Raw genomic sequence first — 72089 nt, 5'->3', positions numbered from 1 at the left:
ATTATACTAATACTTAGCCTAGAAACACGGGCGTTACAACGAGATCGAAGAGTAGACGAGAAGGAGCTGGTTTCCGGCGAGTGAACGAGTGGTGGTGAAGCGGGGAAGTGACTAGATGATCCGTTGAGAGTGAAGAAACAGATTAACGGTGTGTCAGTCATTCCGGTCTTTTTCGGCGATAGTCCAGACGTGGTTCAGTAGTGTCCAACGGTGGTCTTGGTAGTGCAGGTTCATAGTGATTGAAATATGATACTAAAGATGTGTTTATTAAAACGTGAAAAGATGTAGAATAAATAATAATTTTTTTTAATAAACTTGGAATTTTCAATGATTAAATTAGTGGTCCATATTCGTTCTCAAATGTTCTCGATTTAAAAAATGTTTTCATTCAAACATATATATATATATATATATATATATATATATATATATATATATATATATGGGATAGAGAATATACATTACAGCCCTACATAAGCTTAGGTACTAAACCTCTAAATTATGCACTTTTATCTTAGTAAATATAACCGGTTCAGCTTTCACTTGGTAAATATACAATTCTCAATTGCATTTCTTTCCTATATTATCGTTTAACCATCCATGTTTTCTTTCCTCCATTATCGTTTATTACTTCATATTAGTGGACATTATTGTTTTCCACCATCATCAAGGTCAAATATAATTAACATTTTTGTTTCCCTATCAAAATTATTGCTTCAATATTGAATCTGCAATGTAAAGTGTTAATCATGAATCTACTATTTGCAATCTTTATCTAATAAAACGACATAGTTTCATGAGGTTTAGTACCTAAACTTAGGTGGGGCTGTAATGTATAAGGGTGAGCATTTGGACCGAACCGGACCGGCTCTTGGACCGGACCGGCTCTTGGACCGGACCGGTTATGGAGAATATTGTGGACCGTGGACCGGACCGGATGAGTCGTGTCCATGTCCGGGTCCGGGTCTGGGTCCAGGTCCAGGTCCGGGTTTTCCGGTTCTTGGACCCGTTTGGACCGGTACAACTTTAATTGCATAGAGTACAAGTCGTTAAAATAAGTTTTTGAGTTTGATAGAACTCGTTAAAACGAATGTGTTATTGGGTTTGATACGATACAACTTGTAAAAATAATTACGTTTTCGTTTCATTCATAACTAATCTACCTTGACGTTATAATATTATAATTTGCAAAATTAATTTTCCAAATAAAAGCAACTAACACATAAATCAAGTTCACCAAGATCTATTTCATATGATTTATCTGTCAAAGATACATAAAATTCAGAATTATAGTCTAAAATAATAGTTAGAAAGCTGAAATATTTCAGCTTTGATAGCTAAACTTTGAAGGATTTCAACTCACTGAATATAATACCAAAATCAACAAAATTATAGTCTAAATTTATCTACAAACTGTAAACTAAATGTTGGAAAAAACCGCAGGTCAATCCGACTTAAATCAAATGAGTTATGGTTGTTTAAAAAATTTCACAGATTACAAAATTTTAAAAATCTTGCTGAAAAGCTGAAATTTTTCCAGTTTTGATAGTTCAACTTTGAAAGACTGTAACTCATTGAATATAATACCAAAATCAATAAAATTATAGTCTAAATTTATCTATAAACTGTAAACTAAATGTTGGAAAAAAAACGCAGGTGAATCCAACTTAAAACGAATCAGTTATGGTTGTTTAAAAAATTCACAGATTACAAAATTTTAAAAATCTTGCTGAAAAACTGAATTTTTTCAGCTTTGATAGCTCAACTTTGAAAAACTGTAACTCATTGAATATAATACCTAAATTAACAAAATTATAGTCTAAATTCATCTACAAACTGTAAATTAAACGTTGGAAAAACCCGCGTGTCAATCCGACTTAAAACGAATGAGTTATGGTTGTTTAAAAATTTTCACAGATTACAAAATTTTAAAACTGTTGCTGAAAAGCTGAAATTTTTCAGCTTTGATAGCTCAACTTTGAAAGACTATAACTCATTGAATATAATACCAAAATCAACAAAATTATAGTCTAAATTCATCTACAAACTGTAAATTAAACGTTGAAAAAAAACCGCGTGTCAATCCGACTTAAAATGAATGAGTTATGGTTGTTTAAAAAATTTCATAGATTACAATTTGTTTTTTTAAATCGGATCCAACCGGTTCTAAACCCGGTAAAAACCGAACCGGGCCGGGAAAACACCGGACCGGTTTTAATGGGTTCCTAGAACCAAGAACCGGCCCGGGGGTCCAAAAAAACGGTTCGGTCCGGTCCGGTTCACCGGTCCAAATGCTCAGCCCTAGTAATGTATATTTACTTTTCCATATATATATATATATATATATATATATATATATATATATATATATATATATATATATATATGGTTGAGATTCGTTGAGAACTCATAGTTTCCGGAGAACCTAAGAACTAAAGGTGGAACGTTGGATCAAAATCAACTCATTAAGGGCATTATCGTCATCATACCAATCCCACTTAATTTTTTGTATTATTGAAAATATTAATAAAAAGCTTTCAAATTAACATTATAAAACAAATTTTTGGATTTTTTTAATAAAAGAAATAACTATCGTTTTTTTTTAATTGCAGATTTTTTAACTTTTTTGGAAAGCATAAATTTTTAAAAAATTTGAAATTTTTTTTTAAAAAAAACTATAATTTTTCAAAAAAAACTGCAATTTTTTAAAAAAAATTGTAATTTTTTTTTAAATGTAATTTTTTTAAAAAAAACTACATTTTTTTCTAAAATACTGCAATTTTTTTTCAAAAAAAAGTGCAACTTTTTCAAAAAAAACTGCAATTTTTTTTAAAAGCTGCATTTTTTAACAAAATATAAATATTTAAAAATCAGTAAATTTATAGAAAAAAAAAACTAGAATATTTAAAAAAATTCTAATTTTTTTAACAAAAAAATCAACATTTTAGATTCATTAATGTATTTTTTTTTCAAATGAATATATGCATATTTCTTAAACTATAATATTCGTAAGTAATCATAAAAAATCTCAATTTTACTATTCAACCTATAAACATAATAGTACAAGTTATCATTTCTTCATATTAAGATTTTCATATTTTCTTCAATTTATCACTTTTCACCTCTTCAATATTTTCCACAAATTCTTCAAAATCTACAAAAAAATTAAAAAATTTGATTAATGCAAGAACACTCACAAAAATACACATGCGTATATTATATAAGATTCGCATGTGATTATATCATGTAAGATTCTCATCGTGATTATATAATGTGATATTCACATGTGATTTACATGTGAATCACATGTAATTCATATGTGAATTATATGTGATTTACATGTGATTCATATGTGAATCACATGTGATTCACATGTGAATCACATGTACTTTATATATGAATCACATGTAATGCATATTAGATTCATTTGTATACTCTTTTAATTACAATAATCATTATTGCAAATACTTTGGGTTTATAATAATCATTCAATGTAATAATGTCATTCATCGATTCCAAAAAAAAAAAAACGTGCAGATGATGTGACTACAACACTCAGAAATTAGCAATGTACTTTATTTAAGAAGGGGGTGAAGGGTAAAATGGTAATTGTAGTAGCATCAACATCATACCAACAACACTTCCAATTGCTGTAAGCCAGAGAACCCTCATGGACCATTTATCACTAATCACTCCTCTAGTAGTTCCCATTTGTAACTCTGGCATATACATTACAACAGAATGAAATTCAATTATATTCCTTTGTATTTGGAATATGTAAATAATGAGAAATCCATAATCCTTCACCATTTTACTTTTTGACTACAAAAGTCAAAATGTGTCCATCTATTCAGGTCTAAGAACTTTTTGTTATCAACTTCAATTTTTATATCAACAAATCAATAGAAACGGATTGGGGGTGTTACCTCTTAGAAGATTATATGGCATAGAACTGCTTTGAAGCATTCACTTATGGAGCTTCATCAACAATATACCCTAAATCTAGCATTGAGATGTGTCTCTGCAAGTCAAGATATTACAGTCAAAATTTATGAAACAGAGATTGAAAACTTAACGAATCTTCAAACGGGTAATGTAAAAAAAACCAAAAAAATAAGCACTTTTAACACCTTTTGCTGCAAATGTGAGGGATTCGAGAACTAACATATACCTGTGTAACCCTGTGTGAGCGGAGCGAAAAGAGCGCATATGAAGATGAACATATGCAGTCAAATAATCATTCATCGATTAAAAAAAAAACGTGAATATGCAGTCAAATACAATTTCACAGTTCCAATATCACAATGAAACCGATTTACATATGCAAGCAAATTGATATACATATGCAGTTAAATACAGGCTCATAAGCAAGAAAAAACCCACTGGTGTTTCCCCTGTGGGTACCGAACCAAGAAGAACTAACACTGAACAGATGAACAGAAGAAATCGGAGATTCAACAGATGAACAGAAAAAAATCAGAGATGCAGTCAACAGATAAAGCAAATCAGATGTACAATGTCAACAGATGAAAAAAATCGCTTTTGTGGCTTACCGGATCGGAAGTGGAGTTGAAGCCGACGCCGACACCGGTGATGTGGAGCAGAGATCGGTGGTCTGCAAAGGAGATCAGAAGCCTTAGAGGGAATCAGAAGGAATACCTTCATAATCGACAATCAGGGAGGAAGTCATGGATTCCGAGGTTGGATCGTTGATTCCACACGGCTGATGCGAGATTTAGGAAGAACAAACGACGAAAGAAAAGGGATATCACAAGGCGTGAGAGAAGAGGGTGGTAGGTGAGGACGACGAAGGTTTGGAGAGAATGATCGGATGGTTGCTTGATCTTTGATCTTTAAGACATAACAATTTTTTTACCGAAATTACCCTCATGATTATTTTTAAGAGACCTGGTATGCCACTCGTTTTACTAATATTTACAAATTGTGACACGCCGTCCAAAAAATTATCCAACGTTCCACTTTTAATTCTTAAGTTTTCGGGAAATTATAAATTTTCAAATGATCATTCCTCTATATATATATATATATATATATATATATATATATATATATATATATATATATATATATATATATATATATATAGTATTAGGTGTAATTCAGGAATAGTGTAGATTTGCCGTTCTAATATATATATATATATATATATATATATATATATATATATATATATATATATATGGAATTGTAATAAATTAATTAAATAATACCCAAAATCATAATATTAAAGGAGGTCGCAGAAGAGGGCTTGAGCCCGTATTTTGCAAAGTCTGTTTTTGATTGAATCCAGGGTAACTCCCCCCCCCCCCCCCCCCCCCTTTCTCTTGTGGCAATTACGACTGTGTTCCAAGTATTCATCTGTATCCAATGAAGATTTTTAGTTTCTGGATGATTATTGAACTTGTTATTTCTACTTTTTAAGTGTGAATTAATCAAGTTCTTCCTTTCAATCCGGTTGAAATTTTGTTTCTGGTGAGATCTGTATATGCTAATTAATCTGCAGGTAGCTGAATCGTGCTAGTCCTCACTGTAATTTACCTGTTGTGTCACTACTGTTTGATTCTTCAACAGTTTAACTAGGATGAATTTGCTGTTGATCACGCCTCCATTGTGTTTTGGTTTTAGCTACCTGGTAGCAATTAGGCTTCGCGTGATTATTTGCAATGCATTAAAGGTCCATTTCCATAAATATTTTATGGTTTATGTAGTTCAGTGATCTAGAGTATTTCAAATGATATGGTCTTTCAGACTTCCACTGTGTTATTTCAATAGACATCATTGGGATTAAGAGTTTTCTTTAGTTGGTTTGCTCTAATTTCATTCTTGTAGCTGGACTTGGACATGATGTGATTTAGTATTTTTAGATAGAGTTATGACTTATGAGTTGTGACGTGAAATCAATTATCGATGTTTCTTCTACAGATTCATAAACAACAAAATCAAGCAACAATTTCTGTGATGGATCAAGAAACAGTACTCCCACCTCATGTGTTGATATTCCCGTTGCCATTACAAGGCCCTGTGAACTCCACCATCAAGCTAGCTGAGCTTCTATGCCTCTCGGGTCTCCACATCACCTTACTTCTCACTGATCCTATCCACACCAAACTCCTCAAATACTCAAATATACAGTCCCGTTTTAGCAGCTACCCAGGTTTCCACCTAGAAACCATACCTGATGGCCTTCCAGAAGACCATCCTCGTTCCATTGATCGCTTTATCGAAGTGCTGGAATCTTTAAAAACCAAAAGCAGTATCCTCTTCAAGGATCTGTTGACCTCAGGCAAACTAAGTTCAGATTCACGCAGACCAGTAACTTGTATAATTGCAGATGGAACTATGGGGTATACCTGTGATGTAGCTAATGAAATAGGTATACCCATTATGTATATTCGTACAATCAGTGCTTGTTGCCTGTGGGTCTTCTTCTGTTTTCCCGACCTCATTGAATCCCGTGAACTACCATTCTCAGGTGCGTATATTTCTTGTGTTCCTCCATTTTTGATAGCCGATTTACTTTTTTGATTAATCAATTTCTAATAGGAAACGACCTAGATACACCGATAAAGAGCATACCAGGCATGGAAGAATTCTTGAGACGCCGTGATCTTCCACTGTTTTGTCGTTTTAACTTGTCAGATCCAAATGTCAAAACCTATCTCTCTGAAGGTACAGAAAACCCAAGAGCTCATGGACTTATACTTAACACTTTTGATGATTTAGAGGGTCCAATCGTTTCCCAAATACGCACTTCCTGTCCAAATTTATACACCATTGGTCCACTACACGCTCATCTGAAGATGAAGCTCGAATCTTTCTCCTCGTCACTACCTTCTTCAAACAGTCTGTGGAAAGAAGACATGAGCTGTATTCCATGGCTGGATTCACAACCATCAAAATCCGTGCTGTATGTTAGCTTTGGAAGTCTTGCTGTAATGTCAAAGGAGAAATACATGGAGCTCTGGTATGGGTTGGTGAATAGTGGTTCCCGTTTCTTGTGGGTCATACGGCGACATTCAGTCCTGAGTGATGTCATTGAAATCCCACCGGAACTTTCCAAAGGCACGGAGGAGAGAGGATGCATTGTTGAGTGGGCTCCGCAGGAGAAGGTGTTGGCCCACGGTGGTGTGGGTGGGTTTTTGACACACAGTGGGTGGAATGCGACGCTCGAGAGTGTGGTTGAAGGTGTGCCGATGATTTGTTGGCCTTACTTTTTGGATCAACAGGTGAATAGTAGATTTGTAGGGGAAGTGTGGAAGTTGGGTTTGGACATGAAGGATACGTGTGATAGAGTGATTGTGGAGAAGATGGTGAGGGAATTGATGGAGGAGAGGAAGGATGAGTTTAGGAAATCAGCGGATAAGATGGCGAAACTTGCAAAACAATGTTTGATGGAAGGTGGATCGTCTTATTGTAATTTAGAACGTTTAATTAAGGACATTAAAGCAATGTAATTATAATAACTGTTAACAACTTAACATATATGAAAGTTTGGCTTTCCAGAATACATTAAGTGAATGACATTCATGAAAAAGTAAGCTGCAAGAAGTCAAGGTGTTCAACACATATAGTATCTTTAACTTCTTTTAGATAAAAGAACTTCATCATCTTTTGCTTGTAATCTAATATGACATCAATGTTCATGTCTTGGAGTTGTTTAATTAAGCTCTCATGGAGGTTCTTTAATGGTGTAAGAAACACTTTAATACAAGATATAACCTATCTATAGATGAATTTGCACACTGGTCTATCAAGATTTGCATAAAAATATTTAAGTCTAAAGTATCCAGATCAAGAAAATGAATGAAAACCAGAAATTCAAACAAATTCGAACCGCTCAATTTGAAAAAAGTCAAAAGTAATCCGTAAGACCGTAACGGGCCAAAAAAGGAAAGGAAAAAAAATGAACAAACGAGAGGTAAAGAGCAAATCAAAGAAAGTTTTTTGTGCATCAGTAAACATAAAGAAAAGGAGGCAATAGTAGCAGAAAGAGAAATATTAAGTTTTAATGCCAAATGACGGTTTTGATTATTTTAGGATCTTTACCGAATCAATCTTGATTGCAAGAAGTAGCCATGTTCGCCAAAACTAGAAAAGAAATGGATCAAATCTTTAATTAGCTTTTTTTTTCTTTTTTTTTTTCAAGTTAAATACAAAAGATGAAAAGAACGGGACAAAATTTTGAATAGATTAATTTTTGTAGCTAGCTATTGGGTTGAGGGATTCTCTTCAACTTCTAAGTTTTTTTTTTGAAACAGCAAATGCAATATAAATATATATAAAAGGAAAAGAACAAGCACTCACGGTTAGCAAGCAACTAAGACGTGGGCTTAAGTACAAGTAAGGGTAACGAAGCAAAAACATAAACAATTACATGATAGAATTTTAAAGATGAGAAAATGGAGAGCAACACCAGTCTGTCCAACTGCCGCAACCCGCCTTGCTCCTGTGTTTGCACCATAGATATGATAAAGATATAACATTGTCAGCTACTTTTGTGGACGAAAGTCTTAAATCCTTGTAAATTCTCTCATTCCTTGCGGTCCAGACATTCCACCAAAGAAAATATAAAATTGTAATGAAGATTCCTCTTTTTCTTGGACAATTACACCACGAGGCTGCGAAGTTGATGACTTCACGAGGTGAAGTAAGCCGTTGAGTTTTAACCCCACACCATTTAAGCACTCATTTATAGACTCCTTTAGTGAAGTCACAATCTAGCAGAAGATGATTGACAGTTTCTGGTGCTTCAAGTTACTTGTAATTTCTGGCTGATCATATACTACTTTCAAGTTTCAAAGAAGATGTTTTTAATGTTCTTGTGGACATATTCAACTAACATATAAAATCGATAATATAACTTCATTTCTTATTGTTCACCAATGCAACTTTTGCACGTCTCAATATGGCATGCAATTGCAATTGTGGCATTAATGGCATGACATCATCTGTAAGGAAGTGATGACTGATGAATATATGACGACGTACATTACCTTTTGTTTTGTTTTGTGTTCTGATGGATGAGAGTTAGCTGGTCAATGGTCAACATGTGATATTTTTAATTTTTATTTGGAATGCCCATTGGTTGCCCATAGGGTTTTGAAGCTTAATTTGTTTATTAGATGTTTAATGACGGAGGTATCATACAAGCACTTAATTTTCTAGTATTCCTCCTGTCTTATTAATAATACATTTTATGATTTTATTACCTTATATGGAATCCATGCTATGGTTTATTCACATATGGGATATGGGATATGGATGATGACATGTATTTTTATCATGGTTTTAAGGGACATTATTCAAAGTTGTTTTATTTTGGAATGGTGTGAAAAATTATAGATTTCTCACTCGAAACTTATAACTAATTTTATTCACCAATTTTGTTAATTTTGTGTAATTTATTTTGTTTATAATAATTCTGTGTAATTTATCTTGGAATCTGGACATGCTCGGGCTGACCGTTGACTAATCTAACTTCCACGCGGCAGGTAAGTATTGGTTGGGATGCACGGTAACGTTCCTTCTGGAGACTGGAATGGTCGGCTATGCTGGTGATCACTATGGAAACGTTCTTCAGTACTTGATCCAGTGTTTGCGCTTACCCCCTTAAACTTTGAGTTATTTTCAGAAATAGCTAGACTTTTTGTTATAGAACTCATCCGTTTTGTCGTGTAACAAAGAATTTTTAGTTGTGTTATTGTTGCTTACTTGCTTGCATTTGTAGTAATCGTCTTTAATTTTATAGTGTTTCATATATTATTGTAATTATTTTGGAGTACAAGGTCAAAGACTACTTGAACATTGTATTTGTAATATCACTTAAAGAAAATATTCCTTTAGTTTATATATTTATTAGTTGTTTGTTGATTTTAATTGCATATTATAATTTATAAAACCAAAACTTATATATTTTATAAAACTTATACAATCGTATAAAACCGAAACTTATACTAAAAAAAAAGAACCACCTGTTACACAAAAAAAACAAAAAAAAACCAAATAAAATGTATTTCGGAACCATGGTCCGGAATCGTATTCCGGATTTCCGAAGACCTCTCCGGAAAAATATGGCTACTTTATAATAATAATAATAAAAAAAGTTTGGATATTTTTGTCAAAAATGTCATTTATAAGAATTAGATTACTTTCATTTCCCTTAATTAAATATAAAGATAAGGAATTCATAAAACAATTAAAGAAAGTCGACCATAGCTTTTGCGTAAGGACCAATCCACTCCCTTGTTCCCTATTTAAAGAGCACTTCCTCTAGTTTTCTTTAAATCAATTAACATTTTCTTCCTTTCACAAGCACAAGCTCTCTTTCACAAGCACAAGCTCTCTGTCTTCTCTCTTCGATCAGCGAATGATGCAGAAAGTTGTAAGTATTTTATATATGTTTAAATCATTTTATCCGGCTATTTCATTGCATTTTCACTTTTTCTTGATTTTTGTTAAAACTATAATTCTATTTAATAGTTGCATTCAAATTTGTTATACGTTTAATAACATTTTAAAGTGGCGCAGAACCGCAGAAAGCTCAACTTCATTTTAGATTGATTGATCAATTATATTTGACGTAGTTTTTTGGTTTGAACAATTTCTCTTTTGATCCTTTTAACTTCAATAGTAATTTTATTTAGTCATTCATATATATATATATATATATATATATATATATATATATATATATATATATATATATATATTGGTGTTCTCAAATATATTATTTTGATATGTTGAATGATGGACCCAATAGTTCCAATTAAGACAAATTAATATGCATAAAACACATTTAGAAGTTTGTAGATGAGGTCGTGTATATATTGAAGAATTCAAACTTCATACATCAAATTCTTGTGATCGAGTCGAGATACATGCAAGTTGACTTTTGCACGCACTAGTATAAGTTATAACTATATCTTGAAGGATTGTTCTATATATATTTTTTATGACATAACAATTCACCATCTTTCGGTTGCATTTATTTATAACATTTGCAGCAAACATCAATGACGAGCACTGAAATGACAATTGTGATCAACGGGTTCTGTAACTGTGATGGATGCATACAAAAGGTGAAGAAGACACTTGGTGAACTTGGTGATGTCAAATTGTTAGCAATGAACCCTGAGATTGGAAAATTCACAATCTTAACTGCTAAACACCCTGAAGTAATCAAATTTTCTCTAGAGCGTACGTTTCCGAAGAAAAAAATCATTTTGTCTCTAGAAACCAACAATCCAAATCAATTGCCTCGTCAAAATCTTGTTTCTCCTGTAACTCCTCAAGGTACTACCGATGTCCATGATATAGCCAAAACATTGATGACAATATTACACGCCAAAGGATTAGAAAGTGTGGAATACAATCAATGGAGCAGTTTAAAGATAAACTTCACTAATCATGGGATCCAACCATCTACCTCTAGATCATCATCCACTAAAATCCAAAATGTTGCGGGTTATAATGATTTTGAATATGCTCCACCATTGCCACCAAATCCTGTTAAGCCATCAGCCCCTTTCAACAATCCCTACAACTGAATACCATGTATATATATTGGGTGTCATGGTGAGTTATATGGTGCGTGAAGAAGTTCAAAGGATGGGTAGTTGCACCTTTCTTTGAGCTATCATCTATGATTCATAATATTGTGTGTGGCTTGAATTAGAGCATTGTGAATTGTTGTATATATTCCATGTATTTAATTTAATTCTTATTATTATTAGTGAGTTATTTTGTTTTAGCTATGATCAAGGGTTTAATTGTTTGATACTTTTCCCTTTTAAATCATACGGTATGTTCAAGAAACATCTTTCACTGCTGAGTGTCACCTCAGCTTCCTCATTCTTCTTTCCCTCACAAAAAGACAGGAAACAGTCATCTTTTATTATATAATTTCACTATCTTAAATTTTTTTATTTTTATTAAACAAAATATTGTATACAAATACTATACTCCTTTTGTAGATTAAAAACTATGATATATATATATATATATATATATATATATATATATATATATATATATATATATATATATATATATATATATATAATTTAAAAAATATTAAAAAATTGAAAAAAAATAAATAAATAAAAAGTTGATCAATCACACGATGAGAGAGTGAATGATACCCCCCTCCCCCTATCCCTTTTCCCGCACCCTTGTGTTCCGGGGGTGTGGGAAACTTTCCCTCGCTTATTTCCCATTCCATCACTACAAGAAATAACACATTTAGGGGCGACCTCTTTAGCGACGACATCAGGCTTTAGCGGCGACACTAGACAAGGTCGTCGCTAATGGTCTCTGTCGTCACTACAACTACAGATGTCGTCTCTAAAGGTCTTCCACCGACGATCCTGTTGTGCCACACGCCATTTAATCCTGACCGTAGGCTGCTATAGTGATCCATCGGCTAGGGTTTCATCTGGTGGGACGCAATAGCGGCGACTCCAATAGCGACGACGGGTCGCCGCTATTGATATCGATCTGTGTGCTTTTCATCGTGACCCTTGAATTGTTTTTAGATCGGACGGCTACCAGGATCCAGAGAATGGCGCGTGTTTTTCCCTCCAACTTGTCGCCGCAATTGGTTCGGGGGTCGCCGCAAAAAGCGTCGCCGCTAAAGGGATCATCCATTTGACTACCCCTGCGTCCAGAAAACTCAGTTTCGCTGGGTACATACACTCCCTCGCAAACTCCGGCGACCATCCAATTTTTCTGCGACATAACGTCAATTTCCGGCGTACTTCACCACCACAAACCACCTCTCCTTCTAGGCTTTCATTTCCCGTGAATTTCCAGCAGATTCCGGCAATATCCGGCCATTTCCGGCGAAATCTAAGTTATCCGGCGAGATTAAAACTCCGGTAAGGTGCGTTTTGCTCTTCCCTTTTATATTTCTCTTGTTTTTTCATCTATATTTAAGCTTAGTTTCAGTTTTTTTGTGATTTTAAGTAACTCCGGTGGTGCTCTCACAATTTCCGGCGGCTAGCAGATATTTCCGGCGACTTTCACTTTTCCGGCGACACTCTGTTTATCGGCAGCAGGTTCCACTTTTTTTTTTTTTTTTTTTTTGTTGATAATATATGTGAAATGTATATATTTTGTTATGTGAAATTTGCATATTTTTTGGTATGTGAAATTAGATGAAATCTATGAATATATATGTAAAATGTATATGCAAATATGTATGTGTGAATATGTATGAAAAAAATGTATATGTATGTGTGAATATTTATGAAAAAAATGTATATGTATGTGTATGTATGAAAAAATGTATATGAAAATGTATGTATAAATGTATTTCTATGTGAAATATATGTGTATGTGTATGTATATGAAAAAATGTATGTGAAAAAATATATGTATATGAATTGTGGGCATTTTTATGTGAAAAATGTATGTGAAAATATATGTGAAATATAGGTATTTATATGAAATATATGAAAAATGTATGTGAAAATATAGACATTTTTATATGAATTGTATGAAAAAATATATGTGAAAATATAAATATTTATATAGGGCTGTTATGGGCTAACTTTAGACATATGAAATATTTATTATTATTAGCTTGTATATTAATATTTAATGAAAACTTTATTTAAAATCATCAAATAAATTATATTTTTAAAAATTTAATAACATAGAAAGTATCCATAAAGAAATAGTAATAGCTTACTATTTTAAATAAACAAACTAAAAATAAAATTCTACTAAAGAAATAGTATCCATAAAGATCGTTATAGTACAACGTCTTTATTTTTTTTTTCAAAAAAATTCTATTAAAGTGACGGCACTAAATATGAAAAAAAAATGATATATATAACAAATATATAATATCGTTTATAGTACAATGTTATAAGAAAAAATAAAAATGAAAAATTAATACGCTAAACTAAGTTATAATTACTCAAAATAGAAAAATAAAAACAAAAGTAAGTTGGGATTAAAAATCAAAATATGGAAAAAAAAAGATAATATAAATAACAAATATATAATATTGTTGAAAGTATAATGACATAATAAAAAATAAAAGTCAAAATTAAGACGCTAAAGTACAATGATATAATAAATAAGTAAGTTATTTTTAGTTTAAGTGTCTTCTTTTTAAATCATCAAAAGCCTAGAATTACCCGCCCGAAATTGATTTAGAAATTAATTTCAGGTTGTCCCCATTTTGGGACTGCTTTTTGAATACCTTACCTCATTTAGGATGTAAATGTGTATTACATGATTGATTGTTTAAGAAATATTCGGTTGTTATTTTCTCTTTGCTCCTCGGTATATAATTTTATATATACTTAGGAGCTAAGGGGAAATGTTGCCAAATTTTTCTTAAATGGTCAATCATGTAATACACATTTGCATATGAGGTAAGGTATTCAAAAAGTGGGTTTAGAAGCCTACCCTTGTGAATACTCTCCCGTTATCCGGTTTCCTATTCCATCTGATTGAGTGGTTATTCTATCCTTATAAATTTTCAATCCTAATTCTAGTTCTTGTAGAGTAAACACTAAAACCTAATCTATATTTCAGTTGCAACATGTCTATTGATAAAACCTGGACTACTATTGAAAACCGTAACTCTACCCTGTTCCAACAAGGACTCGAATCTTTTATCGAGAGGTCCAAACCACACGTCGATAACAAAGGTCAAATCAGATGCCCGTGTAACAAATGTAATGTCAATAAATTTATACTACTAGCCATAATGAAATTCCATATACTTCAACATGGTTTTAGTCCACATTATATTATATGGAAGTATCACGGCGAAAATACAACTCACCTGGTTGTTGAAGACATACCGCGTAGTAACGAGATGGCCGATGTTATTGATGATGTTATGGGGGGTGTGATTGAAAATGATACCAACTGCAACGAAGGGAACCCAGATACCGCCGGTAGCGGTGTCGATGATGGATTTCAAAAGCTGTTAGAGGAAGTGCAATTAAAATTATATCCTGGATGTTCGTTCTCGTCCCTTGACTTTTTAGCAAAGCTGATGCATATCAAGGTGATCAACAAATGGACTGATAGTTCATTCGATCAGCTTCTTGAGTTGTTGCAAACTGCATTTCCTGAAGGAAACAGGGTCCCCCCGTCACATTACGAAGCAAAAAAGACACTTAAAAAGATCGGCTTGGGTTATGAGTCGATACACGTATGTAAAAACGACTGTTTTCTTTTATGGAAAGAACACAGGTTGTTGCAAAAGTGTCCAGTTTGTAATGAGAGTCGGTGGGTTGATGAAAATACAAAGGGCAAGAAGGTTTCTCATAAGGTGTTACGATACTTTCCCCTGACCCCCAGACTACAACGTTTGTACTGTTCTAGACACACATATAAAGATATGATTTGGCACAGTACCGGACGATCCAAAGATGGTACGATGATTCATCCCGTTGATGGTACTTCATGGAAAAAAATTGATATGAAGTATCCTAACTTCTCGAGGGAACCCCGAAACGTACGCTTAGGCCTTGCTGCTGATGGTTTTAATCCGTTTGGTAACATGTGTAATCCTCATAACACGTGGCCTGTCATACTCACCACTTACAATCTTCCACCATGGCTATGCATGAAAGAGTCCTCCTTCATGTTGACCTTGTTGATTCTCAGCCCCAAATCACCCGGGAAGGACTTGGATGTGTTTCTTAGGCCGTTAGTGGATGAGTTGAAGCAGTTATGGAGTTTTGGTATACGTACTAAAGACGCAGCGATAGATACATTCTTCAATATGAAAGCGATGTTGTTATGGACAATAAACGACTTTCCAGCTCATAGTAGTTTATCCGGTTGGAGCGGTCAAGGGTACAAAGCTTGTCCGACTTGCAAAGAAGACACTCCATCATACCGAGTATCAAATAAAGTTGTATATGTTGGTCATCGCCGGTTCTTAGATGTTGATCATCCATGGAGAAAAAGTTTGGACTATAATGGTGAACATGAGACAAGAGGCCCTCCAAGACAGTTTAGTGAGGAAGAAATACAAGCGCAACACGCTCGTCTATTGTTTCGTCCACCGGCTAAAGTAGCTGCTCAACGAGCTGGTATTAAGAGGAATCGTGAGGAGTTCGAGTTGAATTGGTCTAAAAAGAGCATCTTCTTTGAACTTGAGTATTGGTCTTCTCTTGAGCTGAAGCATAACTTCGATCTTATGCATATTAAAAAAATGTAGGTGAGAGTCTTTTGGGTACTTCTCTGATGAATGATAAGTCTAAAGACACATCAAATGCTCGGGCGGACTTGACAAAACTAAACATTCGGAAAAGTCAATGGTTTCTTAGGCCGTTAGTGGATGAGTTGAAGCAGTTATGGAGTTTTGGTATACGTACTAAAGACGCAGCGACAGATACATTCTTCAATATGAAAGCGATGTTGTTATGGACAATAAACGACTTTCCAGCTCGTAGTAGTTTATCCGGTTGGAGCGGTCAAGGGTACAAAGCTTGTCCGACTTGCAAAGAAGACACTCCATCATACCGAGTATCAAATAAAGTTGTATATGTTGGTCATCGCCGGTTCTTAGATGTTGATCATCCATGGAGAAAAAGTTTGGACTATAATGGTGAACATGAGACAAGAGGCCCTCCAAGACAGTTTAGTGAGGAAGAAATACAAGCGCAACACGCTCGTCTATTGTTTCGTCCACCGGCTAAAGTAGCTGCTCAACGAGCTGGTATTAAGAGGAATCGTGAGGAGTTCGAGTTGAATTGGTCTAAAAAGAGCATCTTCTTTGAACTTGAGTATTGGTCTTCTCTTGAGCTGAAGCATAACTTCGATCTTATGCATATTAAAAAATGTAGGTGAGAGTCTTTTGGGTACTTCTCTGATGAATGATAAGTCTAAAGACACATCAAATGCTCGGGCGGACTTGACAAAACTAAACATTCGGAAAAGTCAATGGTTGAAAAAGAGTGGCAACAAGTTCCTTAAACCTCACCCACCTTACTCATTCACGAAACCTGACCGCATTCGTTTTTGTCAGTTTATAAGAGATGTGAAACTGCCTGATGGGTTTGGATCTAACATCAGTAAGAAAGTGAATGAAACCAATAATAACATTATTGGGCTGAAATCTCATGATTATCACATTCTTATGCAACGTTTGATACCCATTGGAGTTAAAGGGCTTTTGGGCAAAGGTGTTTATACACCAATAGTAGAGCTTTGTATGTTTTTTAAGCAACTTTGCTCAAGAACACTATTGGTGAAGGATATGAAAGAAGCAAAAGCAGCCATTATTAAAATATTGTGCAAATTAGAAGTGATCTATCCTCCTGCGTTTTTTGACATTATGGTTCATTTAGTTTTGCATTTACCTGATGAAGCTATTTGTGGAGGCCCAGTATGTATGAGATGGATGTATCCTTTCGAAAGGTATATGAAAAAATTAAAAAACTATGTCAGAAACAAGGCGAGGCCGGAAGGTTCTATAGCTGAGGGTTATGTCGCTGAAGAGGCATTATCATTTTGTTCGATGTACCTTGAAGATGTCGAGACTCGATTCAATCGCATCGAAAGAAACGAGGATGTTGGCATAGAAGAAACAAAGTTATGGGTGTTTCAGTCTAAGTGTCGACCGGCTAGCGCAAAGAAAATGAAAAATCTCAGTCTAGAGGAAAGAAAACGTCTACATTGGTTTGTGCTTGATAGTTGTGAGGAAGTCAGAAAGTATATTGCGTAAGTGTTCTTGTCTTTTAATTCATTTTCTATTTTTAATTTCTCTTTTTTTACTAAATATGTATATTTTTTCATCAATGTAGTGAATTCAAATCATTACATCCTGAAAGTGATGAAAAAACCGAATTCCCTAAATGGTTCCTTCATAAGGTCTATAATATGCAAAAACAAAAATCTCCAGAGTATAACAAGGAGTTATCGGCTCTTTCAATCGGTGCGCATGCGAATGCCTTTACTTACACCGCTTGCATAGTGAATGGTGTTAGGTTTATGGTACTTATGCGTGACGCCCAACGATCAACACAAAACTCGGGGGTTCTAACTGAGGGAGAAAATAAGAAGAAATATTATGGTCAGCTAGAAGAGATTATCGAGTTGCATTATCCTCATAAATATTCCACCGTACTTTTTCGTTGCAAGTGGTTCGATACTGCAGGAGTTAAATCTGATAATAATTTCACCAGTATCGACCCACAACGCGAATTGAGCAACGAATATCAACTCATATTTGCTACGCAGGCCAAGCAAGTATTTTACATCCAAGAACCTTCTCGAAGTGACGAAAATTACAACCAACGGTGGGTTGTTGAAAATGTTAATCATAGAAGAATTTGGGATCTACCGATGAACGATGTCGACCATGATCCCATTGAAAATGTCGACAATGATTCAACCGATCTCGTTCTTAGTAATGTTTCTTCTAATTTCACTCTCTCAATCGACTTTAACCAGTACTTTCAAAATTCTCAATCGGTTGAAGATGATATTGAAGTTGACCCACCAACGAGTATCATCAATAATGTGTCTGATTGCGAGACTGATTATGATGAGGAAGATTATGATTATGATAGTGATGTGTCAGCAGACACTGAAGTGTCTGGGGGCGAGAATGATTAAAAAAATCTTTACATTTGACTAGTAAAATAAGGTTTGTATTTGTTGTAATCATATCATATTATATGTATATATATTCATATTGTGTTATAATTTTTCAGGATGTCATTTTTTTGGATTGCATTGCTCCATCTCATGGCTGCTGTGATGGGCCATGGAGGCGACGGTGGTGACGAGCCACCACATCCGTTCGATGGAGGTTTTGGTGATCACCAGAACGATGGTAATTAAGATTTATTCTAATTCATTGTATTTCATATTGTTTGTATATAAAAAATTATCTGACTAATATTTTTTTATGCAGTGGTACCTCCGAGACGAAGAGGCATGGCGGTAAATAAAAAAATGCACAAACTATTTAAAGCTAATGGTGAATAGCCTCTGAAGATAGTATTCGACATAAATACTAACATGACGATTGGGGAGGTGTATGAATGTTTCATTCGGGAGGTTGGGAGCTATATGTGGCGGGACATCGGTTTTGATAAGGACACATGGACTGATGTTTCTGAAGCCGAAAGGGTTGGCATGTTCCAATATCTTTCGGTAAATTATTTATAAAGTTATATATTTAATATTGTTTAATTTGATTTATTTTTAACTTCTCTATTTCTTTTTTGTAGACATGGTTTGATTTTGGAGCGATTACAAATCATCCCATGGCTCCAACTTATTGGGCATCACTGAACAATCAGATATATGCGCGGTATAGAGGCCGCAAAAATATTGCAAAAAACCGTTTGATTGATTTTGCAGGGGATGTGGAGGCAGCAAGGGCTCAAGCCCCTACGGGTATGGATCGGCAGCGTTGGAATGCTACTATTGACCATTTCTTAACAGAAAAACATCAAAAACGATCCGCTGGAAACAAAGAATGTCGGAAGAAGCAAGTAGTGAAGAATCGTGGAGGGACGTGCAGCTATGGTAGTGCTTGTTTCAAGAAAGTAAGTTACAATAATGCTTATTCAGTTATACCATATTTTTTAGTGTTTATTCAAATATAACATATTTTGTAATGTTAAACAGAATTTGAATAGACTTGAAGTATTTCATCGTGCGCATGTGAATAAAAAAGGGGAATTTGTTGATCCTTTGGTTGAAGACCAATATGTAAGTTATTATTACTTCAAATTCTCGTAGTATATTGTTGGTTTTTTTGTGTTAGTTTTAAAGTATATTAACAATCTTTGTGAATTACAAAATGCCTTAGTTGCTGAGGTTGCTCTACAGACTCATCATATAGCCGACTTTGGTGCTGATCCAGACACTATTGATTGGATCGCAATATTTGAGAAAGTGTTGGGTACACGAAGGGGGCATGTGAGAGGCATTGGGCCTAAAGCTTCTTCAACTGCGGGTACAAGTGCTCTATCCCAATGACAGTCACAGTCACAAGCACCGCAACCAACACATGTACTTGTGACTTAAATTGTTATCGACTTAATTCATTTGGTGCTTTGATGGTTTGATAGTTTGTTGAATTGTTAATGACTTAATGTGTTTGTGACTTAATTGTAGGATGTTGATGTGAATGCTTTTCTTCAAAACCCGGCATTTGTGACGGCCATTGGAGACATTATCCGCTCCTTTAAAAACCAAGTCAACAATGAGGAAAACATTGATGGGGAAGACGAAGACGAAGAAACATAGTATTTCTTGTTTTATGTTATGAATGATGTTATTTTGGATTTATTAGATAGTCTATGGATTATATATTAGATGTTTATGTAAGATTTATTAGATATGTAATATTGTATGTTTGATGTTTTATGTAATGTGGTATATATTTATTTATCTATTTTTATCAAATCTGTGTTTTATTTATTTATGATATAAACTATAATATCATAAAAAATAAGTTTTTGCTAAAAAAAAAAAAAAAAAAAAAACATTAGCAGCGACGCCTTTAGGGCGACGTCGACTAATTGCGACGACATATAACTCCGGCGAGCTTTGTCGGAAAAACTCTGTCCGGTCATCGGAATATAAATAGAGACGACAACATTAGAGACGACACAGGAGTATTAGAGACGGCATGTATTAGAGACGACGGCATTAGAGACGACACAGGAGTATTAGCTACGCGTTAATTGCGACGACTCTTTAGAGACGACATGTCGTCGCTAAAAGTATTAGCGACGATAGCTGGAATCAATTGCGACGCTAAAGGCTAGATTTTTTGTTGTGCATACCCACAGGCCTTAATGGATGTATTTATTTATTTTAGTACCTGGATCATTACTTATTCAAAGGTTTATTGATGTGATCATGTGAAAAGAAAGCTAATTATTAAAAATATTATGACCAACTTAATCCATACATATTATATATACTATGTATCTTCTTATCATTAGGCAATAATAAATCATCATAATATTATCATGAATGATCTTATTCAAAATGTAACATCTGATGTAGTGATGTAGCTTCTTACAAGTAATTAATTAATGCACGCATACAAGTAATTACAGCAATGAAATATAATCAACCAAGCTCTTTAATGACTGATGAGAAGATCCGCCTTTTTTGAGAGAGAGGTTTACCTTCTCCTTGAGACAACTTATCCTTTCACGCATTTCTTCTCCTTCTTTATCCATCATTACTCTTCTAAGTGCCATCTGGATGCCCTTCCTCTCAAACCCATCCTCCAACAAAACACCAATCTTCCAAACATCGCTCACATATCTTGCATTTATTGGTTGATCAGTAAAACAAGGCGAACAAACCATAGGAACACCTTCGCATATGCTCTCCAATGTTGAATTCCATCCATTATGAGTCCAAAAACACCCCGTTGCTGGATGAGCTAACACGTCTTGTTGAGGACACCATTTCACGATATGTCCCCTATCACCCACTTCTTTTTGGAACCTTTCAGGCAAAGACTCGAGCCATTCTGAACCACGAACCACCCTTGGTCGAACCACCCACAAAAACGGTAAACCAATATTCACCAACCCATGAGCCACTTCTTGAAATTCCGACATGGTAATCTGCGCAGCACTTCCAAAACTTACGTATATCACAGACTTGGGAGCTTGGGTGTCTAGCCATGAGAGAATTGTCTTGTCTTGCTCGATCAAACTGCTGGAGGATGATGAGAAGTACTTGTTTAATGGGCCTATAGTGAAGCTAGGACATGGAAACTCTTGGCAGATGGTTTTTAGAGAAGGTTCTTCAAGTTCTTTGAAGGTGTTCCAAATGATCCCTGACGATGATTTCATCTGTTTAAGCATGTTGGTGAGGAAGTCGCCATAACTTTTTGGATTGATTGTCATTTTCATGACGTCTTTGACTTTCAGAAGCGGAAATTCCGGCACCGTTGCTTCATAATCTAAATCTGTAAACATTAACAATATTCATGATCCAAAAGTAAGGAAATTAAATCATACGACTGTCATTGTACGTTTTGAGTTCGTTTTTGAACCAATTAAAACGTCAACCTCGTCTCAAGTGAACCGATATACTTTAGTAATGAAGAGTATCTGTATATTTATCATTAAACTCGTCGCTTTTATGGATACGTACAGGATGAACCTGCACTTAATTAAACATCTGAAACTGAGTACCTTCTTTTGTAAAATTAAAGCAAATATTTTTGGATTTAGAGAAAACGGGTAAAACGCCATAAGCAGTGGTGCAAGATAAACTGCCTGTTCGCAGCACCATCCGAGGGAGTTTCAGTGTGTCCGCCACCGCCTGTGTGAAGTAGAATCCGGCGTCTGTGATAAGACAAGCGATCGACCCTTTATTGGATTCAGCCAACAACCCAGTGAGACAATCCGTAAACGGATCTACACAGCTTCTATTAAGGTAATTGAGGAAATGACCGGGATCCGGTGCCGGGATCGTCGGCAACTGGTGTTCGATCTCATGAAATCGATCGGAGATGGAGTTGAAGGTGAAGTGAGGATAGTTTGAATGAGTGGGGGCGTTGTACTCGGTGTGTATGATGGTTATTTTGAAACCTTGGGTGTGGAGAATGTTTGCTAGCTGAAGCATAGGATTTATATGACCTTGAAATGGTAGGGGAAACAATATTATTCTCCGGCAAGGTTCCCTCGTTTGTGTCGACCGGAGTCCAGTCTCCATGCTTATTAGCGAGGTTTAGAGTGGAGGGAGGGAGGCTAATTACCAGAATAATGGAAAACGATCTATTTGTTGGTTTTTATAGAATAACGAAGATGCATTTATTTTGTGTTGATTGTTATTTTTATTTTGTTGATCGATCTGACTTCTTTTACGTTTGGGTAAATTACACCGATGGTCCCTAACAAATTTTTTTAACTCGGACCGTCCTAATTTATATTTTTGTTGCACGTTTGGTCCCTATCAAATGTAAAAAAGACTACTTTGCCCTCATCTATTTTTTAAATTAATTTGTTATTTATTTATTTAAAAAGTGAAATATATTAAAATGAAAACTCATCCCCACCCCTTACCCCCCATCCCACCCCTCCTTATGTCCCGCCATCCGAAAGCAACCTCCGACCACCATTGCCCTTCGATTAAATCCCACATCCGGTCATCGGCACCAAATCCGGTCATCATCTACGACCAAAGATCCAATACCACATAAATTACCCAAAAATCAACACAAAGCTATCTAACGTTCAACAATAAATCTGAATATACATCTAAAACCAAATTGTAACTCAAATTCAACACCAAAATAAAACCTGAAAATGATGATGAATTCTAGAAGAAAACCAGATTCAGGTGAACCCCCTATCCTTTTGACAATAGCAGAAGAATACACTTTGATGCCTTCACCGCTTCACGCCTATCCAATCGATGATGAATCCTAGAAATTAATTGTGGTCTCAAAGATCGGTGAAAATAAAGAAGATCGATGATGGGCAATCGATGTTTGAAACCCAAAAATCCAATCTAGAGACCAAAAAGATCAATGATAAACCAAATCGTTTTTTGTTCCATGTGAGAGAAGGGGGAATTCAGTGGGTTCGAAACTGAATAAGGGGGAAGAAATAAAGACCCCACTGATCTTCAGAAACCCTAGAATTCATGTAACGACCCAATTTTCACGCCCAAAAATTTCGTTTTAATTAAGTTATTATATAAAACCATCAATAAAAAAAAACATTCATATTAATATCTCATGTCAAAATCCAAGTGTCAATAATCAAACATATTATCATAAAACCATATCAGAGTGTAATCCCAAAGATCTCATGTGCGGAAAACATAGTGTGATGCGTTGCGATCGAACCGGCTCCTTTCCTTGAAAACAAAGTACCTGAAACCAAAACTGAAAATCGTAAGCACGAAGCTTAGTAAGTTCCCCAGATACCACGTACCATACAAACCAACTGATCCATACATGCCATACATAGCCAAGAGCCATTCATAACCAACATATCCATAATCAAGTAGGGTGCTATGTGCCAAACATAGTCTTGCTAAGGTGCTATGTGCCAGACATAGTCTTGCGGTTATGCCACGGGCCGCACGTGGTCTTCCTGGTCAAGCCTGGGGCCACTCCCTGGGTCTTACAGACAAGTGCCAAGGGCCACCCCCTGGTCTTTCATGCAAGTATCACAAAGACAACTATCCAGACTACTCTACTAGGCTACTCCGCATATAGTGTGCCAGGAGCCACCCCCTGGTCTTTCATACACAATAGCATACAATGCGCCAGGAGCCACCTCCTGGTCTTTCATACATATTGCCTAGGGCTAACCCACGGGTCTTCCTATCATACATAAGAACATATTGTGTGCCAGGAGCCACCTCCTGGTCTTTCATGCATAATGCCTAGGGCTAACCCCCAGGTCTTCCTACCATACATAAACTAAATGGGTCGGCATTGTGGCCGTAGACCCATACAAACAGTGAGGAGACTCACCTGCACTGCTGAACTTTTGCTGAACCTTCTGACTGCTGACCGACAATTCTCTGAACCGCTGCTCCACTAGCTCCCCGAGCTACCAATATCAATATACATAACATTTAGATCCAAACAGAACTCTAGAAGCCAACTAAGTCCACTCTTGCCAAAGTCAAAGTCCTGGTCAAAGTCAACCTTCCTGACTGGCTCTACTCGCCGAGTCAACACGTTGACTCGTCGAGTCCTTATACTCCGAAACTCTCACAATACGCCTCAACTCGCCGAGTCACCCCCGTCGACTCGTCGAGTTCAACGATCTCCGAGTCCCATCCTGTCCAACTCACTGAGTCACCACTCAACTCACCGATCTAAGTCTTAACCAGCAAAGGTTGAGGTTCTGAGGTCCAACTCGTCGAGTCCAAGAACAGACTCGCCGAGTCCATGACAATATTCAACAGACTCGCCGAGTTGTTCTTCCAACTCGTCGAGTTCCTGCCTATCTTCATCCAACTCGCCGAGTCCACCCATGTGACTCGCCGAGTAGCTTCAGTTCTTAATCCATACAGTGGCTTTTCGAGCCATGCAGGGGTTCCAAACCATAGATCCACTCTTCTACAGTCTATCCCCCACGTAAAGTTGCAAACTTTACGTGAAACCAAGAGGCTAAAACCCAAAACACTCTAGGGCTAGGGTTCTAGACAAGCATGCTTCACCAACACCCCCAAGACTGATACTTTATGGTTCTCTAGGCCGAAACACACCTAGATCTGAAGTAGCAACTTCAGATCTGGACTTCTAACTCGAGATGACTCTTAATCATGCCATAAAAGCCCCAAATCTCATAACAAAGGTAACACTTTAAGCAAAAGAGTGAAGGTAACGACTTCTTACCTCCTAATGCTCTGAAAAGTCCCACCAATTCTGGATCTAAAGCCAATTCTTGAATCACCAAAGGTTTCCTTCCTCCTTCTTCCTTCAAATCACCCAAAATGGCAAGAAAGCTTGAATGTGCTAAAATGGAGGCTTAGGGTTTCGTGTTCTGGATAAGAGAGGCTATAGAGAACCCAAAGGGGGAGAATGAGATGTTTATACAGTGCACAAAGTCCTGGATTTAGGGTTTTCCTCTTCAGACCGGACTCGCCGAGTCCTCTTGCCGACTCGTCGAGTCGGTCACTTACTCTTCGACCCGGATCTCGCTCGGACTCGTCGAGTTCCACCCTGGACTCGATGAGTTGACCCCTTTGACTTAGGGTTTCTCCTTTCCTTTCTTAGTCTTCCTGATTCTGGGTGTTACAACACTCCCCCACTTAAACTAGACTTCGTCCTCGAAGTCTGCCACGGCCCACTATCTTACCATCTGGTCGCCACTTTACCACTAGGTACACACCCCGCCCATCCGATTCAAACCTTGAAGATGTAAACTTCAGAATATCTCGTTACTTACTACCTTCGAGTACAACACTTTTATCCAACCGGTAATCAAACCGATACTCCTGATACACTTACCCTTGATTCGCAAGGGGTTTACCCTTTTACCCTACACTGTCACTGGCCTTCCTAAGGCACTTTCCACAAGCAACAACCTTCCTAATTTCCTTCGAGGACCCATCCTCTGCTGAAACCGCAATCCCGGCCACTCCCAGTGCCGGCCATCATACCAGTACTCACAGAATAACCCCCATGCAATGCCCCAATACCGAAAACTCCACCCAATCGTGAGAATTCAGACAATCCTTCGAGTAGCAGATCCCTCTCTGCTACGTTTCAGGCTCAGACGAGAACGGCGTCACCGAGCCCAATCCTTTACTCTGAGATTATCCGATCCCGCGATGCGCAGCTTAGCATTATCTGATCAGCTCACGGCTTTTCACACCGAACCCCTTACCATCCTTCCTGCCTGTAGTCCTGTTGTCTCCCATCCGCCTATCGGATGAATCGAGACTGCCCTGGCCCCAACTGATCTACCATTACCCGGAATACCGGTTTCCCCATGCTACCTCGGAGATACAGGCCCTCGCCTACACTCCACGAACTAAGCTACTAATAAATGCCACAGCTTACCCGCAGTCTTACACCACTCTTGGTCTCCAATGACCTACCGTCTTCTGGACCCAGTCATAATGTGGCCCGCTCACATCCGGGCGGCTGCCCCGTCCTGAACTTAACTGCCTGAAAATTCTGCCACTGAATCATACACCTGATACATTTGCACTAGCAAATAGGGACCGACGAACGCTACGGGCCACCCCGTAGTCTTACAACACTTCTGCGCTGCCAGCCAACTAAAGCTACAGGCCACCCCCGCAGTCTTGCTATACTCACATACGATTGCTACGGGCCGCACTGCAGTCTTACTAAACTAATGCTACGGGCCACACCGCAGTCTAACTATCCTCACATATGATTGCTACGGGCCACACCGCAGTCTAACTATCCTCACATATGATTGCTACGGGCCACGCCGCAGTCGCACCACTCTTCGACGCTATCTGCTAACCATTGCTACGGACCGCCCCGCAGTCTTACCACACTCTTCTTACTATCTGACCACTGGTGAATGCTACGGCCATCCGGTAGTCTGACAACACCCTTCCCCACCGACTGGCTGCTAGTGGATGCTACGACTAACCCATAGTCGAGCCTACCAGCACAATCTAGTACCCCCAAGTGGTACTCATGTCCCAACTGGAACTCCCAACCGATTCCTCTGCAATCTGCTACTAGACATCTCGAGAATGAGGTCTCACAATTGTCAAGTTTTCCAAACTTCCAATTCGCACTGTCCTCAATTCATACAGCCACCTGGGCCGTCTTCCTTCCTGACAGGAGAGCAAAACTTATCCTAGTTTCAAAACCGCTTCTGCTCCCATAACATGATCGTTTCTCCCCCACTTAGCTTCAGCTAAGTCTTTACTGCACGCGAAAATCCGAGGATTTCCATTCCTTCCTTCCTTACACGATAGGCATGATAACCACTATCGCCCTAATCTTGCTAGCGATCCGTCGCTAGCCCACTCCAAATACCGTACGATTACCGAATACTAGATAAACACCTCCCGCATCCCTGAAACTGATAATCCCCTGAGCTTAATCTGACGTCCTTAAAGTCTGAATAACTAATGCTTAAAGCAACCTCCTCAGTGATAGGCCACTTCCTTTGATGCTTCCAAAAGCTATCCCAAACACCAAGACTAGAACCATCAAACCCTGATGATGGTGGCTGACTACTCCCTGAACCATTTTCAGCCGTATACTGGACACTTCGAACCCGAAGTGAAAGATGACCTACACTAGCTACTAATAGCTTCTGGTATGCAATTGGCATATGACAATTCCAAAATGCAATCCGAATACAAGCAGAGAGACAACTCATACATACTATCACCTGAGTCCGGGGTAAGGACTTCCCTAATTTACATAGAAGTAAAAATAGCCATAGATACGTACCTGCAACATTCCCTGCTGTAATCCAGATCTCCCTCATCTGTCACTGCAAGGCCCTACTCTCTCGCCCATCCGTAATCCTCATAGTCGTCGGGGCAGACGCACTCCCTGCTCCTCCCCTCATCGTCGGGCAGTCGGCCCTCTTGTGGCCCACCTGATTGCAGTGAAAACATAATGGGCTTGCCCCCTGCGGGCAGTCCCTGCTGACGTGACCATTACTGCCACACTTGTAGCAGCCTGAACCCCTGGAACGACAAACTCCCTCGTACGGTTTCCCGCACGTGCTGCACTGACTTCGGACCTGCCGACCTACTAATCGCTGATCTGAAGTCTTGGGTCTCTTCCCGGGACCCTCCAAAGTATACGTCTGATCTGACCTCCTCTTCGCAATGTGCTCCAGATCGATCTCCCTTTCCCGCGCCCTGGCAATCATAGCGCCCAGGGTCGGGCATGCCGAGAAGCTGACATGCTCCCGAATATCAGCTCTCAACATGTCATGATAGCGGGTCCTCTGCATCTCATCATCCCCTGCATACTGAGGCACCACTAAGGCCCTCTCCCGAAACTTGGCGGTAATCTCCGCCACCGACTCTGTCGTCTGTCTCATGTCTAAGAATTCTCTGGCCAGCTGCTGAAGCTCCACCACCGGCGCAAACTCCGCCTTAAACCTGGTCACAAAGTCTGACCAGGTCATAGCCTCGACAGCCGAGGCTCCCAACAAGTCACCAACCGACTCCCACCAATCTCTGGCCCTATCTCGCAAGCATCCTGCTGCATATCTCACCTTCGACCCCTCCGGGCAGAAGCTCGTCAGCTGCGCAGACTCGATGTCTGCAATCCATCTCCTGGCCGCAATGGGGTCTTTCACCCCATGGAAGTCTGGCGCACCACTCCCTCGAAAGTCCTTAAAGGACAGTGTGCGCGTACCCACCTGGCTAGACGCCATATCACTCCTGAATGCTCGGAGGCGATCCTCCATCAGCTCAACAATCCCTTCCTTGATCGACCCGAAAATGATAGGGGTTAACTCAAGGATGCCTCTCGTGATCTCAGACGCGATGAACTCGCGCAGCCCGCCATCAACCTGCTCGGATCCTGCACCCGAGCCTGATCCTGATCCTGATCCTGATCCGGAACCTCCTGCTCCATGTCGCGTGGTCACCATGCTGAAAATACACGCATAAATGTCAGGATCATACATACTCCCGAGAGGTCTAATACACTCTCCAAGGTTCCCGGTTCCATCTAGGCCCTCCTTGATTCGAGTATGGATCCTCTGCTTCCAGTAGTACGGGCCCATACTACCTTCCACATCTATCCGTACTTTCCTCAAGGGTTGCTTCAACTTCACCAAGTCCCTTTCACTACTACTGATCTCTGGTACTCTCATCCTAGGCTTGCCCTAGATAAATCTCTAGCTCTACCCAAACTAGTCCTCAGCTGCTGAAGGCCTCCTAGTAATGCCAATTAGTTATCACCTGAATACCATCACATGTGACGAGGCTCAGATAATCCTTCGAGTAAAAGACTCGTCCCTACAACGGTTAGACTCAAACGAGAGCTGCGCAATAGGGCCATATCCAGCACTCTGAGATTATTCAATCCTGATCACATGTGGCGTGACGTATTCACCTAATGGATAACTCTCATCACTCAGAGTCCCACAAAGCACAAAGCAAGCAGCATTCGGACACAAGAAACTACTCAAGCAAATCTATCATCATAACGAGAAACTGTACTAGCATACAATGCTAAGCTCATACTATCAGGCATAACCTAAACAGGCTATCCTACTGCTGTCTACTCAATACTAGCATGCAATTCTCATAAATATGGAACACATAAAGCAGGCACATAAGGCATCCTCCTAGATCCTTAGTCCTATTCTAGCATGCTGTTCTACTGAAACTGAAACTGATAAACATAACATAAACTTGTATGGGTACTTTGGGGAATACTTACTTGAGTTCGGCCGGTCGCGCACATCACACACCTTGTTCTTTCTCAAAACTCTTTTACTTAGCCTTTAGAAAATCATTTCTTTATAAAAATCTTTTAATCCCTCGATTTGAGTCCAGACACCCCCGAAGGTGTGTCCGAATCCCTCAAACCAGGGCTCTGATACCAACTTGTAACGACCCAATTTTCACGCCCAAAAATTTCGTTTTAATTAAGTTATTATATAAAACCATCAATAAAAAAACATTCATATTAATATCTCATGTCAAAATCCAAGTGTCAATAATCAAACATATTATCATAAAACCATATCAGAGTGTAATCCCAAAGATCTCATGTGCGGAAAACATAGTGTGATGCGCTGCGATCGAACCGGCTCCTTTCCTTGAAAACAAAGTACCTGAAACCAAAACTGAAAATCGTAAGCACGAAGCTTAGTGAGTTCCCCAGATACCACGTACCATACAAACCAACTGATCCATACATGTCATACATAGCCAAGAGCCATTCATAACCAACATATCCATAATCAAGTAGGGTGCTATGTGCCAAACATAGTCTTGCTAAGGTGCTATGTGCCAGACATAGTCTTGCGGTTATGCCACGGGCCGCACGTGGTCTTCCTGGTCAAGCCTGGGGCCACTCCCTGGATCTTACAGACAAGTGCCAAGGGCCACCCCCTGGTCTTTCATGCAAGTATCACAAAGACAACTATCCAGACTACTCTACTAGGCTACTCCGCATATAGTGTGCCAAGAGCCACCCCCTGGTCTTTCATACACAATAGCATACAATGCGCCAGGAGCCACCTCCTGGTCTTTCATACATATTGCCTAGGGCTAACCCCCGGGTCTTCCTATCATACATAAGAACATACTGTGTGCCAGGAGCCACCTCCTAGTCTTTCATGCATAATGCCTAGGGCTAACCCCCAGGTCTTCCTACCATACATAAACTAAATGGGTCGGCATTGTGGTCGTAGACCCATACAAACAGTGAGGAGACTCACCTGCACTGCTGAACTTTTGCTGAACCTTCTGACTGCTGACCGACAATTCTCTGAACCGCTGCTCCACTAGCTCCCCGAGCTACCAATATCAATATACATAACATTTAGATCCAAACAGAACTCTAGAAGCCAACTAAGTCCACTCTTGCCAAAGTCAAAGTCCTGGTCAAAGTCAACCTTCCTGACTGGCTCTACTCGCCGAGTCAACACGTTGACTCGTCGAGTCCTTATACTCCGAAACTCTCACAATACGCCTCAACTCGCCGAGTCACCCCCCGTCGACTCGTCGAGTTCAACGATCTCCGAGTCCCATCCTGTCCAACTCACTGAGTCACCACTCAACTCACCGATCTAAGTCTTAACCAGCAAAGGTTGAGGTTCTGAGGTCCAACTCGTCGAGTCCAAGAACAGACTCGCCGAGTCCATGGCAATATTCAACAGACTCGCCGAGTTGTTCTTCCAACTCGTCGAGTTCCTGCCTATCTTCATCCAACTCGCCGAGTCCACCCATGTGACTCGCCGAGTAGCTTCAGTTCTTAATCCATACAGTGGCTTTTCGAGCCATGCAGGGGTTCCAAACCATAGATCCACTCTTCTACAGTCTATCCCCCACGTAAAGTTGCAAACTTTACGTGAAACCAAGAGGCTAAAACCCAAAACACTTTAGGGCTAGAGTTCTAGACAAGCATGCTTCACCAACACCCCCAAGACTGATACTTTATGGTTCTCTAGGCCGAAACACACCTAGATCTGAAGTAGCAACTTCAGATCTGGACTTCTAACTCGAGATGACTCTTAATCATGCCATAAAAGCCCCAAATCTCATAACAAAGGTAACACTTTAAGCAAAAGAGTGAAGGTAACGACTTCTTACCTCCTAATGCTCTGAAAAGTCCCACCAATTCTGGATCTAAAGCCAATTCTTGAATCACCAAAGGTTTCCTTCCTCCTTCTTCCTTCAAATCACCCAAAATGGCAAGAAAGCTTGAATGTGCTAAAATGGAGGCTTAGGGTTTCGTGTTCTGGATAAGAGAGGCTATAGAGAACCCAAAGGGGGAGAATGAGATGTTTATACAGTGCACAAAGTCCCGGATTTAGGGTTTTCCTCTTCAGACCGGACTCGCCGAGTCCTCTTGCTGACTCGTCGAGTCGGTCACTTACTCTACGACCCGAATCTCGCTCAGACTCGTCGAGTTCCACCCTGGACTCGACGAGTTGACCCCTTTGACTTATGGTTTCTCCTTTCCTTTCTTAGTCTTCCTGATTCTGGGTGTTACAATTCATCTTCACCGTTGCCATTATTTTTTTCCCACGAACAGGAACAAAAATTGGTGGTTCAGAAACCCTAGTTCCTGTCGCCGACTGCCATGGTTGTGCTTTCTACAATTTCCGACATATAAGAACGAGAAAATGAGGTGTGAAAACCCTAGATCCCTTGTGGCGGTGGTGGTTCGCCGGAGAATATAGAAGTGGTGGTGTTGTCGGTTCGTTTGAGAAGGACAGGAAAACGAGGGAGGTGGAGGGTGGGGTTTTATGGGAGGGGATGAGGAAGTGGGCCGACATATCTAATTAATATTTTTTTCATATATAATTAATATTTTTTTAATAACTGATAATTTAAAAAATAGTAAAAGAAATCAATAAGGGTAAATTAGTCTTTTTAGAACGGACAGGGACTAAGCATGCAACAAAAATATAAAGTAGGGACGGTCCGAGTTAAATTTTTTTTTAGGGACCAAACACACAGATTACCCTAAACCACAGGGACCATCCGTGTAATTTACCCTTTAACGTTTATATCGATAGTAAATCAAACATGTTTATATATAATACATTAAGGATTATTTTATAATTATAACATTTTAAAATGTACAGTTTAAACGAATTAAAATAGCGAGTATATGTTTTCATCTAATTTTGATTCGGGTTAAGGTCATGCATATAATATATATCATGAACGTATTAACCAGCAACGTTGGGGTGTTATTCGTTTCAGTTTTACGGTTTTCGGTAAAATCGGTTCGGTTTATCATTTTTTTTAAATCTAGTCATAACCAAACCAAATAAGGTTTGGTTTCGGTCTATTCGGTTTGGTTAACCGGTTAAACTGAATAAAATTTCGCATATAAAAATAAATATTAAACTAAAGAAAAAAATACTTACTGAACTATTACCAAATAAAAAAAATACACCACTATATAACATATTATATTCAATATTTCGTATATGAAAATAAGTAAAATTACTGAAGGTTAATTGGCATTTGGTTAATTTATTTTTGCTTTTAATACAAAATATAAAACATTTATAAGTTTATAATGGTTAATAACTAAATAACAAGTTATGAAAATCTTAGTAACCTATAAATTTATATCTAAAATGTTAATTCATATATATATATATATATATATATATATATAGAGAGAGAGAGAGAGAGAGAGCTAGGTTCAAATGTGGATTGACATCTATTGTGCGGACGTGTGGACAATGATATTCTGTGAGAATGACAAACAAAATATGTTGTTTGATAATGTGAATACGTTTAATCTTACATAACTATTGTCATTATCACGCATTTTCACCAATTAAATCGTCTATAACATTATTATAGACTTTTTTATTATTATTCACATTCTGTCAGAATGTTGTCAGGATGTTTATTGAATAGTATTCTGTAAAAATAAAAATGAGTGAAAAACGATGCGTGAGAACAAAAATGAATAAGAATTAGTGAGAATGAATGGAAATAGCAATAATTGTGTGAGATTGAAGGTATTCACATTACTAAACAACTTATTCGTTTAGTAATTCTCATAAAATAGCACTGTCCACACGTCCGCACAATAGTTGTTCATCCACATTATAACCTACCCTATATATATATATATATATATATATATATATATATATATAGAGAGAGAGAGAGAGAGAGAGTGAGAGAGAGAGAGCGAGAGAGAGAAAGAGTTAGGTTCATATGAGACCATCATATTTTATGAGACATTGAGACGCAATCTTAGTCGTTCATTTTGGAGATAAAAAAAATATTTTTACAATGACAAATAAATGAAAATTTATGATTTTTTTAAAATATTATTTTCGTCATTTATATTATTAAAAAAAATAAAAAATAAATAAATAACGTTGCCATTTTTTTAAATATATGTGAAATATTCCAATAAAATATTAAACTCTAAACATTCAAAAAATGTAATAGATTATTAGAATATTCTAACAAATCTAACAATTTTAGTAGAATATTAAAATATTTTAACATATCTACCAATTTTAGTAAAATATTAGAATATTCTAACATTTTAAAAATTCGATTTGATTATTTACAGTGTAATATTCTAATAGAATATTTCACATATATTTTGAAAAAACGGTAATTTTTTTATTTTTTTTAATTTTTTTTATTTATTTATTATTTTTTTGGATAAACTAAATAACGAAAATAATATTTTAAAAAAAAAGAATTTTCAGATTTTTTCTTTTATTTTGCATTTTACAATTTTTATTTTTTATTTTTTTGATCTTCATGATGAATGGCTAGGATCGCGTCCCCATGTCTCACAAAATTAGCATGATTTCAAATGAACATCTACCTATATAGGGGAAGCTTCAATTAAGAAAAAAAAATGAGAACGAGGGAATGAATCCGGACCACTCATTTCGAATCTGCCGCTTAAGCGCTCCAACGTACCGGGCCGGCGAAACGGATCATATTCATTTATGAATGCGTATGAATAAGTGTATTCATATATTAATACGTATATTCATATGTGAATAAGTATAACGGAAGTGATTATTCATATATGAATATGGCAGCGGTGGGTGGTGGTTGGTTGTCGCGGTGGTGGTGGTGGCGAAGGTGGCGGTGGTGGTTGGTGGCGTTGGTGGTGATGGTTGGTGGCGGAGGGGAGGTGGTGTATTCATATATTAATACACTTAAGTTGGTGGCGCAACGTACTCAAAGGTACGCCCAGCGTACTCGGTTAGATGACACTTTTCCATTAAGTGCTTATTCTCTTATTTCATCCAACACTCAAATCTAGACCCATAACATCATTCTAAGTCATAAAGTTCCCACCTTTATGACTTTCCATGTCTAGAAAAGGTCCAAAATCCAAAACCCTAACTTATAAATCCATTAAGACATCATAACTCTTGCACGGAAGGGATATAAGGACTAAGATAACATTTTTATGGTTCCTAATAGCTCCATAATGGATAAAGTTTCCAAATTTATCCATTAGAATGGTCCAAACCACAAAGATCTAGTCTTTAAGTCTCAAAGAGACCAAAAGTGCATCTTTTTCAACTTAATCCATTAAGTCCAAGTCACAATCTTTAGATCTGAACCAATATGATGTTTAGATGGATAAAGTTTCCAACTTTATACATTACAAGGTCACAAACTTTCAAGATCTAAACTTTATGCACTAAAGTGACCAAAAGCTCATAACACTCAAAAATAGTTAGATCTAACAAATGCATCATCAAGATTCAAGCTTTATACATCCACAAGAAAGATCAATGTGAACAAGGTCTGGATCTACAAGCTCTAATACAACTAACACTTCTCCAATGAGTTCCTTCTTCTACAAGATGCACCAATCACACTCCAAAGCACTCAAAAACACCTTCTTTAGCTTACAAGGCTCAAACTAGGGTTAGGGTTTCGTGGGAAGACGTTGGAGAGGTGGAGGCAGAGAATGGTAAGGGTTCTGGGGGAGTTAAGGAGCTTAAATAGGGCTTAAAACCCTCAAATTAGGGTTTGGGGTATAATCGCATACGCCCAGCGTACCAGGTTGATCCCCCGCGATCCTTCTTGCCTAGTACGCCCAACAGACGCGGCATAACCCAAAATCGTCTTAACTTCAAACGGTCGTAACTTTTTCATTCTAACTCCGATTTTCGACGACCTTTATATCCATGGAAAGGTATTGAAGATCCCCCACAATATTATCTAGATATCTTGGACTAAAATTTCTCAAACAAAAATACATATTTCATGAAAGGCCCTGGCCCATGATTTTCCCTTTTTACCCTTTGGCCCAAAACACAATTCAAAGGTTAAGATCTCGCAACCATCATTACTTCCTTCTATAATTACTAAACTTAGTCTCCTTAAGGCTCAAATCCTTTGCACAATCAACTTCCAGGCCACGACCCTGAATCACAGAATGATCCAGAACAGGGTATTACAACTCTCCCCCATTTAAATTATATTTCGTCCTCGTAATCATTCCTTACTATCTCCTCTGCCAAACCAAACGATCATGTATGAACTCCCTAAATTCCAAATAAGGATGGAGAAGTCATCTCACTCCGATGACCGCCTACCCTTATTGTTGTCGAACCCAAATTAACTGAAATCACAAGTCCTAACAAAGAATGAACCTCAACTTTGCCCTAAGACAACGAGTGTTCGACCGCTATGCCTGAAACTGAAAACCCTCATCGATGTCTGACTCCTAGACAAACAGAACCATTCCAAACCGTTCCCATAGTGACTCAACTTCATAACCCAAACCACACAAACCTATCCGTCCTGAACAAATTTACGGATACCCGAAACATATACGCCCTGACCACTTACCGGTACCAAAAAAATCCTTATCGAAAACAATATCAGCTCCAGACTCAAAACTAAACAGGTACGGGCGGTCCTGATCTATCTGTCAATACGACTCCATCATTCATTCACCCCCGATGAAGGACAACTCAACCAACCAATGCACGAACGTTCACCAAGTCTGCTTCACCCTATTGATGGGTACAAACCGAACCGAGTTCTGACATCACATTCTGCCCCAACCCAGCCTACGATTTTCCCAAGTATTACAAATGTTAAGGCCCACTCACAACCCTTCACCCAAACTTGTGATGATCTAATCATCATAGAGAATGCCACGAGCCAAGTCATAGACTTCCATCACTATTACAACCGCCTACCTACCTAGTGAATGTTACGGCTGGTCTGCAGTCTTACAACACTTCCACAACCGCATCATATCCTAGTGAATGCTACGGCTTCTCCGCAGTCTTACATCACTCCCACAACCGCACACTAACCCGGTGAATGTTACGACTGCTCTGCACTCTTACATCACTTCCACAAATGCATACTAACCGAAAACACTGCGTGTCAAAACCTCGTCCTACCGGACTCTATCAAGTGTCCGGGTCGTGCTTCAGACACCAAAGCATTCATCACAGTGGCGGAGCTTGAACAATTAACTAGGGGGGGGGGGGCGAAAGTATCATAAATTGAAATTAACGTTCTTAAAAAAAACAAATTGTTTTCAACAAATAAACACCAAAAACACCTAAAACAATAACCAATAACTCATTTAACAATTAACAGTTGATTCAATCAAAATCAAAATGAAGGAACAATTGATTCAATCAAAATCAAAATTAGAACAATAACCAATAACCCATTTAACAATTAACAGTGTGTGAAAACTGAAAAGTGAAACCAAATCAAATTGACAAATTGACAGCCAAATCAATTTTATAAAAATAGTCTAAGGTTTTCATCCATTTTTGTTTTCAGTTTTGTTTGAAGCATAACAATTAACAAAATCAAATTTTGTTTCTATTCCAGACTTCCAGTTTGGTGTCCAGTGTCCTACTATCCTACAGCTTACAATAAATAGACTAGAAGAGCTCAACAAATCATAATTGAATACTGATAAATCAAATTGACAGCCAAGTTAAAAAAGAAACTCTAACTCCTAATTTGGAGTTTGGACCGAGAGAAAAGAGGAGTCAGGAGATGAGGAGAAACTCGCAAACAAACAGCAGCAACAGTGCAACACAACATTCAATCAGAACAAATAAATGAAGAAGTGGAGAACAAGAGAACTGGAAAAGAAAGAACAAGATTCGAGATCGGGGATTCCATACCTAATTTTTAGACCGAGAGAAAAGAGGAATCAGAACAAAGATGTGAGACCAAGCGAGTGACTCAACAGCGACATCAGGCAGCAGCGATTCATCGAACGAGGAATTGGGGAAGAACAGATTTTGATTTTTGGACTATTTCTTGGAGAATTCGGACTATGCTTGCTGCTTGGAGTCTGATTCGGGAGGGGCCAAAGCCCAAGTTTGAAAATAAAAGGCCTGTAATTAAATTTTTTGAAGAATAATCCCTATTTCTAGCCCAAAAATCAGGGGGGGCCACTGCCCCTCCTGGCCCCATAGATACTTCGCCCCTGATTCATCAGACAAGAACAGGCAGAGAGGTCCTGTAACAGTGAAGATCTCGACGGGACTGTACACATACATCGAAGATAATGATTTTCATTGCCATGTAATTCAACTCTAATAACATTATGATTTCAAGAAAACGAATGTAACTTAGTGTTTTAAGTTAAAGGTTTTAATCGGTTAATCTGGTTTCAAATGAAAAATCTCTTTGTAATTTTTTAGGACGTTACAAGCCGAGACCACCCTCGCCCATAACAAATTCTAGTTATGTAAAAAACGCCAATGTAATTTAAACAGAAGAGCACGATTGAAAGCCATCAAACTCCCAATCCCAAGACCACCAGCTTCCTTAGAAAAAATAACTCGGTTCCTAGAAATCCAGTGTAGTTTTCGTTCAGGAACATCTGCTCCCCAAAAAAATCTTGCACATAAGGATTCCAAATGCTTAAGAAACGATTTCGGCACCTTATAAATCGACATATAATAAATGGAAATACTACCCATAATAGCCTTAATCAAAGTAAGGCAACCACCAATCGAAAGCAATTTAGCTTTCCAAGAAGATAACTTCTCCAAAAACATGTCAATCAAAGGTTTCCAAGAAGCTATTATATTCATATTACCACCAACGGGAACTCCAAGATACACAAAAGGTGTCCATATAGCACTACACCCAAGCATACCAACAACTGACTGAACAGAGGTGAAATCAACACCAATCCCAATTAACTTACTTTTCATCAAATTAATTTTGAGACCCGAGGCCATCTGAAACACTTGGAGAATACATATAATATGACACACATTCTCCACCTCTCAATCACATAACAGAATAATATGACCCCCTCCACCTTAAGTGTCTTGCTTGAAGCTTGTTATTCTATTTCATGTATACATTCAAGATTACCTAAAGGGGTGTGTACAATATTTCTGATATCTCCTATCCCTAATCATTTTTTTTCAAGATTGCCTAAGGGGTTGAATTCTCAATGAGGTAATCATGCACGAGACGGTCATCTGCAACTTCAGGATCTCTATCTATCCGGATTATTATCGCTATTTGTCTGCTTGAACTTGCAATTTGTTAAAAAAATATAGCTTGAGCAATTGTTAGAAAAAACGTGAGCGTTATATATGTCTATTATAAAATAAAGACATGTCGTCGAACTTGATAATGAAAGATAAAGTGTTACACGCATATGTATTATCAAATGAATCATTTGAAATTTGTGTTTATAGGGTTGACAATCGAGAGAGAATTGATAATCTTTTTGTTAAAAGATAAGAAGACTAGATTGGTTTTCATAGAGTGTTTTGTTAAAAGATAAGAAGATTATAATGGTATTCAAAGCTCTCGGCACACATACTCGGATTAGGGTCTCTCTATTTTTGTATCGATGGGACGAAAAAAATTTCCAGCTAGTACTGCCCTCTCGACTTCTTCCCGTAGCCAGACCCTCCTAAGATAAAATGACTATCTATTATTTAGAACAAATATATTCAAAAATGAGTTGTAATTTAATTAATTTTGTCCATGGACAAAACACACACCATAGTTTCATTGATATGACAAAACGTGAAAACTCATCGTTTTGCTTGCCAACATTATCCTTTTCTCATATCATATAATCATTTAAATTGATAACTATTTTGATGATTTTGCTAATTTTTTTAACTATTTTTTTCGGAAATGATTGATCAGATTAAACATATATCTCTTTTTTTTTCTTTTAACTTTATAATAAGCCATATTATTGTAAATGTATTATGAAAGAAGGAATGATTTAAAAATATAAAATACAAATAATTATGGAAGAAAGACGGAGAAAATAATGAGGGGCGAGTCACCGTCAGTGCCGGACTGCCGTCCTTAACAAAAAGGGCGCCAACTTTCTTTTGCCTTAATAAATATTAAATACCGTCGCCAATGCCAACCGCTGGATCTGATTATTGCGTTTTAACTTTCAACACGAAAATGAAATGAGGTTATTTTGTATCATTTCTTGTTCTAAAACTCATGCCAAAAGAGCATATACTGACATGTGACATACACCTTAAAAGCATTTGCTAAAATTGACCAATACTTGGAAAAAATATTCACCAGTCTAACAAAAACATTATGCAATATTTTTTTACATATAAAAACCTTTTTGTATTGCTTTTTGGTTGAACCACATACCATAATCTTAATCCACCATAAAACTGAATATGGGCTTTAATTTTGACATTTTCGGTTCTGCTATGAAGATTTAATCCCGGATTTTTATTTAAATCTGGTAAATTTGCTAATAATTTGTATTAGTGGTGAAGATGAGTAATGGTTATGAAGAAACATTAATGTGAATTAATGTCAAGAAAATCAGTCTTTGTTAATCGCAAGAAAAATAACAAAGAACGGGATCCGGGTTATTCCGGAAAAAGAAACTATTTGAAAATACGGATCTGGATTCTGGACTAATTGAATCTATTCATAACTTCACATGGAGTCATGGGCTAATTATATTTATAATAAAGCAACTAAGACATTAGGCTTCAGCCCAATAATTGTGCAGGCCCAACAACTTTCTCCCAACTCCAAAAATGCGTGCTTTTGAACAGTTGAGGTGTAGATTGTTCAAGACTTGAGACTTGAGGTGTTGATCTTCTCTAATTATTAATATTCTTAAGTTTCTATCGATTCGAAATTGTGTAATAAATTTAAAGTTTCGGATTGTTGATTGACACTTGAAATTTTGATACTCGGTATTTTGTAATTTAATTCAATTTAAAAAAATTAAAATTTATAACGTTTATATTAGACAAAAATTGGTCTCTTATCATAAATCCCTAAATTGTTATCTGTGGGTTACAATTTGGTTAAGACAAAAATTACGTACATTTAGAACATGCAGGTGCAATCTGCATTTATTGTTTTAATTACATAGATGGTAAAAACTCCTTATTAGAGATTTATATAAGTATTGTTATGGATTAATGTTTTAAAAAGTTAAAAGATATTATAAATTTATAATCAGTAAAATGCATATGAATGTGAGTACATATATTTAAGATCTTTTCATGACATTATCTAAGTAATTTCTGAAAGAAAAGCAAGCATCCATATATATATATATATATATATATATATATATATGTTATGTATGGGTGAGAATTTGCGTAGCATGTGATGCATCATCTCGTATGCATAAAAGTTTTGGTAAAACATTCGTTAAACCTAGCTATATGTATATCGTTAGCATTTACAGTTATAAGTTGTAGACGATATCACATGGGAGCAATGTGCATAACCTACATGCCTAACATACCGGCAAGCAATGATGGTAACAACACATCTTGCAGCTACGGTTTTTGTAAACCAAAAATCATTTTTTTTTTGTACAATAAACCCGTTATATGTGACATAACTGCATTTCATCTTTATGTAAAAATTAGATTGTTACGATGAGAAATGTTTTTAGTAAACAAACCTTGTAACTGGCTAAACGCTTAGTTCATCCATTAATATAGAGATATAAGCTTTGAGGAAGCATGCATGGTAGAATTACAAGACAAATAATATGTATATATCATAACGTCTATCTAACAAATAAAAAGGTGAAAAGTAAACTAGAATTACAAGCATTTGTGAACATAGTTTTCTAAAATTTCCGGTAGTTACTAAAGTGAATAAGTACAATGAATTTTAAAAAATAAATTTTGGCAACGACTGACAGTATTGAATGATACATCACTTTCTTCCTTATGTGATGCCATGTGATTTAGTGTGCATCCCTTTCTCTAACCATAAATTACTCTTTTCTGGATTTTTCATGCTTTTTATCTACTATTTCCATACATCATTTATTCCTCCAATTAAAATGCGTGCATTATACAAAAAAAAAAAAAAAAAAAAAGTATAGTTATTACAAAAAATATCGATAGTTGTATAATTGATTTTGAGGCAATAAAAACAATATCTCAAAACGTGCATTTTGCCATTTTACATCGTCTGAAATAAAGCATACCCACCAGCCAAATACTGAACGATACTCGATTCATTTATTTAGTAATACAGTTTGGCAAATAGTAGCTCATTGATTAGATAATTAATAATCTCACTTTCAAATTTCATAAAAAGAATATTTGTTATCTTCTTGTCTTTATGTTATATCACAAAATTTGAAAACAAGAAGCAGACAAATTGTAGTCATGTGTGTTGGTTTGCTTTTTGTGGGTATAAAGTGAAAAATATATATATTATGATTCATGAGTTTAATGATACATAATCATTTAAGAGTTTGATTTCGAGTAAAAAAGGCCACACTTTCTCTGTTTTCAGCACTGTGTGCTTTTGTAGATAAAAATCCCACTTTAATAGTTTGGTTTGGGGCTATATCCCCTATTTTTGGAGCCAATGTTTTTATGGTCTCACCAAGCTCTTTACTTCTCTTCTGCTCAGATAAAGATAAGGGCACCAAGGCTTCAGTTCTCTATGCCACATTGATCCTGCAACATTTTCCAAAGCTCTCCTGCATACTGCACACCATCTGTTTGTAGAAACTCCTGTGAGATTCATCATGTAAGTTTCTGAACATAACAACAGTTCCATGTGATCTGAAACAAATATGAGAGCTTCAAGTAGTGTCGGAGTTGGTTTGAGTCTCGTTTTTGGGTGTTTACTGCTAGCGCTTATCGCGGAGCTTTACTATCTGTTATGCCGGAAAAAGAGGGTGACGAACACAGAGATTCAAGAAACTTACAGCAGCCCAGCGAGAGAGTTTCTGTACTTGTTTTGTTGGAAAAAGCCTTCATCTTTAACCTCTACAGGGCTAAACACAGACACCCAAGTCCATGAACCACAACCATCGTCATCGTCGTCATGGCTCCGACCACTTGGTGAAGAATACGACGACATGACTATCGAAACCGAGCTTTTGAGGCTACAAAATCTCTCAGGTCCACCGCGATTTCTGTTCACAATCAAAGAAGAAACAAAAGAAGATTTGGAATCAGAAGATAGGAGTACGAAAAGGGGTTCAAGAGGAAGGAGTTTAAGTGACGTTGTGTTTACAGTCGAGACTCCATTTTTCACTCCACTTGCTTCACCACCATTCTTGACTCCTCCTGTAACTCCTAGGGATTCTATTTATAGACCCTTTAGTCCTCTTCTTCATACATCGACTGATGCAGAATTCAACAGGATTTGGGCATCACCACCTCCGAAATTCAAGTTCTTGAGAGATGCTGAAGATAAACTTCAAAAAAGAAAACTGATTGAAAGATTTGGAGTTGATGATTTTAATCATGATGATGATGTGAAAGATGATGAAAATGGATCTTTTATCACACTTATTGTCTCTAAAGAAAAGGATAACATCTCAAGCTCTTCACAGGTACTCCCTTTAGCTGCCTCACCTCCAACATTCAGACCACAATTTTACAAGAATCCAAACTCATATTAGAGTTTCATTAGTGAAACAAAATGGGTTCTTGTTTGTACACATTTTTATGATTAAACTTTGTATGAGAGCTTAATTTGAACTTTTAATTCAAAAAAGCCCATTAGGCCATTACTTATTGATATATTTATTTAGTGATTTACTTGTGTATTTTCAATTTTCAAACCGCAGATACTCATTCTAAAGTAGAATTCTGGAAATGAATTAAAAATGTCACACTTTTCCAAATTCCCATTTTCCAAGAAAAGAATTTCTTGAATCTTTATGCTTAGTGTTTAGTGTAGTGGATAGAGATGATTTTTAGGGTGGTTCGGCAAACCTGTGATCATGTGAAGCTCATCACATCAAAAGCTAAGACTATGGTTGGTTAAACGATATTGGGTGCATATGGAAATTGAAGACACAAACTTCATCCTGAATCATAATACAATAAATCAGTCAGATTTGTTATAAAAGATAATTTATCATGTGCTAAATGTCGTGATATACACTGACTAAAAGTTTGAGTTGATCAACAAAATAAAGATATATGTGATATCAGAAAATAACCACGTTGTACATAGAGCCACTCCACCCCACGACCACGACCGTAGATACATGTCTGCCATGTCATCACCAAGTCTTTTGCGTGGTGAATATACCCGATGGTCTAATGAAGACACACATACACACACTCTAGATCTTTGCATTTTGTTTAGGAACACATAAACGAAATCGAGATCGTGTGTTATTCAAATTCGGGGGCGGGAAACGGGGGAATTTGGGGTCGAGATCGGGGTCCGGGGAAACAGACGAATTCGGGGACGGAGAATGGAACAACTATTTCCGCCCCGTTTAGTCCTGATGACACCCTAGGTGTGCGTGACCGGAAAATTCATAGTCTTCTCCGAAAACTCATGTTTGGTCGGAAAATATGAATTCTACAAGTAGTCAAAACATTTTACATATTTAATTAAGGGATATATGCAGGAAAATACAACTAATTATATATGTATATGTAAAAAAAACCTTATATTATTTTTATATTCAGAAAAACCATTATATTAATAGTTACATTGGAAAAAGACCAAAATACGGGGTTTTAAGAGAAATTGACGACTACAAATATGATTTTGCTTACATTTTTGTTTTTTTAATAACACATTGATGTTAATTATTATAAAAACGATTAGTTAAGGAGGGAAAAATCAATCGTATAATTCCATATGGAGAACACAATCGAGCAAAAGTAATCGAAATAAATGTAAGTTTTGACGTGTGTTTGCATACAATCAAGAAAATATAAAGGATGTGTAAGTCATATCATATTTTTAGTCGGTTTTTTTTCTTAAAAATTTACAATTTGATTTTATTTGAAACGTAAATAATAATATAATTTTAAAACATAAAAATAATATAAAGGTTTTTATGTATATACATATATATAATTGGTTGTGTTTTTTTATATATAATACGTGAAAGCACTTTCTATCAGAAAAATAGTCAGAAGTTATGAGTCTTTTTTTTTTACGCATCTAATGGTCATTGATATTTTGCCATATTACTTTTTTTGATAGTTTAGTAATTGATTATCACTTTGAACGTGGTTTTCAATCTCTAAAATAAATAGTTTATTTTGTGTGTGGGTACCAAGTTTAGGGTAAGGCCTTCTTTATGAGATGGATCATGGGGGACAACATTCTCTTTCAGATTACAAATTTAATCACTCATCTACTAATTGATTGGATTGATGTTGATTAATTTTGTCAAAAGATTGTGGATTCAACTCTCAACTCTCTTTATACTAAACACACTTTATCTACATCAATCTTATTATAATAACTTTTTTATAATATGATCTCAAATTTGAACATATTTTGGATCCAGAATTTTAGTTTCAGATAAAGTGTAACTATCTCTTCTCTTTTGTTTTATTCTCTATCAATTTTCCATTGCTATCAAGAGAGTTTGGTTTCATGTTACTTATAATACTTCTTTGGTCGTAATAAAAGAATTCCATATTAATTTTTATTTTTATTTTTGGAACCAGATGGAAACACAAAATATATACACTCGTTATTATTGAGTTCTTAACTTCAACATGGTTGGATATGGTTATATGATTTTATAATCTTATTGGGCAAATAAAACTTTTGTATGCAAATCATGATATTTTCAAATTTTGTGGCTTGACTTGTGTGTGTGTGTGTTTTCTAAATTAGTAGGTAGAAAGATGAATCTCCATTTGTTAACTTTCTTTTTCAAAAAATAAAATAAAAATATAAAAAAATATTATTTATTTAATAAGAAAGTAAGTTAGGTTACTATTTCTCCTTTTAGACCTATTTTTTTGTAGTACTTAAACTACTTATCATATTTTCTAGCTAAGAAAATATCATACGAATGAATCTATTTTTAAGAAAATATCATATTTTCTTATTAAAAATTACACCGGCTATGGATATTGTAATACATGGAGGTATATTTTATGAAAAATGGTAGATGCCAAGAATGGACCCATAGACTCATAGATTATAACTTTAATGGCATAACCTAAACTAGGTTTTTGTTATAAATGAACCACGGATTTTGGACCATAGGTATAATTCACTTATAGTTCAAGGACCATGTTTATAAAGCACATATAGTTCAGGGACCACTAAACGATTGACAACTGACAAGCCAACAATGATGAATCACACCGGGTGAAAGAACATGATATCAACAGTCAAATACTCAAGAGCAAGTTACCAAAATCACCTTAAAGATTAAACTAGTTTACAACTATAAAACCTTTAACTTCTTCAGTACTACCAAATAGAACCCTATAGTTCTGTTTTATACCTATTAGGCCCATACCATCAAATTATTTTTAACAATATCACATTTAGGTGGGACCTTACACTTTTTGGTGGAAATTTCAAAACCATATTGATTATACGACAAATAATTGTCTTATTTTGTGCACATATGATTGTCTAGCTTTGTTTGCATTCTTGTGAAAACCTCAAGGGGTTGATTGAAAAAAGGGAAAGTTGGGGGAATGGAGTCAGTTAGATTTCATCCCCCACTTTGACTTGTATAGGAAAAGTAATAAAAACAAGTTGGGAATTTGTTTGTGTTTGTAATGAGTTGGACTTTTACCTAAACAACAAATGGTCAGAAAGATAGCCCGTGACAAGGGCACATGTGGAATTCGCCGAAAGTTTACCAACCCCCACATCGCATTTGCAAACCCATTTTACCACTAATTCCCTATTCTACCCCCACTCAATTTTCAAAACATTGTACGCTTTATTTTTCTCATGTAATAAAATCTACAATTGATATGTAGGATTGTTATTCTAAAATTAAAATGAAATTCATGAACAATAATCAACAAAACAGATAGTAGACTCTATCATACTTCGTACAAATAATATTTTAGGACGTGTAATCTGAGTAGAGTTGAATATTTAAAATTTTACATTTTCAAGGTGATTATATAAAAACAAAAAAGTAAAATCAAATAATCAGCTATATTACATAATATGGTACAAAAGATAAAAGTTACGATGTGATATGTTGCTTGAAATCGTTATAATTGAATGTGTGAAGAATTATAACTTTGTACAATAAATAATAGATGAATAAGAGCAAATAAATACACCCGAGTAATTTATAGCAAAGGACAAACCGAAGATCCAAACAAGACCTCATATGTCCAATCATTTGTCTTTTGTGTTGTAAATTGTGATGTTCAAATGTAGTACAACGTCCAACTTCTCATGCATGTGGTACAAACAAATCATTACAACAGTGTCGCTTTAAATAATTCCCATGATTAAGATAATAATAACAATAAAACATTACACAATAAATAACACACAATGACACTGAAAAAGTGCCTGAAACTAGATCATACTTATACCAAATTCTACACTCAGAGAGTTGAGATCAGTCTCTTGTAACATGCTAAATGCTGTAAATCCATAATATGAATGGTAAAGATCCGGAAATTGTCCAGGAAACTTGCTGAATCCACCATACTGTAAAACAAAACAAAACAAAAAGACTAAATGCAAGAAATAGCAACCTAGTTTCATTTATTTGTGTACATTGACTTTTTCGCACCTTGGATTGACATGTGAGCAAAAATTCACGAAGGGTTTTTTCGTCAACAAATTTGTTAGCGCCTAATATCCTTAGAACTCCACCAATCCTAATATTGAACCCAAAAAGAAATTAGATAACAAATTTGAATTCCAAACTTACAGTGAAGTGAACTCACCAAAAAGCATAACACGTGTCACTGGTTTTATTAGGTCTTCCTTGAAACCCTCCATCAAGTGCTTGCCTCTGGAACATGAGAAAGATGATTTGAGTAAAAATGACTGATTTGCCCTTGGAATGGAAAGTGTGGTGGTACCTGTAAGCACCAATCTAGAAGCAATGGAAGATCTATGATGCAAGAGGATGTGGATTGCGAAATTAGGTTGTCTTCAATGAATCCCATTAACCGAAGAGATGCAACAGCACAGTAAGTTGCACCACCTGTGAGTCTAGAAGTAAGAATGGTATTTATGATTAATAAAAAATTCAGTTCTAAAAAAAATAAAATCAAGGAAACAAGATTATTATCATTATCACCATGAGACTCTTGGCCAGGGATTAGTCCAAACCCACCATCATATGACTGCAAGGAAACACCTTCTTATAAGACATAAGTCATATGCATTAATTTATTTTTTTTATTTTTTTTATAAAGTTTAAAATCAGAAATAGAAGGTGAACATATATACCTGACAACTCAATATATAATTCTTGGCTTTCTCTTTATCCATGCCACTCCAATCATCCAACAGAGATGAAATAACAGCTAAAAAATCAAAGTGGGTTATAATGAAATATCAATCCAGAAAGGAATAAAAGATTATCAAGGTAGCAGAAAGAAGCATGGGGGCTTACCAGCACAATATACAAACCTTAAATCCTTTTCTGCCCCTGTATGAATGGGCATGAAACTGACACACAAAGAAATAAAGAAGCAAGAATAATCAATACATGTCATGGAAAAAAGATCCAATAAACCACAAATGTAATAAGTGTTAGGGTTACCTCCCATCAGATTGTTGAAGACATTTCATTGACTTCAAAATTGAAGTAGAGTTGATAAGTGAAAAGTCATAGCCAACTGTCTTCAGTATGGCTAATGCACAGTATGTGCTTGCCAAATGACTGTTATTGGGAACTGAAACCTGTAAACATATACCAGAGTAAGAAAAATACAACTGAACTATAAAAAAATGAAAACTTGATACTTCTTTAACAGGTGAATTCTTGAATAGAATACAAAGTGATAACCTGACTTTGTACCTCATTATCAAGAGAATGAAACTGAGAACTTCTAGAACCATGAAATCCATAGAATTGTCCTGCAATAAACAACCCACGTATAGGTTTAGTGATATCTACATTGTAGTGATGAAAGAGAGGAGGAACATTGTGCAGTTTTAAAGTGGCAAATCCATAATTCATACCGTTGTTTAGTTCGGCTTCATTCTTAGGATGAGCTTGTAACGACAAAACCCAATTGATAACAGCTTCTTTATCGACCTAAATAATCATTAGAAAATATCATATTAATATGCTTGTAGAGTCAATTCCCCTGCAAATCTGTAATCCCACACATGTGTATTAATTAAACACTGGCCACAAGAATAATAGCTTCGGAATGCTATTATTCAGCCAACTGAGTAATTAACTTCTAAGTCAATTGCTATTGAGGAACACTCGGAAACTGAGAGTAGATTACTTCAAGCAACAAATAACCCTAATTCAGCAATATCAGTTCAAAAATCACAACTTTTCACTAATAAACTAGAACAAATGATTACATATCAAGGAAATGGGCGACGAGAGCTCACATGATCTAGTGCATGGAGGATGTGGAGACCGGATATGATAAAGTAAGCAAGTGTAAGACGATTGATCTCTTGACCCTCATATCCTGATGGCAATATCTCGTAATTCATCTGCAGATACATTATGTGTCGATCTCTGTCGAACAATTGAGCTTCTGAGCCTCGATCCGTAGAAGAGCTCCTAAGCAAATCATCATCATCCGCCATTCAGATCTTTCCGGACCGGCGATTGAAAGGTTGCGGCCGCTTGGAACCGGTGGTCACAGCCCCTTGATGTTAGTATTGTAGTTTGGCAGAAAGAACACCGAAGTTCTACAATTCAAAAACTATCACGACGACTTTTGACATTCTAAACCATTAATGTTACAATTAACTTTTCTAGAATTTAATTTAATTAAAATGCTGTTATTGTTTTAATATCAATTATTTAAAACTATTATCACAAAAGCGTTATCTAATTTTGTTGACACTGTCAAAATTATTTTCAGTGAAATTTACCGCATATTTTATCTTTTATACCCGTTGAGATATTTTTCTTGTATATAAATATAAATTTATTGGGAAAATGACTTAGGAGGGTAATTACCTTTTATCTGTGTTCACATATTGACAACTTCTTCTTTTTTTACATAAGAAAACAACTAACTTGTTTTAACTGTTTAAATTACACCAATATTACCGACTAATACTTGTTTTAACCGGTAACTCAAAGGGAAAATGACATAGGAGGGTAACTACCTCTTATCCGTGTTCACATATCGGCAACTTTTTTTTTGTACATAAGAAAGCAACTAACTTGTTTTAACTGTGTAACATCCCAAAAATCGTGACCAAAATTTCGTTTTTAATTTAATAATAAAACCATAATTGTCAAACCATTAATTTAATACTCCGGCATTGGGCCCCGCCTGGCAGCGAGCCCCGCTCGGTATACAGATCTGTCTCTCTTAGGCCCCACCCGAGGAATGTTTGCATATTAGATTATATTTGTTGTTTGTGTGATACTTGTATGTGTCTGGTAGAGAGGTGAGTGTGGGCGAGGTCCCGTATCTCATCACTAGCTTGTTGGAATCCTAAGTCGATGACGATTTGGAGACCAAACAATCTAATTTATGGAAAGTTTAGTTTATGGCAAGTTGGTCATAAGTTTCCCAGTATAATACAAGTTGGTTTGTTAGGCTATATATACATGTTCATAATCAAGTTTATGATTATGAGAAAAGATTGTATCCAATATTGGTTTTGAGTTATTTTCCAATTAATCAAAGAGGTGTTTGATTAAAACTGTTTTGCAATTACGTTTTATAAACTAGATAGCTGAGTACGGACAGGGTTCCGTATCTCATTATTAGCAGTGTATGTTTCTTAGGACAGGGATACAGTAGAATATGTTTCTTTATGTGTTAGCATGTTATATGATTGTATGTGTTTAGCGGGCGGGGCCCAGAGACAGACGGGGCCTAAGAAAGACAAATATGTATACCGAGCGGGGCTCGATGCCAGGCGGGGCCTGATGCAGGGCGGGGCCCAATGTCGGACTATTAAATTAATGGTTTGACAATTATGGTTTTAATATTAAATTAAAAACAAAATTTTTGGTCATGATTTTTGGGATGTTACACTGTTAAAACAAGTTAGTTGCTTTCTTATGTACAAAAAAAAAAAAGTTGTCAATATGTGAACACGGATAAGAGGTAGTTACGCTCCTATGTCATTTTCCTTTTGAGTTACCGGTTAAAACAGGTATTAGCCGGTAATATTGGTGTAATTTAAACGGTTAAAACAAGTTAGTTGCTTTCTCATGTACAAAAAAGTAGAAGTTGTCAATATGTGAACACGGATAAGAAGTAGTTACCCTCCTAAGTCATTTTCCCAAATTTATTCCTTATCAATAAATGCAGATAAATATTTGTTAAATTGTTTAATTATATGATTACGATATTCTACTAACTAGAGGGTTTTGTGCCCGTCGACGCACTGCTATGGTGCTATTAGGCTTGTTGCAAAACCCTGAACCCTCGTCTCTCTCTCTCTCTCTCTCTCTCTCTCAAACGCACACTTCTGCGGAAGACTCCACCCAGGCCTTGCTAGCTAAACTTCGGTTTAGTAGCTGAGGCTGCGTCGGTGCATGTTCGTTACTTGCTTTCTCCGAGTAATTATATCAAACAGTTGGTGTGCGTCACTCGCTTTTCAATATGATGAAGGGGAGCAGAACTACTGTTCTAACATTCGCTGAAAAATGCAAGGTATAAACCAAAATTTCTCTCTACACCACACCTGCCAAATGGGTATGAGAGTGACCATCGTATTTTTTGCAGAATATATTGGCGTCAAATTGGCAAGGTAGTCTCAATACAGTTAAGGCTGATGCTACAGGAAGGTACCGATCTAATTTTCTTTGCTTTGATTGTTAGGATTTTGTTAGGTAATGCAATCTTATATCGATCGTATGAGTGTATATATCCTAATTTTTAAGTGTATTAATCAATCGGTACGGCTTTGTTTGTGTGCGTGCGTGTGTTTCGTTTTACAGCAAGGAAGAAATTTACAGTTCAAAAGTTAAATACTTTGTGAAGAAGGGGAGGCCTTACATTTGGGTACCTGAAGATGACTTGCATAATGTGGTATGAATCGATTAGACCATGAACAATTTCAGACCACTCTGTACTTGTTTGTCAATAAAAGTTCCTTATAACCTGTCTGAGTGATGTAATTTACACTAGAATAGGGCTGGTAATCTTTTCTACTTTCTTTGATAATTGCATAATCTGAATTATTGTACATCATTAGATATGCCCTTCTAGTGTTCTTATTTGTGTATTTTTCTAAAAAAGAATACAGTTATAGATGAACGTGGCTCATTGGCTGTCACAAGTCCCTTACCAGGGTCACTTGCAAGTCTGCTTCATTCTTTGAAGAAGGTCAGTTAATTTTCTTTAACCTACAAAGCTTTGTGATCTGAGAGTTAAATGAGAGTGTTGAAAGTTGAAACCAAACTATGTTGTCTTAATGCAATATTAATAACCAAAAGTCTCTTATTTTACAGCCTCCTAATCGGATTGCTCTTGTTGGTGAAATTCTTCCACTTGGTGATAAAAAGGTACAATTTCAGAAGCAAAACATAAGTGGTCTATGTATCGATTTTCATGCCTCTTTAACTATACTAGTCCTTGATTCAGTTTTGATTCTATGTCACCAAGAGAATGTTTAAATCTTTCAAAAATGATAAAAACTTTAGCTAATACAAACTTTGCTGATGGTCTTTATGTTTAATTCTAGTATTATTTGTGGAATTGTGTCAGGCGAAGTCGGCTGCAGAAAGCCTTCGAGAGATGATAATATCAGAAGCAGAGGCAATAAAAGAGTTCAGTTATTCAGTTTCAGGTATATTAAGCTCATCTAACTTCAGATCCACATCTCGTGCTGAAAATCTCCAAGACCTATTGAATGAAGAAGATCAACAATACAGGATTTATAAGTTTAATCCAAGGTAAGAATATGCCTTTAGAAATCTGATCGGTGTTCTTTGTTACGAATTGCATGCAACTATTTCATTTCATATAAGTCAGAAAACACATCACAGAAAGGCCAAACAGTGAAAACATTATGTGGACTTGCATTTGAATTTTGATAAAAAAAAGTCTTTTTCCATGCAGTTCAATCAGTTACATAGAAAGCAAGGGAAGCAGTCATGAAGTGGATTTGAAGGATATGGAAGAATCCAAGGCTGACCCCTTGTGTAAGTGTTTTTGTACACATGCATGATATATTGATATTTACATGTGCATTTATTCCAAGGAAATTGCAACCTACTTGTATAGCAATGTACTTATATGGGTAAAAAAATAAAATACATTGGTATTTGAGTAAATTATTGTATTGCTTAGGGATGATGTAGTTGATTTTTATGATTATACTATTTTTGTAGCGGTTTTTTCTGGAAGCTTGATTGATGGAATTAATCAAAGTGAAGCCAGACGTCGAGCCCTCATAATCTTTTGTGCTACATACTTGAATAAGAATGTGAAGGTACGTTACGTGTGATCTCAAACACCATACTCATTCACGTCTTTCTAAGAGCTATTTTTCGATTATAAGAATGAGAAGGGCATTCACGTCTTTTTGCACAGATGAAAGATCGAAAGACAAAAAAAAAATGCAATTTCTGTCCCGGGTCTCTGATGTTTCACGTGTGCAGGATGCAGTGGTGGTGTCTGTAGATAGGAAAGGGCTGGACTTGTTGGGGAAGGTGGTGGGACCCACGATGGAGGAATACGAATGGAAGGAGTTGAGATTATTTTTGAAGGAAGAAGCAAGAGATGTGGAGACATTCTGCAGACGACTGGTTGAGATGGAAGAGGAATCGATCAAGAATATTTCAGCATTCAGTGGTCTGCCACTGGAAGCCAATGATAGTTAGTTAGGCTGTTGAAAAGTTTCTCAATTGAGCTATGTGTGTGTGTGTGTGTGTTTTGTTTGGATTTGTGTCTTGTGTATGGCGTGAACCACACCACTCAAAAATGATCTCTATTATTGCAATATCGATAATTTGTTTCATTTAGTTATTTTCTCAAATTATCAGATACATTTCGTACCCGGTTTTGAATTGTGGGGTATTTTCCTAATATTTAATATTTCATATCCTCTGTTATTTGATTTATTTCAAAAATGACATTTGATTGTGGCATGCCGTAAAAATCTTCCACTGGCGGAGCATCCATAACCAATGTAATCGTTCTGAAGGTGTTGCCTCCAAAGCAAAATCCAAAAATTTGGCAACATTTCAATTTGTGTACAAACAATGATTTGGTTCCTTGTAAGGATTTAATTTCGTTTTAAACATAAAATTACATATTTTTAGGCTTTCGAACTTATATAGGATGTATTAAATATTTTGGGAATACTTGTATCAAATCTAATGCAACTTTTCGACTTGTATACAAACAATGAGTTGGTTCTTTGGTAGGATTTAATCTTGTTGTAAACATAAAATCGAATATTGTTTAGGATTTGGAGCTTATAAGAAGTATTAGATAATTTCGGAATAATCGTAAGAATCTAATTCAACCTTTTAATCTTATTTTAAGAGGTTATTTGGATTAGGGTTAGTTAGGTTAGATCTAGTTAAAAAGATTGTTTTGACTAGATGCCAAAAATGATATTATAACTTGTTAATATTACTTAATACCAATTTTGGTTAAAAAAATATCTAAACATCAATTCACAATTGATTGTTGAAACAAGCAAGGAACCATAATTTTTTTTTATTATTATTTTATTTCTTTTAATAACCCTCCTCTTTTATTTTAATTGTCGTTTATTTTTGGTCACGACTAAACCTTATACCTTGTACATAGATGTATATATAACAATAATTGTGTCTTTGTTTAAGCTGTATTATCTCTTGATACAACTATCAATATGTTTTAAACCCGTTATTATTTGTTGGTTTGACGACACAACAAGAATCTAATGGGGAGAGTACTGTAAGCACATGGAAACATGATGAGAATTGAATTAGAAAAACTTTGTTCAACTTATTTGTTGTGAGTAACTACTGTTTAAATTTGTTAAAAATGAAGCGTTTATTGAGTATACTAGTGCTTTAAATAGGAAGATTAGTTTGTCTTCACGCATAAAATTAGTTAGGATGTTGCAAACTATTACATCAATGAAAGAGACACATTGTTTGATTACTTAGGTAGTCCAACCAACATCCTTTATTTGACCATGGATACTTACATGGTCTTCATGACACATTTTATCAAGGTTCTAAATAACCTAAGGTCTGATTTTGGCGGCAATGTCAAACCTCAAGTTTTTACGAGCCTTGGCGAACCACATCGTTTATAAGGCGTGACTTAAGGCAACAATTTTGTATATAATTAATATTTTTATATGTATTTTCTTCTATTATTTATTTTTATATACATATATGACTTAAGGCGACATTTTGTTAAAAGTTGGAGGCAAGTATAAGTCTTGGAGCTATGTCATGCTATGGCGAAGCCATGACAAACTTTTTAGAACCTTGCATTTTATAGATGACGATTGAGTTAGATATAAAATGATTATTAATTTCATACTTTGTTAATAATCATAAAAGTGAGTATATATATATATATATATATATATATATATATATATATATATATATATATATAAAAGGTGAGGTTCAATAGAGAACCATAAATAACCAATGAACAAAGGAACCAATCTTTTTTTCAACTTTTAGAATTTATTTTTTATCAAAAAAAAAACTACAAATACAGAAATTCATAACTTTTTATCATTTTTCCAATGATATCAAATTCGAATTTTTTTTATACGTCAAATTCACAATGTGAATCTTTGAAAATTCACACGGTGAATCCGAAAAATATTTTTCACATTCACAATGTTAATATATGAATTTAGATATTTTTAGATTTTTTTTTCGATAAAGAATAAGCTCTAGAAATTGAAAAAAAGATTTGGTTCTTTGAAGAACCAATAATTATGGTTCTCTATTGAACTTTTCCATATATATATATATATATATATATATATATATATATATATATATATATATATATATATATATAGGTTCAAATGTTTCTCACATCTATTGTGTGCTAGAATGCACCAATAAGAATTTAGTAAAAATTATATGTATATTAAATGATATCCATACTTATAATTATTTTTTATGGAAACTCATTAAATTCGTCATTAATGTCAACAATAATATTCTTTCAGAATGAATTCGTATCTAGAAGAATGAGTGTATTCTAGTAGAATGAGTGTGTATTCTAGTAGAATACACTCTCATTCTTCATATTCCATACAACTTTATTGCATTTTAAGTGAGTGACTTCTGAAACAAAAAACGAACTCATAAATAAAAACCTAGATGCGAATTCATTCTGAAAGAATGTTATTTCTGACATTAATGATGAATTTAATTAGTTTCCATAAAAAGAAAATTATAATTATGGATATCATTTAATATACATACAATTATGAAAATCATTTAATATCTATCTTTATTTAATTAAATAATTATTTAATTTTACTAAATTCTTATTGGTGCATTCTAGCACACAATAAATGTGAGAATGCACCGATAATTATATGGTTCGTGAGTTATTAGATTATATATACGGATAACGGATTAAGAACATTATGAGAATGACGATTAACAATATCATCAAACGATATGTCAATTGAGTTTTTGATAAGAAAATTGCCTAATATAAAATTTTCAAAATAAGATGCATGGCTCATATATTGAGTGTTATTGTTAAAGATGGTTTAAAAGATCAAAATTAACATAATGGTTTGAAAAAAATGGTTTGAAATACAAAAATCTACACAACGAATAACGAAATCTAAGAAATATATGAAAGAATGTGGAGTGGAATCAATGAAATGTTAATGTGGTGATTGTTCTACACAGTGTAACTCCATTCACAATTTATTAAAACTAGGAAAAGGACCCATGCTTCGCATGGGTTGGATTTTTTTTTCTTCAAGTTTTTTAAAAGAATTTGTCATTTATCATTAATAAATATACTGAAATTAACTCATTCCCATATAAAAAAAATGTTAAGCTAATGCAATGACAACAATGCTGAAAGTTGAAAAGGTAAATTAGAATATTAGACCTTGTTTGTACAATAACTAAACACCCCTAACCAACTTAGTAAAAGTAGAATAGTTAGGCTTATGTAAACAATAAAAAGAAAATATGATAGTACTACTCACCAAAATAGTTGGGCATGAACATGAGGAAATCATTTCTATGAAATTGGAAATTGCTTAACTTGTTAGATATTTACTTAGTTGCAAGCCATTGTTCCCCAAAACCAAATCTTCCATGTTTTTGTCTCCTAAAACTGAAGCATACAAAGGCCCTGATGATAATTAACCTGGAATGTTGTTTTTTTTTCATGCGAGTAATCTTCTATTGTATCTACATAAGCTTAAGCTGGTATGGACTTCTTCCTTGCCTGTTAACCATTTGATTAATGTTCATTTTGTTTTTTGTTTTTTGTTTTTTGTTTTTTTACAAAGATCAGGTATTTGATTTAAGCCAGTTTCTTTAACAAAAGCATTGTAACATCCTATTTGCTATAACACCATTTCATAATGGAAGATTTGAATGTCTTACTAAGAAAAAAACAATGAAAACACAAGAGTATACACCAACCGGCTTTTCTACTTGAAGAGCACCCTGAATTGTAGTATCCATCAGCCCTGCTCCAGCCGCTGAGCATGAAGGACATCCCAAGACCCAAATCACCTCTGTTTCCAATTCGTGTGTTCGGATATAATGCTCATGTTCTGCCTGGCCCCATCTTTCCATAACTCATTCTTCACTTTCATTCATACATACATAACCCAACCACCTTATCGGCCGCTAAACAATCATAAATTAATAACTCTCTCTTTAAATATTGAACAAAAATCCCAATACTTTTACTTCAATTGGTGAAATCAACCAAAAAAAGAAGCAAATCAGGACTCTTGGTTTAGTCACTAAACCATGACTTTTGATTTTTTTATTCGTAATTCCTTCCTACAAAAAAACGACAAAAATAGGGGTTAAAACAAAACAATCATGTAAATATATAAAATCAAAAAGAAAAATTGTAAAATAATGCAAGGAGTTTAGTATTTTAAATTTTGAAATGAGTAAAAGAACGTACTCTGAAATAGATTCAAGGAATTCAGGATATCGAGGATGTATATATTCATGAAAAAGTTGGTTGTGAGTGATAAGTAAGGTAATATATTAGATGTCAATCATAAGCTTTCTAATACCTTCATTATGGTCACTTGACGCCCTTCCTTTTTTATGCCTTGAAAAAAGTAAAATATTTGTTAAATATAGATCTTGATTTGTCACCATACTCTAAATTCAATGTCATTTAGTGACAGGAGAACAAAAATCAGCTCACTCATCAAAAACAGGAAAACTGACCTGAAAATGCAAAATTGGGGGTAGTTTGGTCTCTTCCATTTTTAGAAGTGATAAGACCTAAATGTTGAGCTTGTTATAAAAGTTGAGCAATGACAATTAGGTTATCAGGAAGGAATAATAAGATGAACATGTAATAATAAATTAAATAATCAAGAAAGGTCAATTTAGCGTGGTTTAAAGCAGACCTAGAGTATATAGCCAAATGTATGGCACTGCTCCATGGGCGCTACAATGACTGTGTAAGAAAGCTATGGACTCCAAAGATTGAACAAAATTCTTCAGACTGACTTCAAAATTTCTTACCTGAAGAAGCAAGTGGTTTCATCTCAGCCATGTAATTTGTTCGAAAGAGGAGAACCTACCACGAAGATTGACCCAGCTAGGCTTTTTTTCTCCACAGGGACATTCCATCGAACAGCTAGGGTGCAAAATCAAAATTTTAGACATGAGTGGCCTTCATCTACCAGGTAATTGCTTATTTCTCAGAAAAACATAACATACGAAAATTTCAAACAGATTGTACACCGTTTTAAGTTGAAAGCATGGAATTATAGTGCCTAAGCATGGGTAGAAAAACTTACGCCGACATCTGATAGGTTTTTCGACAGTGTTGGTTGAATCCATGGTTTCCACTAACGTTGCTGCTACAGAAAACAATAAATGGAACAATTACATTCAACAATTGACACAGCAACAAAAAAAAAAGGCGATAGAACCCTAAATCAAAGTAACTATACAACACAATAGAAACAGAAATTAAACAGCAAAAAGCTGAAGAAGATAGCGATGAAGAACAAAGAAGCGGAAGAAACGATCTGACAATACCCAATATCGGAGAAGATTAAAGATACAACCTTAATCAGTAAATCGAGATACGTAAGCAAAACGAATGACAAATTACAATAAGCAACGAAAATAATCGGCAGATACGAAGTAGTTGAAAGGAGGGCGGAAGCAAGGGTTTCCAAAAAAACCCAAAAGCGGTCGTCAAGTGGAAAACATTGATAGGCGGTGGAGGAACAAAGGTCATTGGAGGAGAATGGCGGCAAATCATCAGGAACATAACACGTATGAAGCAAAGCCAACAGTTTTGCAAAGACAACCCCCAAAAAAGTCAGCGTTAACCAAAAGAAGCACGTAGGGGGAATCCTTAAAATTTGGTGGTCAAACTCTGAATCGAAAAACTTTCCTGTTCAAACGTCCCACGGGATTTAATATATATATATATATATATATATATATATATATATATATATATATATATATATATATATATATATATATATATAATTGTCTATGGCATTAGAAGGGGTTTCCATTAGTTTTGCATGGATCCATTTTGTTTTCACATGAATCCATGGGTATTGTATTAATACAAGACAAAAAAATAAAAAAAAGGTTTTCATCAATCACTTTTTTTTTGTTGTTAGATATTTCAATTTTCACATGCATGTGATCTAGTAAGAGTCCCCAAGGATACGATTTTAGCGCTTGCAAGGAAAATAGGGTCTTTCTTAATAAATTCAAAAGAAAAACTGAGCTTGTATCACACATATTTGTTTTTTTTTAGAGAAATAAAAGATGTCGATACTATGGGAGTGGGAAGCAAAACCTCCAGCATGTTCAAAAATGCACAACAAGTATGACAAGTATCGGGGGGATTTTAAGAAACTTAACAACTTCATGTATTTTGCAATTTTCTTGGATCTGACCACGAATGAATGAAATCCTCCTTTAGACTTGGGGAGTGGTGCGGTAGACAGGGGTGGACGCAAGATTTCACAGTAGAGGTTGCACGGGAAAGTCAGGGGTTGCATGGTAGTAGAAAAAAATAAAATTTTCGAAAATTTTCGAAAAATTTTCCTTTGCGGCCGAAAAAGTCAGGGGTTGCCGGTGCCACCATTGACCACCCCTAGGCTCGCCGCTGGCGGTAGAGGGAGTGCGGTTTCACCACCTAGGCAGCGAACACCGCCCCCTGGGTGCGAATTAGACCGCAGTGTGGTAAAAAATGGCCGCGATTTGTGATTGGGTGGGGAGAATTTGACCGTTTTGTGATTGGGTGGGGAGAAAATTAAAGTTTTTATTTAAATTATTATTATTTTTTAAATAAAGTGTGACATCACTCCTTGGGTGTGGCAAGGAACCACACTTTTGTGGTAAAAAAATGATGTGACGCTTATGTGACAACGAAGAGAGTTCGGTTCCGGTGGCATCACTCCCTCCAGCCTTATTGAACATGTTTTTCAAAAGTTGATTAAATATAAGAACATAAAGAATGACTAGGTCGAACCGAAAGTAGCGTCTAGTTGTGGAGGTTAAAAACAATTATATGAATAATTTGTTTAAAATGTACGAACAAAAGTTTGACACCGTTGAGTTTCATGGAGCGCCTCAAGAAGATAGGAATAAAGATGTTTGTAATGATGTCGGTCAGGGATGATCCTGAAGATTCAAATGCTCTCAGGACGAGCCGGAAAAAAATGTCCTTAGGTCTTAACGTGTAACGAATTAAATTATCATTCTTTACCATTCAACATTATGATTTCTCATCTTCTATCATAGAAATCTGGGTGATAATAGATTGCATTAATAATACATAAAGATAATCGCCATTCTTTGCGATACTTAGTCATGGGGTACATTATACACTACAATTAATCACCGACCATGATGTAGGTATCAATTTTGTATGTGAGTTTTTTAAATTTGGAGGGAAACAACTCAATTGCAATGGAAACCAAGGTAAAAAGATAATTGAAAGAGCCAACAACTCCTTAGAGCATCTCCAACCCACTCTCATTCTCTATTTTTTCCCCTATTTCTTCCCACATTCTTCTCCAACCCTCCCCCATTTATTCCCCCATTTTGGGGATATGAATAGTATTACACCAAATATGGTGTTATACTATTCATTTCTTCCAAAATGGAGGTGAACTTTGCGTTGTCGGTTTTAGTCTCTCTGTTATATATTTATACATTTCTAGTTCATTTTTACCAACTAATTATAATTTAAATATAATATTAATACTTATAATATTTTGTTATATATTAAATTAAATTAATTAATTATAAATATAAAGTTTGTTTTTTGTTCATCAAATTCATATAAAAATTTAAATACATATTGGAATTTTAAAAAACGATAACGTATTTTACAAAAACTTATAATTAAAATATATATTACAAACACGATAACATATGCTGTTAAACATGTAGTTAACCTATATATTACAATAATAATCTAATAAAAACCAACTAGTGACAATCCTATTATTTATTTATTTAAAAGTGTGTATGTGTAATATTTTTATAAATGCATGTATAATATTTATTTATAAGTTTATTATAAATATAATCGTTTGTATTTAATATTAATGTAATGAAAAAAATATAGATTATATATTTGTTAAAACTAAATTAGTAGAAGGGTGTGTTTGACAATCTATATAAGTTGAAATAATGGAATATACTATAAATATATTTTTTTGGGGTAAAAATGAGCTAAAAAATGAAGTAGGGTTGGAGAAGAAACACTATTTGCCCCATTTTTTACTCCATTTTTTAGGGAAAAAATGAAGGTGGGTTGGAGAGGTCTTACAATAATGACTTTGACATTCTAAATTGGTGGAAATACAATGACATGCGTTTCCAATTCGTTTCTCAGACGGCAAAAGACGAAGTTTTATACATTTCTTGTTTTTAATTTTTTTAGTTATAACTTTATATATTTTCCATGTTAGATATTTTGGGAATACAAATAATGACCATGACGTCTGGGTAAATGTTTAGCACTAGTGGGTGTGCATTAGATCCATACAGGACTAGGTTGTCAACACCGATAGTTGATGCATTGATTTGCATCCAAGATTGGGTAATGAAGTCAACAAAACCGATTATAGAGTATAGACGATGTTGAGTACTTTTAAATAATGATTTCTTTAGCAAAAGTTAACAATTACCAGCATATTTTTTGTTTTATTTATACAATTTATAAAATTCTATATTATTTTGTTTTCTAGATTTTTATATAAAATTAAAGAGACAAATACGTGAAGATAACAAAAAAGAAAGAAAAGGAAAAAACACATGTCGAGTAAACGATGTTTGTATTTTTTTTTTTCTTTTAGCAAGATATGTGGTAGAATATTTAGATATACCCGGTGACGTTTTTTATTAATATGTTAATCTTTTAGCTAATATATTAACATGAAGTTTTCATAAACCTATAAACAATTAAACCAAAGAAAGTATGATAACTAGTTGACTGAGATCCCAACATATATTTCAAAGTATTTTTTAAGTAAACTTATAAATATTGTAAAATACTGTAAGTATTATTAAGTATATTTAATCATGAGTAGTATATTTGATATTATTCGTTTAGAATAAATTTAAGTTGGTGTACTTAACATGTAGTTTTTTAATGTCATTTGACATTTGTTGTCCAAATTAAAGATATGTACATTACAACAACGGGTGACCAATGTCCAACTGGGATTGATAAGAACAAAGACTAAACGACCCACAAAACTCGGCGAAAAGGGACATATACATAATAAATATACTAGGTGTAACACCCGTGTACTACACGGGTTTTGATCAAAGTTTAAACATTAAGCATTTTTAAAATAAAAATTTCAAATTAAATACAACTATCCAAAGAAATGAATGTAAGATACTACAAGGAACAATTCAATAGACAGTACGTGCAAACTCACTTGTTTAGAAATGTGAATTGTCAAAAGGGTAAATAGTAAAATTTTAATGCCCATATATGACATATATGAAAAGGCAAAAAAGTAAATTACATGCCTTGGTTATGATATTAATTAATTGCTTTGAACTTATATTCATTTGAAATTGCCCAAATCATTCCTCCAAATCAATTCCCCAAAATTAATCCCCATAAATTAGGAATCAATATTTTCAACTCTTATAAAACTTCCTTATTTAAAAATGTGTAATTTTTCTAGACTATGTAAAAAGAAAACCTAAATTATAAGAAAATGACATGTGGCCAAATGCCTAAGAAGATGACAAGTGGCAAAAATTTCTTTATTTATTAGGGAGGACTAGGTGTGAGACCCGTGTAATACACGAGTCTTTTTTAAAAAAAATTAATATATTTTGTTAAGCATTACATGTTTAATAAATTACAAAACTGAATTTGGAAAGAATATCAATATTAGCTGTGAATAAACCAATTTTTGCAAGGTTTCTACAAATTATCGTGAATTCAAAATGGATTGCCCAAAAATTATGTTTTTTCAATTAAGAAAGTTGATTTGAATTTAAATTGAATTTAATATATTAAGTGACAAATTATGTGAGAATTTATGGAGACATTTAAGTTTCTTTATTTTGTTTATTATATTTTTAGATTAGATTTTTTTATAATTTAATAACAAAGCCAAAAAAACCACAATTTGCCAAGTGGATTTAAATTAAATTGAAAAAATTTAAAAAATGACATGTTGCATATTGAATTAGGTGATGACATGTGGCAAAAAACTTTCATTTATTAAGTAGGATATGTAATTATGTAAATTGGTCAGTACAGTATAGTTAGTTATGCCTATTTTTGTTTACACTTTCTAGTATTTTTTTTGTTGACATGAAAAGGACGAAGGTATTATGTGATATAGTTTTTTAGATGATTTATATAGTTTAAGAGGTGATATTCGGTTCTACATCTTGGTTCCAAAAATCCAAATTGAAACTAAAACCAAAACCAAATCGAGACCATATATAAATATTCGGTCCAATTTCTGGTCCATATAAAATGTTAATTCTGTATTAGTCCAGTTCAAGTAAGCCTGACAATATCCGACATGTCACGACAACCCAACACAAATTAAACATGTTTAGATAAGAGATTTCAATATGTTTAAGTAAAATGGTTGACATGACACTGCAAGAAAACTAAACAGATAGGTTAGGTCAAAACTTTCAACTCGAAGATCATCCGTTCAATAATATATAACTTTTTTTTTATAAATTTTATATTTTTATAAATATATTATATAATAAAAGAAAAAAACTGAAAATTAAGATTTAATGTGGCTACATTTGAATTTTATTCCCATTCTCATCCCACATGAAAAAGGGTGTGTAGGGCTTCATTACAAATATCTAAATAGTAAATACTCTTAAGCATTTTGGCATAAGAATAGTTTTGGAACATCATAACCATATTTGTATCAGACACGTTCTAGCTTGATTTTAGTTAAAACTAGGGAAGAATCCCGTTTTGCAAGATTGGATACGCCAAAGGAATAGACAAAACGAAAGGATTTTATTGAGTTACATTGAACTGATTACATTAAACTTGTTTTCTTGTCCTAGATTAGAAGCATATATGATTCCACTTTCCTTGTGAACTGCCTCTCCATACCTAACACTTCATACATTACCTTTTTTAGTACAATCCAATTAATTTCACTGATACTAAATGCAAATTTAACTATCAATAACACTTTATACATTATCTTTTTTAGTACAATCCAATTAATTTCATTGTAACTAAATGCAAATTTAAGCCATTAAATTTATGAGTTTATAGCCATTAAATCTTTCAAAATAAATTACCTTCTTGAAAACCAACCAAATCTTTATACATAAACTGGTCCAAAATGAAAATGCTCAAGTGAAATCAATGAAAAGTATAATATCTTATCTTGTATTTACCCGTTTCTTGTATGACTGTTGAACTAACTTCCATATCATAAAAGTAATATCATGCCTTGTTTTCAACCAAAAGGAAATCGACATATGCTAACCGAAACAAATTGGCAAAGACAATCTCAAATGAAGCTTTTGGTTAATTGGTTTCGACGTCAATAAAAACAAAAAAATGGCGCACATGCATACATGCAACTGGCGAAATACATATTAATGAAAATTAAAGAAAATATGTTTATACCAGTTTGAAGTTCATTGTCAGGAGTTTCAAGTTCATTGTCAACAGGTAATTATTTTTAGGATGTTAAAACTGCAAAAATCTGGTTAATTTAGAGTCAATATAGTAACATACTTTCAGAAATGGTCTAAATTTGAACTTAATTTCATAAATGGTCAAAACGGTAATATAATTATAGAAATGATCACAATGGTCTTTTTAAAATGGTAATTCTCCATTCATGCATGCTATCTCAATCTCACTAAAAACATATAATTAAGATCATGATTGAAGCAACTATCCATATGTTCGTATATATAGCAATACACAGGTTCTATATTTTATACAATAGTTATAAAGACACCGGTTAACGTAAACACTTACCAAAATATAATGCAAAAACGATTTATTAGGCCAGAAATAATGGAAAATATATTTAAATGGCAGAAAAATCCATTAAAAAGAAATCAAACTTTTCAGAACCATTGAATCCTTCGTCTTCATCTTTATCTGCTATTCCATCATTCGATCTTCATATGATTGAAAAAGATCATGTTTTGGTCCCATGGTTGTGGTTCTTGTGAGTAGAAGTTACTCCAGAACCTTTGAGCCTCATATTAGGTCTTTGTTTAGGTCATTAAGTCATAAAAATTGGATTTTGATGAGTATTATTCTTCCATGCAAGAGCTAGTGACCTTTTGATGAAATTATGGAATTAGGGCTTTGGGCTGGACACCATTAAGCCATGCAAAGTCATAAAGTCATGAACTTTATGACTTAAGACATCCCTTAGAGGCTAGATCTGTGTTTTGGACGTTTTGGTCTTAAGCACTAAGTGTTAAAAATGAGATTTGGTCACCAAGGGAGTACGTTGGGCGTACGTATGCGTACACTCAACGTAATACATTGATTCCCCAATTCCTCGTTGTGACGGGTTGTATGCTAGGCTTCAGCACGTAGTACACCAGGCGTACTGGGATAGGACGCAGAGTGTACGCACCAAGTACCATGATGGGTCATTTTTGGGCCTTGGGTCTTTTCGGATTTAGGTCATGAGTTGTTGGATCATATGTGGGAAGGGTAAAATAGTCTTTTACCCCTTGGTATGATAATATATGGCTTGTGCCTTGGATTATGAATGATTGTCTTAATTATTAATTAGGAATGATTTTTGGATATGTTTAGTGTGAGGATCCGGTAGCAGCAGCGCGTGTGTGTTTTGGTTATCTCGGATAGAGGTGAGTCTCCTCACTGTACCCGTGGGTCAAAGGCACCAATGCTGACATATTAGGATATGTTATGTAGAATGCTAACTGTATTTGTGACTCTTGCATTTATATGATGGGTTGGGCCCAAGGGCATACATGTAGGGCTGAGCCTAATTGCATGATGGGCTAGGCCCCTTTGTATGACGGGCTATGCCTATTTGTATGTTGGGCTAGGCCAAATGAGTAGGACGATCTAGGCCCATTATTATGGATTGCGCCCAATGTGCGGGCTAGGCCCAATGATATGTATGGTATGTGGTATTTTGGGAAACTCACTAAGCTTTGTGCTTATGGTTTATGTTTATGGTTTCAGGTACTTCCGGTTCGAAAGGGAAAATGCTCGGTGTGACTCTACAACATCCCCCAGAGTTTATTCCGCATTGATAATTTTGCTATGATGTTTAAATGCTATTTTTATCTTGAATGGTTTTGAGAACAATTTGTTATATAAATTATTGTTTTAAAAATGAAAATGTTACCTTAGACTTTTGGGACATTATAGAAATAATGAAAACTCTCTAGGCCATGATGCCTCATAAGAGGTTTAAAGGAATCTACTGGGTGATACCTTCCCTGTCGCGAAGTAGATGTTCTAAGCATGATGCCTTGGTGAATTGATTTTGTTTTTTCCACCTTGGTCTTGGAAATTATGCATTGGTGGGTTAATTTTGTTCTTCCCACCTCGGTGTTGGAAATGATGCCTTGGTGGATTGCTTTGTTCTTTCTACATTGGTCGTGGAAATGGAAATGGAAAATATGTTAATGAATGATAAGATAAGAAATGACACTTACGATATGAAATGTTATGTCATGTATGAAAATGATTGAAAATGCTTTATGGTATGAAAGTGATTGGAAATTTTTTTATGATCTGAAAAAGATTGAAAATGCTTTATGGTATGAATGAAAGGATTTTTCAAGTAAAATGTGATAAATGGTTTTGGGTCACAAACGCACATAGCTCACAAGACATTATTGTCTTACGTATCTCTTTTTAATGCCATGTATCACAGGTTGTATTCAAGAAGAAAGATGATAGATGGAAGTAGAAGTTATGAGATATAAAACGGAGTTAAACTTGTTAAGCTCCTTAATTATTGTATGAATGTAATTCTTATTTGCTTGCTATGGTTTGTATGATGCTTAATGGTAACACCCAACTTTTAACTGTAATTGTTTTTATGGGACCGTTTTTTTATTAAATGAGGGTTAATACCCGTAATGATTTTATTTAAACCATAACATTTTGAAGTTTGAAAAAATTCGGGGTGTTACAATCTCAAATTGATTTAGAGTTAGGTGATAAGGGGATTTCGTAGCTCGACTTGTTTAAAAGGGTGGTTGGTATGGGTGACAAAACTCATTTTTGGAAAGATGCTTGGTGTGGTGATGTAGTCTTGAAGGAGCTATGTCTGAATTTATATGCCTTGGAGACAAACAAAAATTGTTTAATTGTATTTCGTATGAACATTGGGGTGGATTTTAGTAACAGGTGGAGTTGGGTATGGTCTAGACAGCTTAGAAGAGGGAGAGAAAGTCAACAACTTTCGCGTTTAATGGAGTATGTGGCTGATTTTCAATTTCGAATGGCTTGGACAAATGATAGTGAATGACAATGGGGAAGGCACATTCTCGGTTAGAGACCTTAAGCATTTGATCGTTGATGGGGGATAGAGGGAATGGTAACATGTTTACATAGGTTAGCTGGATTCCACTAAGATGAATTGATTCGTCTGGTGGATGCTAAAAAATATGATTCCTATCTATTCAAACTTGCTCAAAAGAGGGATTGCGGTTACTTTAAGTCTTTGTCCTTTCTGTAAGGTGTGAGAAGAGAATATAAATCACACTTTTTTCTCATGTTTTGCTGCTGTAGAGGTGTGGATATGGATGGTAAAATAGTCCTTAGTTCTTTATCATTCGCCTTCTTCTACTGATGATCTTAAGGAGATGCTCAATGCAAGTGATGGCCGCAAGAAGATGCAAAACTTGAGGTTTTCTCTTGTGTATACCACTATATGGATGATATGGAAGGAGCAGAACGCTATTGTTTTTCGAAACACTAGGCGAACGATTATGCTTATTGGGGATGACATTAGTATTTGCACTTTTAACTGGATTAAGCTTATGTGTAATTCGATTTTGATTGATTGGCATAGTTGGTGTAATTCTCCCATCTTAAACATTTTCTTGTAATGAATTGGGCTCCTCTCTTAAGTTTTTGTTTTGTTTGCTAATGTTATTCCCTCGCCGTTCCAAAAAAAATGCATTTTGGATCCTTCAATTTTTTTTCCAAGGAAAGGATTATGTGTAACTAGTATTTTGTGTCGATTTGTCAAGGGAATTTGAGTGGCTATAAAGACCAACGATTACCTTTATTAATACTTACGCTCAACCATATATTATTAAAAAGAAGAGGTTGTGGAGTTAACACCTATATGATAGTATATGATATTGATAGTTGGTTAGGGATCATGTAACGACGTAATTTTTCAAAACAATTTTTCATTTTAAAACATACTTTCATTCACACAATAATCATAAAAACATAATGTGTCCACTGTAACATAACAAAACATGTCCCAAGATCTCAATATCATAAACTCCACTGGTGTGTACGGATCATGTCGGCGCCTTCCGGCGATCCTCGCTAGTACCTGAAACACATCACACAACAACTGTAAGCATAAATGCTTAGTGAGTTCCCCAAAATACCACATACCCCACGTACCCCTTTCCAGGTCATAACTCTGTAGGATCTTCCGATCCATGTGTCTCAGGGGACTTCCGTCCCAACTCCCGGTAGACCTTCCGGTCCTACCCGTATCGACCTTCCGGTCCGTAACCTCTTAACCTTCCGGTCCATATCATCTTGACCTTCCGGTCCATACCATACATAACATACATAGCACATACATATCACATAATCGCATATAGCACATACATCTCAAAGCATACAAGACCTTCCGATCACACATAAGTACCCTTCCAGGTACAGTATAGTGAGAAGACTCACCTCAATGAAGTCGGATGAACTCTCGTGCTCGACGTCCCGACCTAGCCTCCTCCTATTATTCAAATAACATTCCCGATCAATCCTCTCTTATGATCGCACCTCTATAGGCTGGGTAGAAGGCCATTCTACCCTTCCCTGAACTCTCCTGAATCAGTCCTGACCAGAACCCTAAAGTCAATGAAAGTCAACGGTCAACTTTGACCCGACTCGCCGAGTGCACTAGGGTGACTCGGCGAGTACACGCCTGCCCTCTTCGCCCCTGGTCCTCTCTTGACTCACTGAGTCAACCCTATACTCCACATGTCGTCACAGATCGCGAGTCGCGGGGCAACCCGACTCAACTCGTCGAGTCTGCTCATGGACTCAGCAAGTTCCCTCCATGCTCACACTCAAATGACCTTTTGAGGTCAGATCTGTTCCTCTAATCCATAGATCTGACCTTCCCAAGCTCAATAAACACGTAAAGGCTCGAACTTGATACTCATGCAACGTCCAAATGACTCTACTTGATGATTTAGCCCCAAATACAACATCCTAAGTCCATTTCTTCCATAACTCCTCATAAAGCAAGATGGAATAAGTTCTCTGGACCACTATGGATCCAGATCTAATAACTAAACATGATAAGGGACTATATTCACAACAAATCAACCCATTAAAGGGTATAGAAAACCCTAGATCCATGGATTCTTCAACAAAACAGAAAAAGGATTGATATGCTACCTCAAGGATGATGTCCTTTGCTTGCAATCCACAAATAAGCAACCTCCTTGGCCTCCTCTAAGCTGGAATCAACTTCTTCTTGCAAAACAAACCCACAAAGGTCCAATAATGGCTTCTTCTCTCTCACAAACGCTCAAGCACTATTAGGGTTTCTCTCAAGGGTCTCGTAACAGCAAATGGTGGCTATAAGGGTCCTTAAATAGGTCCCAAACCCGAGAAATTAGGGTTTCATTAAACAGCGTGGACTCGCCGAGTCCACGTATGGACTCGCCGAGTCCGTCATTAAATTAGACCCAGAATGCGCGATCCTACTCGGCGAGTATGAGCGCCTACTCGTCGAGTCCCTCTCTAAAACTCAATATAAATACTTAAAATGAGATACCTGGGAATCCGGATGTTACAGATCATGGGTATGTTATTTTTGGTGAAAATGAAGAGTTATCTCCTATATGATATTCATCATGGGTTAGGGAGTATGTTATTTTTTGGTGGCTGTAATGATGTTCACATAGGATCAGGCGATTTGGTTTAGTCCTTTGTCAGGTAGGGATAAATTTTGTAACAAATTTGTTGTAGATATGGACCTTACAGATGTTCAAATTGATGGTAGGCGGTTTACTTATACTTAACAAGTATGGTTCAAATATGAGTAAACCATACAGATTTCTAGTGTCTCAATCTCTTTCAATATGGTTGTGTGATTCTTTAATTGCTTTGGAGAGAAACTTGTTGTATCAATATCTTTCTTGTTTAGAAAGGCGTTCCGTCGATTATGATATGATCCCTTTTAAACATTTAAATGTGTGAATGAGTATGTATGCCTAAGTTTCCACTACAAAAAAAGCCATTTAGTGGCACATATTTTTAGTGACACTTAGTTTTTGTGTCACTAATATAGGTTTATAATGGCACTTCACATATGCCATAAAAGAAAAAAATATCTCCCTCTCGTATCTTCCCTCTTTCCCCCTTTTCTTAGAAATCGATTCTTGCTTTATAGACCGTCTCTAGAATCCGCTTTATTAAAATCCTTTGTTTCAAACATAACCTAGCTTTCAAGTTACAAAAACTCTCTCTCAAAAACTCAGCGATCACCAGCATTTCACATTCTTCTATGCTTCCTACCGCCTTCTCCACTGTCTACAATGACCTCGTCACCTTCTCCACCGCCATCATTAACCCTAGCCATCATAGATTTCCCCTAATTTAAACAAACGGTGGTCAATCAACTGAATTGAAAAGAATAAACACACACTTCGCAAATGAGTTGCTCATTCTACTGTGTTTTTCATGATCTGAAAGCCTTTCATTCTCCCCCGATCGGTGGATTGCCGTTCTGGTGGTCGGCGGTGGTACTACCGGGTCATTCTGATGCGCTACTACGTCTCCATTGTTTCTCCCTCGTTGCCTCCTAACTCTGTATTTGTATTTGTATACATATATTTATATAATCATAGATGGTGTATTGTAGAAGGTAAGGACTTTCTAGGTCCTCCACGTTTAACGAAGGGATTCTCCGTCCGCAAGACCAAGAGGACACCACCACATCATCCGCTGCAGCCCGCTCCTTCGTCACCTCTCGACCCTCAGCCAAATAGAGCTTCCGACCATCGTCTCCACTCTTTTCAATCTTTTGGTACCTTTCACGCCTCTTTCAAAAATGGAACTAATGTTTTCAATTACTTGTACTTTTAGTTTGTTCTCATGCTAAATTTTAAGGCTTTCTGTTCTATTCTGTTTAACAAAATTCATGTTAGAATCCTAAGTCGATGAGGACTTAGAGACCAAGCAATCTAATTTATGGAAAGT

The 72089-nt window shown here is 35.7% G+C and overlaps 6 protein-coding genes and 3 long non-coding RNA genes across 11 annotated transcripts; 5 read left to right on the top strand and 4 right to left on the bottom strand.

Moving 5' to 3' along the window:
• Positions 1-2942: 2942 nt before the first annotated feature.
• Positions 2943-4850, bottom strand: LOC145161310 (uncharacterized). The gene is made up of 4 exons (XR_013738465.1): positions 4554-4850; positions 3927-4021; positions 3633-3719; positions 2943-3154 (listed from the first exon to the last, which is right to left on the bottom strand). It is a non-coding gene; the product is annotated as an uncharacterized LOC145161310 (long non-coding RNA).
• Positions 4851-5236: 386 nt separating this feature from the next.
• Positions 5237-7526, top strand: LOC145161303 (7-deoxyloganetic acid glucosyl transferase-like). Of its 3 annotated transcripts, none has more exons than XM_079080808.1 (3): positions 5237-5312; positions 5944-6493; positions 6565-7526. In XM_079080808.1, the coding sequence occupies exons 2-3, from the start codon at positions 5980-5982 to the stop codon at positions 7473-7475; spliced, it is 1425 nt and encodes a 474-aa protein (XP_078936934.1). In that variant the 5' UTR covers positions 5237-5312; positions 5944-5979; the 3' UTR covers positions 7476-7526. The 3 variants fall into 3 exon arrangements, with proteins under 3 accessions (XP_078936934.1, XP_078936933.1, XP_078936932.1); XM_079080807.1 differs by lacking the exon at positions 5237-5312 and adding an exon at positions 5378-5524; XM_079080806.1 differs by lacking the exon at positions 5237-5312 and adding an exon at positions 5380-5695.
• A 2785-nt stretch (positions 7527-10311) lies between these two features.
• On the top strand, positions 10312-11752 carry LOC145157070 (uncharacterized). Its single transcript, XR_013737074.1, has 2 exons — positions 10312-10402; positions 11025-11752. It is a non-coding gene; the product is annotated as an uncharacterized LOC145157070 (long non-coding RNA).
• Positions 11753-14854: 3102 nt separating this feature from the next.
• LOC145158600 (uncharacterized) lies at positions 14855-16213 on the top strand. Its single transcript, XM_079077475.1, has one exon. The coding sequence runs from the start codon at positions 14855-14857 to the stop codon at positions 16211-16213; it is 1359 nt and encodes a 452-aa protein (XP_078933601.1).
• Positions 16214-21043: 4830 nt separating this feature from the next.
• On the bottom strand, positions 21044-22707 carry LOC145161309 (UDP-glycosyltransferase 76G1-like). The gene is made up of 2 exons (XM_079080812.1): positions 22182-22707; positions 21044-21952 (listed from the first exon to the last, which is right to left on the bottom strand). Exons 1-2 carry the CDS (start codon positions 22702-22704, stop codon positions 21078-21080), a joined length of 1398 nt encoding a protein of 465 aa, XP_078936938.1. The 5' UTR covers positions 22705-22707; the 3' UTR covers positions 21044-21077.
• Positions 22708-42694: 19987 nt separating this feature from the next.
• On the top strand, positions 42695-43531 carry LOC145158599 (uncharacterized). The gene has a single exon (XM_079077473.1). The coding sequence runs from the start codon at positions 42695-42697 to the stop codon at positions 43529-43531; it is 837 nt and encodes a 278-aa protein (XP_078933599.1).
• Positions 43532-47164: 3633 nt separating this feature from the next.
• Positions 47165-49737, bottom strand: PGGT-I (Prenyltransferase family protein). The gene is made up of 11 exons (XM_079080805.1): positions 49414-49737; positions 49027-49102; positions 48863-48921; positions 48605-48744; positions 48455-48510; positions 48289-48365; positions 48137-48182; positions 47916-48040; positions 47778-47845; positions 47621-47708; positions 47165-47535 (listed from the first exon to the last, which is right to left on the bottom strand). Exons 1-11 carry the CDS (start codon positions 49615-49617, stop codon positions 47401-47403), a joined length of 1074 nt encoding a protein of 357 aa, XP_078936931.1. The 5' UTR covers positions 49618-49737; the 3' UTR covers positions 47165-47400.
• Positions 49738-51352: 1615 nt separating this feature from the next.
• On the top strand, positions 51353-53971 carry LOC145161301 (uncharacterized). Its single transcript, XM_079080804.1, has 9 exons — positions 51353-51656; positions 51729-51790; positions 51944-52034; positions 52245-52331; positions 52457-52510; positions 52713-52900; positions 53067-53149; positions 53339-53439; positions 53609-53971. The coding sequence occupies exons 1-9, from the start codon at positions 51606-51608 to the stop codon at positions 53828-53830; spliced, it is 939 nt and encodes a 312-aa protein (XP_078936930.1). The 5' UTR covers positions 51353-51605; the 3' UTR covers positions 53831-53971.
• Positions 53972-57473: 3502 nt separating this feature from the next.
• Positions 57474-59453, bottom strand: LOC145157069 (uncharacterized). The gene is made up of 4 exons (XR_013737073.1): positions 58957-59453; positions 58376-58793; positions 58101-58253; positions 57474-57970 (listed from the first exon to the last, which is right to left on the bottom strand). It is a non-coding gene; the product is annotated as an uncharacterized LOC145157069 (long non-coding RNA).
• Positions 59454-72089: the final 12636 nt, after the last annotated feature.

This window comes from Lactuca virosa, chromosome 2, assembly GCF_052849685.1.
Source record: "Lactuca virosa cultivar CGN04683 chromosome 2, Lactuca_virosa_CGN04683_v6, whole genome shotgun sequence".
Taxonomy (NCBI): domain Eukaryota; kingdom Viridiplantae; phylum Streptophyta; class Magnoliopsida; order Asterales; family Asteraceae; genus Lactuca; species Lactuca virosa.
The sequence above is the reverse complement of the archived record's forward strand: the minus strand, read 5'-3'. Positions and strand labels throughout refer to the sequence as shown.

What these genes read in the sequence shown, in the direction of transcription:
- LOC145161309 (XM_079080812.1), bottom strand. Translation starts at nt 22,704, where the DNA reads ATGGAGACTGGACTCCGGTCGACACAAACGAGGGAACCTTGCCGGAGA. An exon ending in CTTTAATTTTACAAAAGAAG is followed by an intron (nt 21,953 to 22,181) that starts GTACTCAGTTTC and finishes TAATGTTTACAG; the next exon opens with ATTTAGATTATGAAGCAACG.
- PGGT-I (XM_079080805.1), bottom strand. Translation starts at nt 49,617, where the DNA reads ATGGCGGATGATGATGATTTGCTTAGGAGCTCTTCTACGGATCGAGGC. An exon ending in CTTCAACAATCTGATGGGAG is followed by an intron (nt 48,511 to 48,604) that starts GTAACCCTAACA and finishes TTTGTGTGTCAG; the next exon opens with TTTCATGCCCATTCATACAG. An exon ending in TTCTAGATTGGTGCTTACAG is followed by an intron (nt 47,846 to 47,915) that starts GTACCACCACAC and finishes CTCATGTTCCAG; the next exon opens with AGGCAAGCACTTGATGGAGG.
- LOC145161301 (XM_079080804.1), top strand. Translation starts at nt 51,606, where the DNA reads ATGATGAAGGGGAGCAGAACTACTGTTCTAACATTCGCTGAAAAATGC. An exon ending in ATTTATAAGTTTAATCCAAG is followed by an intron (nt 52,901 to 53,066) that starts GTAAGAATATGC and finishes TTTTCCATGCAG; the next exon opens with TTCAATCAGTTACATAGAAA. An exon ending in ATCCAAGGCTGACCCCTTGT is followed by an intron (nt 53,150 to 53,338) that starts GTAAGTGTTTTT and finishes CTATTTTTGTAG; the next exon opens with CGGTTTTTTCTGGAAGCTTG.
- LOC145158600 (XM_079077475.1), top strand. Translation starts at nt 14,855, where the DNA reads ATGGCCGATGTTATTGATGATGTTATGGGGGGTGTGATTGAAAATGAT.
- LOC145158599 (XM_079077473.1), top strand. Translation starts at nt 42,695, where the DNA reads ATGAGAGCTTCAAGTAGTGTCGGAGTTGGTTTGAGTCTCGTTTTTGGG.
- LOC145161303 (XM_079080806.1), top strand. Translation starts at nt 5,603, where the DNA reads ATGAATTTGCTGTTGATCACGCCTCCATTGTGTTTTGGTTTTAGCTAC. An exon ending in TTATTTGCAATGCATTAAAG is followed by an intron (nt 5,696 to 5,943) that starts GTCCATTTCCAT and finishes TTTCTTCTACAG; the next exon opens with ATTCATAAACAACAAAATCA. An exon ending in CCGTGAACTACCATTCTCAG is followed by an intron (nt 6,494 to 6,564) that starts GTGCGTATATTT and finishes AATTTCTAATAG; the next exon opens with GAAACGACCTAGATACACCG.